Here is a 72,089-nt window from a genome sequence, read left to right on the forward strand (position 1 = left end):
TTTTCCTTTATTCGAGTTCCTGCGGTTTGTCAGTGCCACCTCTGAACTTACAACCCATGTCGTAATTGCTGCTGATAGTAGGTACAGTCAGGTCAGCCTATGGCTGTGCACCTTTACGTAGCTACAATCTTACGAGCCACTTCGTAAGCCCGTTCGCTTGGGCAGGTCTACATAGAAGCATCTGGAAAGTATCCGGTGTTAATCGTAGTTTGTAATTTCGTTTCTGTTTACAAACTAACTTTAGTACAAGTGGTCGCCAACTACGTTTCACAAAAGAATTTCACAGCACACCCTGACAGAAAATCTATAAATTATCTCAATAAAATATCGTCTGAATGTGACACATTACTCTCGTCTCCGGTTGAAAGAGGTTATACGGAGCAGATAGAAATGCTGATGGACAAATATCGAATGAATTCGGTGAGCCACGTGGCCACCTGTTGCAAAACAACTCTCAGAATTTCTAGGTCCCTGCCAAATATAAACATCACAACTGTTAAAGAAAATGACCAGGTGCGTTCACATTCCGTACAAAATTATGTATGTACACAATTCACCCATTCTGTGGAATCGAGAATTTCCAAGATTTTTGCGTTTTATCGATCCGTATACTGGAAAAATATTAGTGCCCGGAGTTCCGGTACTTTTGAGAATGTTTTAATTACAAGTTTGTAGTCGGATAACAAATAAAAAATATTATTTCTCGTAATATAATTACAAATCAACTATTTTCGGAATTTTTCCTTTTCTTGTACTGTGAAACCTTGCTTCCTCCAAATTTAATGATTCTATTCAAAGGGAAGTCCGCTATATGTTTTGAAGAGTGGGTTTGCAAGAATTAAAATATTTGACGTAGATGGCCGTGTATTATGAGTGCATTGACGTAGAAGTGTAAGATTTTTACGCCACCAAGAAATCATGGAACATTGTATGTGACATAAATTTGAATTTGATACCTCTATCCATACCTGAGGAAAAGTGTTTTTAACCGTCGTACAGACAAGATAGATTGAGAGGCCTGCTGTTGTACGTATTTGTACTACGGGGTGCGCAACAAATGACGTGAAATTGTGAACACGAAAGGGAGCACGCGTTTAGACAACAGCGCTTACTGTTAACTGACTGCTCACAACGATGAATGTTAAATGGGCATACTCGTCAGTCCCGTGGAATGGGACACGATTCCGTGTGGCCATGCAATTTAAAAACGGATCTGTTAATTCTTAATGATGGCTTTACGAGAACGATTTTGGAATTGACACCGGCAATGAAACTCACAAACAATAGATATTATTAAGAATACATGGGAGCATATGACTAACCAATCGGCTCATTCTCATGAGAAATGTTCGTCTACGCCGTCCAATAATAATAAAGAATTTACACACAGCACCTGGCATAGGACTCACCTGCGTGGCTGTGTGGTCACCGGCGCGGTAGTTCAGCATGTTCGGTCAGAGGGTTAGCCGCCCTCTGTAATAAAGAAACTGAGTGAACGAATCAACGAAGAGCCTGAACGGGAGTCATCGGACGTCCGCCCCGAACAAATTCAACCAACAATATAGAACAAAATGAGATTTAAAAAAAAGGGTCAGTGTAAACGGATGCCATGTGGAGGGCCAGAGTTAGATTCTCGGTACTACCGAGGATTTTTCCTTAGTGGGAGGACTGGTAAGGGATGCACTCAGCCTCTTCTTTAGAACTGAGGAGCTATTTGATTGAGCAGTACCGGCTACAAGGTCTGGAAAGCATCAATACGGCCAGGAGAGCGGCGTTCTGACCAAATGCCCCTCCATACGGCATCATCCGCATGGCGCCGCTAGGCAGAGGACGACACGGCGGCCGATGGACAGCCCTTGGGCTTCACGATCTGGACGTTAATTTAATTTGTCTAGGCTCTTACGATTGCGTACAGCCTCGTCTGGCGCGAGATAGGCGCAAAGAATACATTAAACAGTGAAAGTACGGACACAAAAGAACCACTCACGCATTTGTTCATCTACTTAATCAAGGGAAAGTAAAGTCCTTCACTGCAGCTAACAAGTACTTGTCTGTAATGAACGAAACAGAGAAAGTATGGCCTCACTTCAAGGAGAAGCACGAGATCCCAAAACTAGTTAAATTAAACTTTAATCAGATGGCTGAAAATTTCCAACCATGTAAGTATTCGTCCGGCTGGGAAATCCGGGTAACTACGATTCACTAAATAAACCTGGTACAGCACTCACTAACGAAACAGGAACACGTGCCGACAGTGCACAATGAGCGTTAAATTGCTCTAGCAAAAGTCATGTTTTTAGATATGCAGTGAGCGCGCTAGCATGTGGTATTTACTAGTAGAGTGGAGGGCCCAGCTACCATCAAGCAACATGTGGGAATAATATAAACAAAGGCACAGGTCTCTATCATACCACAAGGCAGCTCAAATTACGCGGAGGCAGAACGGAATTTATACTGCATGCATCCTGGAACTCGCGACGAATTTAACTAGCCACGAGTTCAGAAAAGCATATCCACACTATATACTACTCCACGTGGCATAGTTGACACCAGAACGAAGCTCCCTCGTGGAAACTGTAATTATTTACAGAAGTGGAAATAACTGAAAGAAAAGCAACCACAATAATATCTCTCTAGCTTGACATGGCTGTAAGGAAACTTCTGAGCAAATTGATAACTTAGAGATGAGACATTCGTACACCTGAATCCTTTACCAAAACGGAGCGCGTTGATATGAGCAAAGCCGTCTTCACTTACCGTAACCGACGCAGTGGCATTATTCTCTTCCTAGCAGCATGATCTCCATTTGAAACTATACTGGAGCTTGACTGTATAATGTAAATAGCTTTGGAGTGAGCATTGGGATGCACAGAACATCTACTGCAGCTCAAGTCATGTCATTTTGGTACGGTGCGTTTCAGCCCGTATAGTGTTTACCATATTTTGCGTGTTATTACTTCGCTGCAGCAGATAGATCCCCTTCAGAAATACAGTGAAAGTTTGTATATGTGTTTTACAGACTTGTTAATAATTTGATACCAGGAACAGAAAGATTACAGACGTGAAGAGCAATGGTATTGCGCTTTTTCGCCACAGTACCATAGTTCAGATTGCACTTTATTTATGTTTTTTCGGTAACTGAATAAGAAGTGGCAGCCAACAATATTTTTTACGTATTATGTAGCACTTACGGTGTCAATCTCTGTTACAATTAATTACGTTACAATGGTTCTGTAGAAGGCGCCGAAGTGCCACGAAAAACCAGGTGATTTGAAAATGTGAGATGGTTACAATAAACACGGTAAGCGATTTGTGCCACTTACTTGTCCATTGTTTTTTTCAGTTTTTCTTTATGTAACCTTCTGTTTGTTGTACACAAATAAAATATGTATGACATTTATCCCCACGTTATCAGAAAACCAAAAATGTAAATTACCCACAAAAAAATAAAAAATAAGGAATGTATGATCGGTGCTAGAATTTTTGAGTAAGTGGAGAAGTGACAGCCAACAATTGTTTGTTTTGCTTTTTTTTACGTTTCCTGTTGCACTGATTCATATAGTCGAATCTTTTATAATTAATTACGTTGTAGTGCAACTTGACATTTCATTAGGAAACGCCATGGTACACGCTTAGATTCTTCGAGAAATGGCAGATGGTTCAAATGGCTCTGAGCACTACGGGACTTAACTTCTGTGGTCATCAGTCCCCTAGAACTTAGAACTACTTAAACCGAACTAACCTAAGGACATCACACACATCCATGCCCGAGGCAGGATTCGAACCTGCGACCGTAGCGGTCGTGCGGCTCCAGACTGTAGCGCCTAGAACCGCTCGGCCACTCCGGCCGGCCAAATGGCAGATATTCATGTAAATTTAGAGAGAAAAATTATTATTTTAATTTCATTAATCTAGAATGGAGCAGAACACTCGTTTGGCTTCTGTCTATGCCGAGCCAAGAATATACCGAGGAGTTCCACATTCCGTAGTCATCAATGTGAACGGAAGTCGTCGATTGCTGTGGTCGTTGTGTTATTCCGTGCAGCCGCTGATGGAAGGTGTTATGGAGGCCCGCCAAGAAATTACCAAAGAGCCCGCATTAGCAACGAACGTTTGTAAAATGGAATGTATTTGACATACTAAGTTGTACACGGACCAGAGAGAAGTAGGAGTCTTGTGCTCATTGCAAAGTATATTGTGTTAATGGTTAATTTGACAATATATGGTCGAAACGATGGGACTCTGGTTATGAAAGCCTTACACTGTTTGAGCTGAGCAGTTTTTCCAGTAAATTCACGAAATCGTCGGGGAACAGGATCCGATGAAGAAGATTATCAGCTGGGACTGAACAGCAGGATCTGCGCTACAAGGTAAATTTACAGGCGACCGTAGTATCCATATTATCAGACGAAATCGAATCTACAAAAGTCGTGTGCCATTCCAGGAGGACGTATGTAATTGGTTGATTCGACGCCTCCCTGCGTGCATCAGGCCAAAGACTAGGTTACAGTGACACTACGCAGGGAACTCTCTCATACAGAAGTACTTGGATACCCACATGAGTTCGAGAACCTGCATAAATTGGAAGAAATTAATTAGACTGTCATGTATAAATTTTATCTTCATATGAACGTAGCGCTCCGCAGCTCGTGGTCGTGCGGTAGCGTTCTTGCTTCCCACGTCCGGGTTCCCGGGTTCGATTCCCGGCGGGGTTAGGGATTTTCTCTGCCTCGTGATGACTGGGTGTTGTGTGATGTCCTTAGGTTAGTTAGGTTTAAGTAGTTCTAAGTTCTAGGGGACTGATGACCATAGCTGTTAAGTCCCATAGTGCTCAGAGCCATTTTTTGAACGTAGCAACACTGACTGGTAGCTTACTCAGATAGCTTGGAAATCTATTGAGCACTTGTCTCGTAAACACATGGGCATAAAATCGCAGAAAGTATCGCTACAATACGAGACTTTATAATAACGTTTCTCAATATTTTTCAATATATGAAGTGTCTCATATCAACGTGACATTTACAATCATATATTTGTTGTACATACCTATGAAAAGTAACTGGTCCTTCTTTCACATACTTTTCTTTATATCCGTAGCAACGGTAATATTGCACCACAGCTGTTACTAAAACTCAAACGTGCGGGAACGTATATGAAACAAGACGAATGTGTGTAATATTCAAGTTTCTCTATAATACAAATTGTAGACAAGCAGCGTCGTTCCAAACGTGACTAGCCTGCTCTACTGTTGAGTATATGCACAGTAGGCAGCGTTCACTGTATATATATCAACCTAACGGTGCGAATGCGAAAACTTGTGTACCCTGTAGACGTTTGTTCAGGTCCTATCCTGTCTGAAGTTGGCTGAGCTAGCACACCACGTTAGAGGTCCTGCTTACACGCGGAGGTTTCATGTTCAGCTCAAGCGTGTAATGATACAATCGTAGTTGCATACCCTAGTGGGGGTGCAGGTGCATAAATAACAAGCATGTCTGGTACGCTCAACGACTTGTTCTTTCACGTGCTTCGTACTATCACGTACGGCAATTTGTGGTATCGATCACCGAGAATACTCGAACTGAGACTAAATAAGACGGATCTGACTTACTCATTTCAGCGCAGTGAGGCCCATTATAATTTAATGATGTGTTCCCCGGTTCAGAGCCTTAGGAATGGAAATGCTCTGTCGTGTTCGAGCACGAGTCTTTTCAGACCGAACATGTCGTAAACAGTTTTTGAGTTTGTTCAGAGTGTTCATATATGGTTTTTAAATAACTATTCACCGTTTTGGCAACACATCCACGACTTCAACATCATCAGTATCCCAGAGACTGTCGCAATGACTTTGTCAACAGAGGAAGCTGCAACGAATTCCTTCTGTTTTGGTGACTGGGAGTAGTGACTCTCCAGTGACTGCCGTTTTCTTTCCAGCCAGGTTTCGTTACATGTGTCAGAAAGGGTCCTCTATTGTCCTCAGACTGCTCCAACATTCCAGATGAAATGGTTTTTCCTTGAAACTTGTGCCCTGTTACGATCACTCCAGGAAACCGTCATGAACATACTTTTGAACATCGAAAAGACTCAGTCACTGAACGCACACTTCCAATGCTCACCGATATTGTCGAATTGTGAGGAGTCGGTCTGCACGAATAATAGCATCCACGTGTTTCACGTTATCTGGAGGTTTGTCTGTGACAGGACGTCCCGATCGTGACTGACCAAGGAGCTCATATTCTGCATTTATTGGTGCCTTACCTCTCTTTACCATCGCCCAATAGTAAGGCAGCATCACTGCAGACAGAAGTTTATGAGTATTCACCACGGTTTCTTTTTAAGTAAGAAAAACTTTAATTACAGCACATTGCTTGTCGAAAGTCATGCGTAGACGCCACTCCGATGGTTCGCTATGGCTCATCCTTCCGTCGGATTTATTAGAAACTTCGCATAAGTGCAAAAGAAACATCAAATTTCATGCACGTAAAAGGACAATTTCCTGTTTATATTAACGGTTGCTCAAAAAAAAAAAAAAAAAAAAAAAAACATGGGTATTAGTTACTGAACGACCCTCTTATATTGTGATCAAGACATGTAATCTGATATTCAAATAGCCAAAGAGAGTAGGCCTATACCGTTAATAGGAATCGAGCCCGTTTTTTTCTTCTTTTCATTCCATGTCGCGTCTTTACAGTATGCATGTACTGAGATTGCTGTTTCCTCCTCACTAAGTAGAGTGGCAAATATATCGTTGCTCACTCGATTACACTAACTCCCTTGAGATGTGAGCCCTCCTGTGGTTCAGAAATCTGTGGCAGCGTGTTTCCGGCGGCAGATGAATGAAGCAGACGGACACACTCTTTGAGGCGGACAACATACCACTCCCCTTCCCCCCCCTCCCCCCCCCCCCCATACAGCTCGCGTATTGACGGAGAAGATTCTAGAAAGTACAGTCTATACAGAGGATTACCGACAATCATTCTCCCCACGCACTCTTCGCGAGTGGAAGGATCAGATAGTTGGAGGTATCAGTACCGAAAGTACCCTCCGCCACACACCAGTAGGTGGCTCGCGGAGTATGATGTAGATGATGTAATGTAGGTGTCCTGGATCTCCTGTAGCTGCTTGCTTAGGCCTCATGTGCAATCGCAGTCACCGAACCGAAGTGTACTTGAAGTACTACACGCAATGCTACTTTATGTTTTGCTGTTTCATTTGCAGTCAAGTTGTAATTTGATATCTAAGTAGTCTCCCATTTGCTAAAATAGCTTTCAGACAGCCGGCGAATGATCAGGACCACCCAGTGAACGTATAAATCTTGGTCATCGAGAGGCGGTGGGTTTAAAGCTTCTGGAATTCTGATTTGGCAGTTACATCTAAATTAATGCTGGCGCCTGAGGCTACGTTTTTAATGCAGTGCAGTGTATGGGTGGAGTGAGTTTTCGACTGTGGATTTTGCAGCATGGGCTTATTTTATAAAGGCATTTATCAACAACGTAAGTATTTACACAGTAACTCAGTAACATGAATAGAACGATAGAGAATTAATAATAAATCAACAATATGCTTATGTAAAAAGGATATAACACAATAATTACATAAATATAAAAATTCCAAAGCAAAACAATATTTATACAGCTGAAAGTGTTTCACCTCCTGTGATACATAGCTTTGACAGTCTTACAAAATGTAAGACTGTCAACATTTAAGTTTTTTTCCATATTTTCATTATCTTACAGTTCAAATTTGCCTATGTTCACCTATCTGTAATTTCTTTTTACTAACAAATGGTAAACTTAGAAATACACTCCTGGAAATGGAAAAAAGAACACATTGACACCGGTGTGTCAGACCCACCATACTTGCTCCGGACACTGCGAGAGGGCTGTACAAGCAATGATCACACGCACGGCACAGCGGACCCACCAGGAACCGCGGTGTTGGCCGTCGAATGGCGCTAGCTGCGCAGCATTTGTGCACCGCCGCCGTCAGTGTCAGCCAGTTTGCCGTGGCATACGGAGCTCCATCGCAGTCTTTAACACTGGTAGCATGCCGCGACAGCGTGGACGTGAACCGTATGTGCAGTTGACGGACTTTGAGCGAGGGCGTATAGTGGGCATGCGGGAGGCCGGGTGGACGTACCGCCGAATTGCTCAACACGTGGGGCGTGAGGTCTCCACAGTACATCGATGTTGTCGCCAGTGGTCGGCGGAAGGTGCACGTGCCCGTCGACCTGGGACCGGACCGCAGCGACGCACGGATGCACGCCAAGACCGTCGGATCCTACGCAGTGCCGTAGGGGACCGCACCGCCACTTCCCAGCAAATTAGGGACACTGTTGCTCCTGGGGTATCGGCGATGACCATTCGCAACCGTCTCCATGAAGCTGGGCTACGGTCCCGCACACCGTTAGGCCGTCTTCCGTTCACGCCCCAACATCGTGCAGCCCGCCTCCAGTGGTGTCGCAACAGGCGTGAATGGAGGGACGAATGGAGACGTGTCGTCTTCAGCGATGAGAGTCGCTTCTGCCTTGGTGCCAATGATGGTCGTATGCGTGTTTGGCGCCGTGCAGGTGAGCGCCACAATCAGGACTGCATACGACCGAGGCACACAGGGCCAACACCCGGCATCATGGTGTGGGGAGCGATCTCCTACACTGGCCGTACACCACTGGTGATCGTCGAGGGGACACTGAATAGTGCACGGTACATCCAAACCGTCATCGAACCCATCGTTCTACCATTCCTAGACCGGCAAGGGAACTTGCTGTTCCAACAGGACAATGCACGTCCGCATGTATCCCGTGCCACCCAACGTGCTCTAGAAGGTGTAAGTCAACTACCCTGGCCAGCAAGATCTCCGGGTCTGTCCCCCATTGAGCATGTTTGGGACTGGATGAAGCGTCGTCTCACGCGGTCTGCACGTCCAGCACGAACGCTGGTCCAACTGAGGCGCCAGGTGGAAATGGCATGGCAAGCCGTTCCACAGGACTACATCCAGCATCTCTACGATCGTCTCCATGGGAGAATAGCAGCCTGCATTGCTGCGAAAGGTGGATATACACTGTACTAGTGCCGACATTGTGCATGCTCTGTTGCCTGTGTCTATGTGCCTGTGGTTCTGTCAGTGTGATCATGTGATGTATCTGACCCCAGGAATGTGTCAATAAAGTTTCCCCTTCCTGGGACAATGAATTCACGGTGTTCTTATTTCAATTTCCAGGAGTGTAATATTCAACCAACATGCAATAAAAGATTTTTAGGCCACATAGGAGTTTATTTCATACCAGTACACACTCATAATCTTACAATGCTCAGAAAAGCATTAAAATAACGTTTCAAGAAGTCTACATCTGAAAACACATCGTCTCCGTTATTACGGCATGAGTTGCGTGCGCTTCGTCCACTTCTCGGTCTATCTCTGGCGAATGTACAGAAGCATGATAGACGGCAATGGTGTATGGAACAACGTCTCTGGGGACAGGAATGGCATCAAGTAGTGTTTTCGGGATAATTCAGGTTCTGTTTGTCTGAAAATAGTGGCCACATTTTGGTTCGCCGTAAAAAGGGGAATGGCACACAGTGACTACATCCGCACAAGACCTACAGCGTCAACTCAAGCCCTTGTGGTGTGGGTTACTGTTGGGTGCAACCACAAACCGCAGTTGGCGCTGTGAGCAGTGTGACCTAAGTGAATGACATCCTGCGACCCGTAGCCATGCCCTTTCTGTACAACACCCCAGACGCCATTTTTCAGCAGAACAATGTACGACCACATTGCTATGATATTGTGAAACGACAAGTGCAGCGGTGTGACCCAGTGGCAAGAATCACAGATGAACTTTGGAAGCAGGTGAATGCAGCATGGATGACTATACCACAGGAAGCCGTTCGTGCCTTATACGCGTCGTTGTGACTACGCATGGAACAATTTATCAGGGCCCATGGCGGACCCTGTGCCTACAAGTCAACAGGGCACATGCTGATCTGACGTGACTGAAATGCTAATTATCTCTGCAGAACATAATAATATACATGTCCTGTGAATATCAACATCCTGTCTCTAGTCGTTCAAGGTGCTCTGTTTTTCCGGAACATGACTGCATGTCTCAGTTTTACTGTCAATGTGACGATGATGTTCATACATTCCTTTCACAAGATGTAACCACCACATTCATTCATGCCCCCAGTATTTAAAAAACAAATATAATTCAGTTTGAGCGTCGGATCATTCTGAAATCTGCCTCACATTGTGTCATGCGTCAGACATGGCATTTAAAAAGGTTTGAGCGTCCGACCTTTATCAAATCTCGCTCTTCGCGTTACTGAGTGGACGGAACTGCTTCAGTCTCTGTTGTTAATATGACATGGCTAACATGTTCCGTTCAGTTACGGAAACGATTGAGAGAAACCGGTAGTTCGTAGATAGGATGGTTGACTGTGATGCTCCACGGACGCACTACACTCTACTACCTCTCCTCAACAACCCTAGACGCCTGCAGTAGGAATTTTGAAATATTCTCCGTATTTCACTGATGTTGAAGATTAACTACATAAATTAGATGAATTTTCGGTAGCTATGGGTGGTGGTGGAAGTTTACGTGGAAGATCTCAGCCTCTTACTTAAAACTGAAGTAGAAATGGATGATCAGAAAAATACTACAGCAAAACCTAGTAAATAGCGGAAGACGTCTAAACAAAAACAAATACACCACGAATACCTTAGGATAAGATCTCTAAATGTCAGTACATACCTGAACCCATCAGAGTTCCAGAGGGAGACAACTCGGAATTTGTATCGCAGCACAGACGGATAGCTGAGGAGCTAAACGTAGGAGAAGTTACGGAACCATTTCGTAAAGGCAACTTTAATGCCCTGCTCGTATTAACGACAGGCTGATGTCCAGTGACTCCTGATTCGCAACATAAAACATCAGACGATACGTCACAGATCTTGATCCACTGTACCTCATCGCCGAATCATGTTACAGCATTAATTTTTTCACTAATACAGGAAAAAATCTAATGGTAATATTTTGACAAAACGTTTAGTTGACGTTCCTTAAACTAAATGTCTGCTCCTTCGTTATCACTGACAGAAGGAATGACTGGTTGTTAGGAAAAGCGTGTCTTCATCAAGGAATAGTGCATTTGGTTACATAGGAAAAAGTGAGGCGGGAAAGTTCAGTTGTATGCGGGATGCAGTAGTCATACAGATAGGAAGAAGCTTGCACAGAATAATCTACAGGGTTTCATTACACCAGTCTTCGGACCGACGACCATAACTGCAACAAGGATAATTCTTCATGTGACTTACAATGAATTAGAAAGACTAGTGATTCGCCAGTTCTCACTGAAAATGCGTCTCTTGAGCCAAACTTTCTATCTTATAGTAGCACTTGTACCTTACGTCCACAGTTATTTCTTCGATGTATTCCAGTTTCTGTGTTTTCCTGAAACTTTTACTCTCTACAGGTCACTCCAGTACATGGAAGTTATTTCCTGTTTTTCGCAGTGGTTAGCACCCTCGACTCGCATTCGGGAGGACGATTGTTCAAACCCACATTCGGCCGTCTTAGTATGTCCTTGATTTCCCTAAATGCCGGGATAGATGCTTAGGGCACGGCCGATTTCTTTCCCAATCCTTCCCTCATCCGTTGGGACCGATGAACTCGCTGTTATGTCCCCTCCCACAAGTCAAACAACCAACCAACCGATCCTGTTTTCTCAACAGATATCCTCTCATCCTGTCTTTTCTTCTTGTCGGCGTCTCCCATATGTTCCTTCGTTCGCCGATTCTACGGAGAACATCCTCATTCCTTGTCTTTATCAGTCCATCTAATTTTCAATATTCCTCTGTAACACCACATCTCAAACACCGTGATTCCCTTCTTTCTCGGTTTCATTACAGTCCTCGATTCACTACCATACACTGCTGTGCTCTACATATACGAGGGCAGTTCAATAAGTAATGCAACACTTTTTTTTCTGAAACAGGGGTTGTTTTATTCAGCATTGAAATACACCAGGTTATTCCCCAATCTTTTATCTACACAACACTATTTTTCAACGTAATCTCCATTCAATGCTACGGCCTTACGCCACCTAGAAATGAGGGCCTGTTTGCCTGCACGGTACCATTCCACTAGTCGATGTCGGAGCCAACGTCGTACTGCATCAATAACTTCTTCATCATCCGCGTAGTGCCTCCCACGGATTGCGTCCTTCATTAGGCCAAACATATGGAAATCCGACGGTGCGAGATCGGGGCTGTAGGGTGCATGAGGAAGAACAGTCCACTGAAGTTTTGTTAGCTCCTCTCGGGTGCGAAGACTTGTGTGAGGTCTTGCGTTGTCATGAAGAAGGAGAAGTTCGTTCAGATTTTTGTGCCTACGAACACGCTGAAGTCGTTTCTTCAATTTCTGAAGAGTAGCACAATACACTTCAGAGTTGATCGTTTGACCATGGGGAAGGACATCGAACAGAATAACCCCTTCAGCGTCCCAGAAGACTGTAACCAAGACTTTACCGGCTGAGGGTATGGCTTTAAACTTTTTCTTGGTAGGGGAGTGGGTGTGGCGCCACTCCATTGATTGCCGTTTTGTTTCAGGTTCGAAGTGATGAACCCATGTTTCATCGCCTGTAACAATCTTTGACAAGAAATTGTCACCCTCAGCCACATGACGAGCAAGCAAATCCGCACAGATGGTTCTCCTTTGCTCTTTATGGTGTTCGGTTAGACAACGAGGGACCCAGCGGGAACAAACCTTTGAATATCCCAACTGGTGAACAATTGTGACAGCACTACCAACAGAGATGTCAAGTTGAGCACTGAGTTGTTTGATGGTGATCCGTCGATCATCTCGAACGAGTGTGTTCGCACGCTCCGCCATTGCAGGAGTCACAGCTGTGCATGGCCGGCCCGCACGCGGGAGATCAGACAGTCTTGCTTGACCATGCGGCGATGATGACACACGCTTTGCCCAACGACTCACCGTGCTTTTGTCCACTGCCAGATCACCGTAGACATTCTGCAAGCGCCTATGAATATCTGAGATGCCCTGGTTTTCCGCCAAAAGAAACTCGATCACTGCCCGTTGTTTGCAACGCACATCCGTTACAGACGCCATTTCAACAGCTCCGTACAGCGCTGTCACCTGTCGGAAGTCAATGAAACTATACGAGACGAAGTGGGAATGTCTGTAAATATTTCACAAGAAATTTCCGGTTTTTTCAACCAAAATTGGCAGAGAAAAAAAATGTGTTGCATTACTTATTGAACTGCCCTCGTATGTTCTCAGAAACTTCTTCCTCATCCTGAGAGGAGTGTTTGATACTAGTGGAGTTATTTTGGCCAAGAATGGCCACTTTACTGTGATAGATAGCTTTTTATGCTCTCCTCGCTTCGTCTATTGTGTGTTTGTCAGTTCCAAGGTAGCAGAAATACTTTACTTTCTCTATTTCGTGATCCCCAATTTTGATGTTATGTTTATCGTTAATTTCATTTCTGTTACTCCTCATTACTTTCATCGTTCTTTGGTTTACTCTGAATCTATATTCTGTACTCGTTAGACTCTTCATCCCTTTCAGTCTGTATTGCATGTCATCTTCACTTTCACTAAGGGTGGCAATGTCATCATTTTATTATTGATATCATGCTAAATCTCAACCCATCACTTGAATATTTGTTTTATTTCCGTATTCGCTTATTCGATGTAGGGAAGGTTGAGGGAAATGAGTCGTTTCATCCTTTTGGGATTCAAAGGGGTTGTAAATATTTTAATACATTTGTTGAATTACAATTTTGAATAGATCGTAGATAAAAGTACACTGTATCAAGATCTATTCTTCTTCATTGTAAATAACGAAATATAAAATGTGCTCTGTGAATCGTTGTAAGCTGTTCTACAAGTGTACAAGACATGTACGATTATACTTTTTAACCGTTCCACTATTTGTAAGATGCATTTGTCATTGTGGAATTGCTTATGACCAACAGCCTCCACACAAATTTCGTGAAACCACAGCTTGCTCTTCTCACGACTTTCTTCACAGGTCTATTTTCTGAACATTTGGTGTTGTAGAAGAAACAAGGTACGTTTTTTCCTCTGACTCAGCTTCACGTGATGATGAAGGCATATCCTTTCCTGCGTTTGAACGTTCTTCTCGAAGATCCAGTGCATATCTACAACCCTTGACCTCCTTTCTTCGGAAGATTTCTAATTGCAGTTTTCTCTTCTCCTGGAAACGACGCTACGTGACGAATTTTTTCCTTAACAATTATTTCTCAACACAACCTAGCATGCAACATCCTTACAAGCTTTTCACACTGCATCTGACAACCCTGTGTGTGCTCTCATCTGAATCCTCCCTGTGGCGTTTCCAGCCTGTCAGCTCATCCCATTAAATAGTTGTCTTAATACCAACAAGATAAATTGTGATGAATGTCGACAACAGATGATTCGAAAACTAGAACTGTTCACAGTTGACGCCTACATGAGGGAGGGAACTGCTTCACCATCTCCTGCACTGAAGCAGCAACACATTCTACTCTAGGGCCACCCAATGAAGGTGCAACTCATCGAGCAGAGGCAATTCCGGCGGAAATTCACCGACTTTTAAGGGAGAAAAACAGCCTCAATAAGGAATGGCGCCTTACGGAACAGAGCTCAGTGAAAACCAGTAGGAATTTCCTGCAGTGGCAGAAAAAGGTGGTACTGTTAGAGCACTGAAGCGGAAGACGCGTAAATAAAATAGCTTCCACTCAACTAAACCTCTCCGTATGATATATTATCCACTTCTTCACAGAAGAGACGAACGGGACTACCTGACTACCGCCATTAACAGCTCCTGCTGGAAAGGCTTACACTCTGGCAGGTAAAACAAAAGCTGTTTCCCATGTATTACAAAATTTCAAACTCATAGTGGCACCAGTCAATGCTGCCACCATCAAACTGGTGTAGGAGGGACTCTGAGTGTATCGTCAGCACCAGAAGATGAAGACCAGCAGATCGAAGCTATCAGCTTGGAGAAAGCCCAACAAACACTTAAACACCTGCCCAACAAATTGGTGCAAAGAGAGGATCAAATCAATGCCCAGACAGTAGTATGTGGGTATATTGAGTGCAGTCAGGACGTTTCTAATGCACTACCTTTTTACAAATTGATTATATTATATTTTATTATACTTTTCAAGATTTTTAGTTTGTAATTATTTTATAGTATGCTATATTCATAAAGATTTTCAGAATATAATAATTTATAATATAATATAATACAATTAATTTGTAAAAGGGCTGTGCATTAAAAACAAGCCAAGTGCACTAAACATACCCACTTACTACTATACATAAAAATCCAAACCAATATTGAGCACACTAAAAATTACTTGTCTTTCCTAATGCAGGGTTATTACAAATGATTGAAGTGATTTCACAGCTCTACAATAACTTTATTATTTGAGATATTTTCACAATGCTTTGCACACACATACAAAAATTCAAAAAGTTTTTTTAGGCATTCACAAATGTTCGATATGTGCACCTTTAGTCATTCGGCAGACATCAAGCTGATAATCAAGTTCCTCCCACACTCAGCGCAGCATGTCCCCATCAATGAGTTCGAAAGCATCGTTCATGCGAGCTCGCAGTTCTGGCAAGTTTCTTGGTAGAGGAGTTTTAAACACTGAATCTTTCACATAACCCCACAGAAAGAAATCACATGGGGTTAAGTCGGGAGAGCGTGGAGGCCATGACATGAATTGCTGATCATGATCTCCACCATGACCGATCCATCGGTTTTCCAATCTCCTGTTTAAGAAATGCCGAACATCATGATGGAAGTGCGGTTGAGCACCATCCTGTTGAAAGATGAAGTCGGCGCTGTCGGTCTCCAGTTGTGGCATGAGCCAATTTTCCAGCATGTCCAGATACACGTGTCCTGTAACGCTTTTTTCGCAGAAGAAAAAGGGGCCATAAACTTTAAACCGTGAAATTGCACAAAACACGTTAACTTTTGGTGAACTGCGAATTTGCTGCACGAATTCGTGAGGATTCTTTACCGCCCAGATTCGCACATTGTGTCTGTTCACTTCACCATTAAGAAAAAATGTTGCTTCATCACTGAAAACAAGTTTCGCACTGAACGCATCCTCTTCCATGAGCTGTTGCAACCGCGCCGAAAATTCAAAGCGTTTGACTTTGTCATCGGGTGTCAGGGCTTGTAGCAATTGTAAACGGTAAGGCTTCTACTTTAGCCTTTTCCGTAAGATTTTCCAAACCGTCGGCCGTGGTACGTTTAGCTCCCTGCTTGCTTTATTCCTCGACTTCCGCGGGCTACGCGTGAAACTTGCCCGCACGCGTTCAATCGTTTCTTCGCTCACTGCAGGCCGATCCGTTGATTTCCCCTTACAGAGGCATCCAGAAGCTTTAAACTGCGCATACCATCGCCGAATGGAGTTAGCAGTTGGTGGATCTTTGTTGAACTTCGTCCTGAAGTGTCGTTGCACTGTTATGACTGACTGATGTGAGTGCATTTCAAGCACGACATACGCTTTCTCGGCTCCTGTCGACATTTTGTCTCACTGCGCTCTCGAGCGCTCTGGCGGCAGAAACCTGAAGTGCGGCTTCAGCCGAACAAAACTTTATGAGTTTTTCTACGTATCTGTAGTGTGTCGTGACCATATGTCAATGAATGGAGCTACAGTAAATTTATGAAATCGCTTCAATCATTTGTAATAGCCCTGTACTATCTTATTTAAATGTATGTGCAAATAATATTAATAACATGAAATAAAATTTTAGTTGAAAATAATAGGTTTCTGACTCTATTAGAATTAATTTAAAAAAAATTAATTTTCGGTGTTGGATGGTCTTGTAACAGTAAATTATTCTACAGAATGGCCATCTGCCATAAGATTACCAAGATTTAAAGAGAGATTCTGAAAAAGATCATGTATATATATATGAAGGGGGTGGGAATCATATAGTCCAAAGCCACATTTTTATCAAAATACTTTTTAGTGTTAGTACAGTTTCTATCCAACAGAGGAAGCTATTGCAAAAATATTTTGACTTTCACTCACTAGATGGCAGAGCAGTTCAAACTTGTACATACATACATACATACATTAGTCCTTGTTCCATAGATCATGAATAGGATATTTCATAATGATGTGGAACGTGTAACTTTAACATAAGTTTTCTTTACACAAATTAATTAATTAATTAATTAATTTTTTTACAGTTAATACTTCATATCTAAGAATTCATCTACTGTGTAGAAGGAGTTGTCATTCAGAAATTCTTTTAATTTACTTTTAAATGTTAATTGGCTATCTGTCAGACTTTTAATACGATTTGGCAAATGACCAAAGATTTTTGTGGCAGTTTAACTCACCACTTTCTGTGCCAAAGTGAGATTTAATCCAGAATAGTGAATATCATCCTTTCTCCTAGTGTTGTAGCTATGCACTTCGCTATTATTTTTGAAGTGGGATGGGTTATTAATGACAAATTTCATAAGTGAATATATGTATTGCAAAGGTACTGTGAATATCTCGATTTCCTTAAACAAATGTCTGCAAGGTGATTTTGGGTGGGCTCCAGCTATTATTTTGATTACACGCTTTTGCGCAATGAATACTTTCTCTCTTAATGACGAATTGCCCCAAAATATGATGCTATATGAAAGCAGTGAATGAAAATAGGCGTAGTAGGCTAATTTACTGATATGTATATCACCAAAGTTTTGCAATAAACCTAATAGCATAATTAGTTGAACCTAACTGTTTCAGTAGATCATCGATGTGTTTCTTCCAATTCAATTTCTCATCAATGGGCACACCCAGAAATTTTGAGCATTCTACCTTAGCAATAGACTTCCGTTCAAAGTCTATATTTATCAATGGTGTTATGCCATTTACAGTGTAGAATTGTATAAATTGTGTTTTCTCAAAATTTAGTGAGAGTCCATTTGCAGAGAACAACCTAATAATTTTCTATAAGACATTATTTGCTATTTCCTCACCTGATTCTTGCTTCTTAGGAGTGATTACTGTACCTGTATCATCAGCAAAAAGAACTAACTTAACATCATCAGAAATACAGAATGACTAGTCGTTAATACACTCCTGGAAATTGAAATAAGAACACCGTGAATTCATTGTCCCAGGAAGGGGAAACTTTATTGAGACATTCCTGGGGTCAGATACATCACATGATCACACTGACAGAACCACAGGCACATAGACACAGGCAACAGAGCATGCACAATGTCGGCACTAGTACAGTGTATATCCACCTTTCGCAGCGATGCAGGCTGCTATTCTCCCATGGAAACGATCGTAGAGATGCTGGATGTAGTCCTGTGGAACGGCTTGCCATGCCATTTCCACCTGGCGCCTCAGTTGGACCAGCGTTCGTGCTGGACGTGCAGACCGCGTGAGACGACGCTTCATCCAGTCCCAAACATGCTCAATTGGGGACAGATCCGGAGATCTTGCTGGCCAGGGTAGTTGACTTACACCTTCTAGAGCACGTTGGGTGGCACGGGATACATGCGGACGTGCATTGTCCTGTTGGAACAGCAAGTTCCGTTGCCGGTCTAGGAATGGTAGAACGATGGGTTCGATGACGGTTTGGATGTACCGTGCACTATTCAGTGTCCCCTCGACGATCGCCAGTGGTGTACGGCCAGTGTAGGAGATCGCTCCCCACACCATAATGCCGGGTGTTGGCCCTGTGTGCCTCGGTCGTATGCAGTCCTGATTGTGGCGCTCACCTGCACGGCGCCAAACACGCATACGACCATCATTGGCACCAAGGCAGAAGCGACTCTCATCGCTGAAGACGACACGTCTCCATTCGTCCCTCCATTCACGCCTGTCGCGACACCACTGGAGGCGGGCTGCACGATGTTGGGGCGTGAGCGGAAGACGGCCTAACGGTGTGCGGGACCGTAGCCCAGCTTCATGGAGACGGTTGCGAATGGTCATCGCCGATACCCCAGGAGCAACAGTGTCCCTAATTTGCTGGGAAGTGGCGGTGCGGTCCCCTACGGCACTGCGTAGGATCCTACGGTCTTGGCGTGCATCCGTGCGTCGCTGCGGTCCGGTCCCAGGTCGACGGGCACGTGCACCTTCCGCCGACCACTGGCGACAACATCGATGTACTGTGGAGACCTCACGCCCCACGTGTTGAGCAATTCGGCGGTACGTCCACCCGGCCTCCCGCATGCCCACTATACGCCCTCGCTCAAAGTCCGTCAACTGCACATACGGTTCACGTCCACGCTGTCGCGGCATGCTACCAGTGTTAAAGACTGCGATGGAGCTCCGTATGCCACGGCAAACTGGCTGACACTGACGGCAACGGTGCACAAATGCTGCGCAGCTAGCGCCATTCCACGGCCAACACCGCGGTTCCTGGTGTGTCCGCTGTGCCGTGCGTGTGATCATTGCTTGTACAGCCCTCTCGCAGTGTCCGGAGCAAGTATGGTGGGTCTGACACACCGGTGTCAATGTGTTCTTTTTTCCATTTCCAGGAGTGTATATATTAAGAACAATAAGGGACCAAAGACAGAACCCTGTGACACATCATTCTTGATATTTCCCCAGTTACAGTAGTCTGTAGGTTTTTGTAGACTGTCTGTACTATTAATTTCAACCTTCTGCATTCTTCCAGTTAAGTATGAATTAAACCATTTGTGCACTGATACAGTCATACAACAATACTTAAGCTTATCTAGAAGAATTTCATGACTCACACAATCAAATGCCTTTGAGAGATCACAAAATATCCCAATGGGTGATGTTCAGGTATTCATTGTGTTTAATAGATCAGTGAAAGCATATATAGCATTTTCTATTGAAAAGGCTTTCTGAGAACCAAATTGACATTTTGTTACTACTTCATTTTTACAAACATGTGATGCTACTCTTGAATACATAACTTTTTCAAGTATTTTGGATAAAGCTGTCTGAAGTGAGATTGGGCAATATTTGTTAGCATCAGATCTATCCCCTTTTTTATGCAATGGTTCTGTTTCTCATGTAGTGAGGAAGTACTCGTTTTTGTGTGTGACACAACCCAAAGCCACAGTAAAATGACACAGAGAAGAGGTTATTTCCACATGTAACCAAAAAAGAAGATTCCAAAACAGACATGGCCGGTCCTGAAGAAGATTATTCATCCAGTTGAAGCAGTTATTGTCCCTCTGACGAATAATCATCCGAAAATGTCATGCTAAGTCGAAATTACTTATTTTTTTAAACATTAAAACATAGTGGTTTAAGACTGTATCAGATTAAATATTAGTGTGTAAATATAACTTTATATACTCGTTAATTAAATTATGTATGTGTGAACCATGAGAAAATTGTATGTATTAAAGTGGTCTTTGTTTCCCTTTCTCAATAATTTGTTTGGTATAGGATGCTGACAAATGTAAAAGATCTCCTAAAGTGTCACCTGCTAAAGAACCTGAAGGCAGAAACAAAGAATAAATATGTGAAATTGGAAAAGGGGAAGATATAAACCATAGAAGTTCTGCCAGAGAATACACACCTGATAAAACTGGACAAACTGTTGGTGCTAAAATTCGTGGTTCAGGATATAAATGCAAAAACATGTGAAGAGCAAAATTCATGAATGTGTAGAGCAGATATTCCATTCTTTTTGGTATATGGATGATTTAAATTGCCAAAATAATTACCTTCTGAGCAATATTAAAGTGAAAGAAGTGCAAAGGGTTACTATGATTAATGAAAATCTGGAATTAATTTTGATATCATGTACTGTTTGTAAATAAAATATTATTATTTTGATTAATATGTTTCACTTTTTTGGTACCCAGAAAAAAGGAAAATGGCAGCTTTGTGGTAAATGGTTACTTTTTTTGTACCAGGTTAAGGTTAATGGCTGTAACATTTTGATATGCGGAGAAGCATTTTTAAGTGTGCATGGGCTTCAGAACAATCATGGACGTCTTAAGAACTTACAAAATCACTTGTGTGATGGACAATCCACTTCTCCAAAGACAGAAGAAATATTTACAGAATAAATTGATTTTACTTACCAGAAAAATCTTAATTTTGTTCTGTTCTGCTTATATATACAGTGTTTTTCTGTAAGTATCATATTCATATAGATTAATTAAATTTTTCTGACCTGAGCATTTACCTTTACCATTACTTTTATTCTTCTTCTTTGTTTCCAGCAAGAAAAGGCAATCTATCAAGGAAAATTGCACCAGAAGCAGTTCAAACAGTTCACAACTTCATAAATATTGCATCTAAGTATGCCAGTCACTACAGCTGCTCACAGAACCCTAATAAAGCGTACTGTACCCACGACATGTTGATTTCTTTATTATATCATGATCATTATTTGTAACATTGTGAAGAAAATAATGCACCACAAGTAAGAGTTTTGAAATTTCGAGATATTTTTAACCACAGTTTTAATATTGGTTTAAAATTGTCTCATTTGGAGACATGTCATGTGCTGAAATTCAAACTCAAATAAAAAATGCACAATAGACCAACTCTGAAGATATGATTGGAATATAAAAAATTGAAAGGGACCCACATCATGCCAAAGCATTTGCTGGACGAAATATCATTACACATCCTTCCAAGTTAGCTAGGAAAAATCCTGAGGAACATCTTACAATAGCCTTTGATCTACCAGAATCATTTCCAACATCTGTGCTGACGACTGGGCATTCATACTATAAGACAAAGTTCTGGATGTATAATTCTGGTAATCAAAATTGTGCATCTGAAAAGGGACATATGTGCATATGGAGTGAAGATGAACCAAAGCTTGGGTCTGATGACATATGAAGCTGTCTGACAAAATTCCTAAAAGCAGAAAAGTCTTAAGCTAACGTTTTTCACATTATTAGTGATAACTGCAGAGGCCAAGACAAAAACTGGGCAGTTGTTGCACTAGAGAGATCACTAGTGCGCTCAGGAATATTTAAGACCATTGAACATTGGATTCCACAAGTTTGGCACCCACAATTGCCCTGTGACCGAGATTTTGGTCGAACTGAGAAGCGTGTTAAGAACAGAAACCCCATTGTGTACACCCCTATTGGCTGGGTTACAGTCATTACAGAATTGTGTAAGAAGAAGCCGTTTTCAGTATTTAAAATGAAACAAGCGGACTTTATAGATCTGACACCCTTTCAGATAAATGTTGCAAAGATTGACAATCATGATGATTGATCTCAGTTCTGATTTCCTGAAGTGACAGCTTTTCGCTTTTGATGAAGGAATGCCATCACATTTAAAACTGGAGTATCAGTAGACAAACTTTCAAGACTTCAGAGCTGTAAATATCTGCCACACAGGATTAGCCTAGTGGTCTAGGGCGCTGCAGTCATGGACTGTGTGGTTGGTCTCGGCGGAAGTTCGAGTCCTCCCTCAGGCATGGGTGTGAGTGTTTGTCCTTAGGATAATTTCGGTTAAGTAGTGTGTAAGCTTAGGGACTGATGATGTAAGCAGTGAAGTCCCATACGATTACACACACATTTGAACATTTTGTAAATATCCCTAGAAATACTTAAAACCCATCCCAATTTTCGAGAAAAGATCAAAGATATTATGTCATTAATACCATATATACGAGGGTTGGAACTTTAATAGTGGAAACTATTTATTTACAGCTTTTACAAAATAGATATGTGTTTCGAAGTTTTACTGACATTCAAAGTAGTCACCAGCATTGTGTATAACCCATTGCCAGCGATGTGGAAATTATAGGATACTCTTAGCAGCGCCATTTGTGTTGACAGTTCGAACATCATAGTCTACTGCCTGGTGAATTTGTAGCAATTCTGAAGAGAATGCTGTGAGATGTTTCCTTCAGCTTATAAATAGAGTTGAACTCACGAGAGATTAACTCAGGGGAGTGCAGTATGTGGTATAGCACTTATCAGCCCCATCAGTCAAATAAATCAGTAACAGCTTGCACTGTACATGCTTGAGCAATGTTCTGCAAAATGGTCGTCAGGTCCTGCAGGAAGTGTCATCACTTCTGTCTCTAAGCTGGTCATAAGTTGTGTTCCAAAAATGAACAGTGTAGAGACAGAAGTGATGTCACTTCCTGCAGGACGTGACCATCCTTTTGCAGGAAATGCTCAAGCACATACAGTGCAAGCTGTTAGTGATTTGTTTGACTGATGAGGCTGCTATGTGCTATACTACCTACTGCACTCCCTTGACTTAAGCCCTTGTTGGTTCAACTCTGTTTCTAAACTGAAAGAAACACTTCATGGCATTCACTTCAGAACTACTACAAAATTCGTCAGGCAATAGACTGTGCCACTCAAACTGTCAACACAACTGGCACTGCTGAGATTGTAATACAACTTCCACATCACCGGCGATGGGTTATACATAATGCTGGTGACTACTTTGAAGGGCAGTAAAAGTTTGAAACTCTTATCTGTTTTGTACAAGCTGTAAATAAGTAGTTGCCACTATTAAAGTTCCAACCATTGTACCACATGTTTCGAAATGATACTTCATGAGTCTGAGTGAAACAAAGGAAGAAAGTGATGAAAATGACACAGAGGTGGTGGATATTGGCTATATTGTTTGAAATGTTGTAGTCAGTATCATTGTAAGTTATGTTGTATGTTGATGTTCAAATTTTTGTAAGCCTTGTATTCATGTAATATGAGACAGGTCAAAGCCCAATGTTATGTCACCCAGAGGTAATTTTTTTATTAATAATGTTTAAGTTTGTTCACAACTTAACTCTGTACACATGCATAATGACACATTGTAGAAATAAACTACTTTTGATGGATACCCGGAAAAGTTGAAATATGATTTATGGATTTATTCAAAGTTTCAAAAAGCTCTCCTGAAAAATTTAAATTTTGTGGCTTTGGATTATATCATTCTCATACCTTCATATATATAATTTAAGGCAAAACTTCTAGGTCATGGAATTCATTATCATTATTTTTGGTGAAGTTTCTACCATTCCTTTATATCTCAGTTTAATGTTCACTCCTTCAAAACATCGAAAATGCCAGCCACTAATTAATTTCGAATATCTGTCTGGAAAAACAATTTTAACTTCATTATCAAGCACTAAAGATACTTTGTCACTATGTCTAGTATTCAAATACTCACAACTGCTAACATTATACAAAAATTTTCTTGCAGCTCACCAATATTTAAAAAAAGTAGTTTTGATAACATAGCAGAGCTTTTCCAGTAAGGCTTCCATTTACACAGAACATAAATTTAATAATACAATTTAAAAAGTGTATGTTATTGTATTCTAATTTCTTATAACTATTCTTTTACAACACTGAAATGAAAATTCCTTCTTAACTATTTTGTTTATTATATATTCAGTATTAACATCTCAAGTTATTTGGTGGTACTCTAGTTGAATCTTTTCTTACAGTTCATTTCCAGTTGATCCTATCAAAGATTCACCATTCAGCTTTCGAATATTCCTGTAGTTTAAAGAGAATCCCTTCAATTTCATCCTTGTATTTTTAATGTTTTCTCATAAAAATAGGTCCACTTGAAACCCAGTCTGTAATCTAGTTATTGCTTCATTCATCAGGCAATTCACCAATATCCTGTTTCTATAGCTTTATTTTCTGTATCAGTTGTCCAAGTCTGAATAAGTGATTACATTTATTTGTTTTGTATTCTGCAGATTTTACACATAAAGGAAACAACAGTTTTTCATTTTTATCAGTCTTTGTGAATACAGATAAATCAGGATAATACAATTCTCTATGTGCCACTACTTTACATTTTACAATGGCATAAAATTTTTTAGAATAACATCTTAGCAATGATATTTTTGTTGGCTGAACTACACGCCAATAATATAATATTTGGCTGTTGATAAAGACTACACTGATATGTCTTATTTTTGTGTTAACACCATTTGCTTTGCCTCTTAATTTTATTATGTCTGTATGGCCACACAAAAAGCACCTCTTGGATTAGTGGCTTAACAACTTCAGGTAACTCTTTTTATTTCTTAATTTTATGATACACAGCTAACTTGATCCAGTTACATTCTCACATTTAATAGATCCTGAATTTGACAATTCTGTTCTTCTTGCTAATGTATTTTGATATAAACCATCCATTGTTTCTAGATTTTTGTTGTTAATCATTTCAGTTTTGAAACATTTTTTACATCCGTTACAAAAACAGCCTTGTTATTTATATACAGCAACAGATTCTTTATCAAAACCATCTACTTTTGCTCCAGCTATATTTACTTCACCACCATTAAGAGTAAGTTGAATGTTGTTATTGTTCAAACTATTTAACCTAGCTATTGATTCTTTACTATATTTTTCCTTTTGTTCTTTTTCCAATACGGATTGGATCTATATTAGATATTTGTAGGAACTGTTTTCTTAGTTCTAAACAGGCACTTCCTAATATATCTAAATCAGAGTTACAATATTCCTTGTTTTCCTTCTTCTTATTACACATATAATTTTCTTTAACTTCTTGACTTTGCCATTGAGAAATATTTCCCTATCTTTCAGTTTCAAAGAAGATGAGTAAGATTTGATTAGGAATTAATTCGACGAAATTTTCATTTTCCCATTATTGAATAAATGTGAAAAGTAACTATTCTTAAATTCTTTCATATGTTTCTCGAAATTTACTTAGTTTACCTTACCTGCAACTTATAGTTTTTAGACCTAATTGCTTTACCTTCAATGACATTATTTAGTTCCACTGTATATAGTATATAGCTTTATTGTATTTCGAACACTACTTCAGACTGAATTGTGAATCATAGTCTTTAGTATAATGAGTTACAAATGTAATGGATATCATCCACCTACCGAATTCATCGTTTGTTTTAAATTTTTAAATATTTTTAGCATTAAAATTGTGAACTATTATGAGATTCTTCATTATAGCTGTTACAGTTCTCATAACGTATCCTATTTTCCTCAGTATTGTTTTCTGTATCCTTGAACATTATGTTACTTCTTCTACAATATTCATGTACTTGGGCAATTATGAATTGCTCCATTTTAATCTCTTATTTATTATAAAAATTTTACTAAGGAAAAAAAAAAGGTGCAGACAGATTTCTTATTTTTGATACATTTTCGAGTACATTTCTTACATATACTTCCATTTTTTTCTTTACATGATGGATATAAGTAAAACCATTCTATTACATTAATCTGTTGATAGTGAACACATTTTTTGTGTTATCAGTCTCAGCCCGTTGTCCATCATTTTTCAACATCAATATCTTGGAAAGTTTTTCACTTCGCATTCGTTATAAGTGATTTTTGTAATAATACATAGAAACATTCTTTCCAGATGCATAAGGAATTTGCTTACTATTGTGTACTCTTGCATGATATTCATTTATACATTGTCTTCACATTGTCATATAACCATCTTTCTTATATATCTGTGAAATAAAATTATTAATTGACCCCAGAGTTTTGCAACATTTACACAGCTTACATTGGACATAGTCCAAAGACTGCTTTAGATGTTGCTTCATGGCTTCCATTCATATAGAAAAAAATTTTGTGCTGAAGAGTAAAATTTTCTATTTTTAGCAATGTGTCTTTTAATACATTTTTGTTACCTTGGGAAGTAATGCTCATGGTGTATTGTAATCAGAAGCAAAAAAAGGTAAATGAGCTGTACCAGCTCTAAGTACATTTTTGTGAACTCATTATATTCACATAAACTATCACCCTTGAAAAAGTATTTCAAAACATTAATGTACCTAAATGAAAAAATCATTTCAGTAGGCACGCCTGGAAATTTTCTGATTATAACACCTCATCTTTTGTATTTAAAGTGGCTTTCATCTTTCTCTACACAGAAACGTTAATTAAAGGATAAAAATTTTCTTCCAATATATGTGTCGACTGCACCACTTAATAAACAATTTTAAGGCAATCTTGTACTAGATATTGGTTTAAAATACGAAAAAAATCCGTCTACAAATCATGTTATTAACAATTAGTTCAAGTTCAGAACTAGTTCCCTAACACAATGGGTCCATTTTTTGCAAATCTTGAGATAAAAAGGCTAACCAGTCAGTTATTAGCTGTGAATTCATATCATTGCCTATCCACACTAAATTGTGATAAAAATATATACTATCCCAATGACAAATAATAACTGGTCAAATTTCTTAATTTGAAATTATGATTCCAATGGTTCAGATACACAACTGTAATTCTTGGTATAGATGGCTATGTTGTTGTAGATATTTTTGCCATACAAGCTTTGAATAGCATTGATATAATATTGTTATAATTCTAAATGTGAACCATTACTCTATGGATTCATTATTGCTCCAGCCAAATCTTTGCATTTGCAACCTAATTCGAGGTCAATTTCATGAAGAAAAAGTTCAAGTGTATTTGTTTTGTCTTTTAGCATAATCCCATCATTCTCCAAGCACTGAAGCACCACACAGTGTATTTCCATTTCATCATTATTCACATCTGGAAAAATGCATAACCTAAAACATTACCAGATCAATCCAGTTCCTGTGGACAATGATGGCCATATGTTACATAACTATGTACTCATCTTTTATTTGTAATTAAAATATCAGGACGTTGGTTATCTTGATGAAAAGAAATGTCAATAAACTTTTGCTATAAATGAAATGATGCCTTTGTTACGCATAATTCCTGTTTAGTTTCATCTTTTTAATACCATTTTATATTTTTCTTATTCCATTTATACATACTAGTTCTTTAGTCTGGGTTTTTTCATAAATTTGAAAGTTTCTTCACTGAATTCACCATTTATTTCAAGACTGTATTATTCCTGAAATATCAGTAATGTTTCTCTAAATACAATGTCAATCACTTGGAATGTTCAAATAACAAAATCTTTTAATATTTTATTGCTTTACTCCAGTAGTCTGCAACTACTATTTCCACAAGCAACAACAGTGAGGGTACCTTCATTTACACAGACTTTAAACTTCATAAAAATAAAAATTTTTTTAATAAAAATTATTTAAATTAAATTAAGGGAGTCATAGATCTCACCAACAACAAATGTACATATAACAATAAGCAAGTGTTTATGATTATTGAAGAAAGAATAAAACATGGTTTATGCAAAACAAGTTCCTGATCTTTTGGGATATGCTTGTTCTCGACATGGAAAATTTCAGAAGCAGTGAACTGATGCTACTAGAATGTACACAGAAATCAAGGAAATCAATCAATGAGTGTGTCTATATTTTTCAGTTATGAGATCCAGTAAAGAGCTTCAAGATTGGTTTTTATGAGGACATTTAACAATAAATTCGTAAAATATATTATATAAATTAAAAAGTGAAGTGAAGGAGATGTATTGAGATCAAATAACGTGCTTGGGAGACGCAAAACAAACCACATTTACAAAGACAGTTATGCAGAATCGAAGATAGATGTGCAAATTGAGAAGAGCTGTTGAGACTTAATAATGCTATTACTGTGACTATAACATATTACAGTAAATTCTTACCAATAAATACAGTTAATTTATATATTGAATAAATACAGTAAATTTATACCAAAGACTGAAAGAAAATTTGAATATTACTTGCTGGCACAATTATTTCAGTATTTTGAATGGATGTTGATTAATTATTCATTAAGTATTCATCAAAATTGAATTGATGTAAATATTTACCATCCTGTAAATATTTTAACAAAACTTCACACATTGGACAAGAAAGATGATCTATTAACCATTTATCAATAATTTCTTCATGAAAAATATGATTACATTTTGTTTTTAGAAATTGGAGATGTTGAACAGTTAAACATATGGAAGAACTGCTATCTTCAGAATGGTCCATTATTTGATAAGGCTTAATTATTTTTGGTATGAATGATTAAGACAAATTTTGACAGTTTAAAATTGTCCATTGTAATTTATCTTTAAATTCAGTTATAAAATCTTCTTACAGTACTTGATCACTTGATATACTTTCATAAATTCTGAAACAATGATATGTTCTCCGAATTTATTCTATTTTGAAAGTCTCATATAAATCTTCCATATAGTGTTTATTCTTCTGATAACTGATGCCACTCTACTTTATCTTAAAATACTGTCATAAAATCTTCTGATAATGTGTGTTCAATTGATATATATTCCTTGTTTACTTTATCCTGAAATTCCCTTATAAGACTTTCAGATATATTTTGTTGATATGGTAAACTATACCAGTACACCTTGTCCTGTAATACTCAAGTAAATTTTTTGGATGATCTCTGTTACACTGATATTTATAACCAATTTACTTTATCCTGAAACTCGTTCACAAAATCTTCAGATAATTTTTATACCTTCATGTATTATTCCAATTAAATTTGTCTTTAAATCATAAGATAGTTGGCTTTTTATGCATATGTCCAATCAAATTCAGTCATTGGATTTTCTTCTTTAATGTAATAATCATCCATATCACTCTATGCATTATTTTTTAAAAACAATTCTTCAAAATGCCCAAATTTAAATTTTACACATGAGATAATTCATTTAAATAAGTTGTTCTTTACCTTTTTGTTCATTCACCGCATTATTGTTGTTATTGTTAATATCATTGTTGTTCATATTATTCTTGCTGTTATTAATATTGATATGTCATTGTTGTTAAAACAATTTGATTTTGTTGTTAATAAAATCATGCATTGAACATGCTTTAGTCTCAGAGAGACAATCAAGAAGTCGTTCTTGTCTAAGTTTAGAATAACATTCTATGCCTAATTGTTTTGTGGAAGCTTTTAATTCACTTACTTTTAGGCCCACAATGTATAATATTTATTTTCTTAAGATAAATGTAAAACTACTCATTTCCCTAAATCTTACAGAAATTAAAAAGGATCATATTAAATATCTTAAACAAAAAAGAACAACATATGTATGATATTCATTATAATATTGTGGGGTAGCTGAGTGTTAACTGTGAAACTATAAATGAGTTAAAGGAGATTTCCAAGTGGGGTATATCTTTATCCCCTGATGCTGAAGCATCTGTGACAAATACATTTGTATTTGTTCAGAAAAATTTGCTCCCTTCTTCAAACATGCAGCCACACACTATAGCTATTAATGAACCAGGCTTATATTAAAAAATTACAAAGTCAAAAAACATATTAGCTGAACAATTGGAAGACTGGTTTTATGAAAAACTTTTACCAACAGGTAGACATCATGGGCAACATAAACTACAAACAAGAATTGAAAATGTAGAAGAACAAATGGGAGATTTACAAATTGATATAGAAATGGCTATAAGTGCACTAAAGAAAAGTATAGAAGAAATTCAAAACTTAAAAGACATGAATGACTGCTCTTAGAACAAATGACTCAAATGCAACCACATGTCGTACTACCAACTGAATATACTGATTTAAGAAATATGTTTGTTACTCTTCGATTATTTGATAAAGTCTTTGATTATGATTACTATGTCATTAGATTACAAAGGAGAAAGATTCAAACATGTTTGAATCTACACGTGGACACACATACAAACTGTGACGAAATATTAAGAATAAAATAGAATCCTAACTGAAGTAACATGTACTTCAAAATGAAAGTAAGATTGAATTAGAGGCTTAAGTTTTACAGAAATTTCTATTCATTAAATATTGGATACAATGATTACCAACTTTTACGAAATATAAATGAATGTATATAAAATAAAGTAGTGCTTACTAACTCAGCTAATATGTGAATTACCAGATTTCAACCATTGAACATATACTTAATTGTCTTTGTTTCTCAACTTTCTCAGCAAGATATACATTAGGATACATTGTCTTCTGTAATTCATATTCATAAAAATTTCCTCTTATTTTTTCTTCATAGAATCTCTTTAATTTTCATGTGACTGAATGAGAATGAATTTCAAAAATTTCTCTTGTACAATTAGGTGTATAAACTTCTTCAAAAATTCCTTTATATTTGGTGATTCATATTTATCACCAGATTAATGTTTAGATTTAGCATTAGATACAAACCAGCTGGTTTCTAATTTTTTAATTATCCTCTATTGGCTTTATTAATTTTATTGTTGAGTGTTTTGTGTTACTGTATTCATCACTCAGTCTTTCAACTAGATTAATTCATCTACAATTGTCTTGTAGGTCAAAATTTTCTGCGTCTTTTCTGTAAGTTTTCTATTTAATCTTTCAAGAATAGATGCTTTCAATTCAGCAAAAGTTGAACAATAATTAATTTTATATTATTTCAGAGGTTCTTAAAACTCTTTATAATAGAATTCTATACCACATCTGTTTCTAAATTTCTTGGAGTTCCCATTATAAATTTTTTTTGACAACATCAACTATGGTTTTACCTGTTATATCTTTAACTGGAATAGCCCAAGCAAATTTTGAAAAAAAAACAGCTATTACAGTTAATTACTATTTATAACTTGTATTTATTGTTTAAATTCCTTTCTAGTTACCAGGATCCATTTCTACTAGATCTGCTTGCCATAAATCAGCAATTCCAAGAGAGACAAAGTTTCTTCTAAAAAAAATTTTTCCTTTTGTTTATGTTATTCGTTAATAAATACTAATACACATATTAGGGGTGTGAGATTCACTCACCTCCTATCCATTTTAGTTTTACATACTGTGCAAAAATCTTAGTTGGCACTCTTTGAAGTTGATGTGTTACTGTAAATTATTTACACTTCAAACACCCCATATGATTTACAATTAATATAGGTTAAATTTCACCAGATAAAATTATTGTTACATTATAGGTTGAATGAAGTGGGGAGATATAATTGCTGGATCTCTTTTCAATCTCATAACTAGAAAATTTGATTTATGCATTATTATTGACTGGTTATTATTATTTATTGGATATGTTTTACCATCAGAATCACTAATTGAGAATACTGTGTGGAAGCATAGTGAAATACAGGTTTGTGTACTTCATGACATAATTTAAATCTGAATTGCTATATTTGTTTAAGATATATGTTTGTTTATAGTACCCCACATTTGTCTAACACATAATTAAGAGTTGTTTTTATGTTACACATCTTTTGATAATAATCTTTTACAGCACTATAATAAATTGTTTTCCTCTTGTAGAATTCTATTAGAATATTTTCGTATCAGCTTTTGTAGCAAGTGTTTTTCTTTCCTCTTTTTTGTCATAGTTATTGCTGTGTGTAGAATACTTGCATATACGAGTTTTGTAACAAGTTGTTTAGTCAAAGACTAAGTTGCTTACTAGAAACAGCAATAGCTGGTACTAAATCTGCTTTAGCTCTTGCTAACTGATTTTCTGAATAGTGTTTTCTAACTGCATCACAACCATTTTTAAGATGTTTCATAGTCTTCTACCTTTAAAATCGATATAACTTTTAGATGCTGTATAATGCCACTTACTAAATTTGCAATTTTCTAAATTAATTTTTCTATTTCTGCATCTACCAATGATTTTCATTATGCACATGTACTATACATATCACTCGGATTGTTGTTGGAGTGTTTAATGGAATTTTTTACTTTGGAATTTATTTATTGTTTAATATATGATTGATTTAACTTTCTGATTCCAATTGTTTTTGTTTTTTCTAAGTTTATTTGTTGACTGATGTTGCAGCTGCCTTTAGACTCTGCCTTAGTTCCAAAAACGTCCACTTATTAGATTCAGTTTATTATTAAACTTATAATTATCTGATAACAGTTTTAAAGAAATATACATAATGGCCACATATTTCTTCATTAAAATTTTGAATTCGCTGCCCATTATAATAGAGCACTCTTTAACTAACTCATACATCGAGTTCATCACGAATATTACCTCCAAATGAATGAGACTGAATTTTGTATCTTAATTCTTATAATAACATATTCAATATGAGCCTGCATGATGAGATTTATCTAAATTAAATATACAGATTCATAATTTCTAGGATGATTACAGACAGCTCAAGCAGTCTTAGGATTGTGTCTAGGTAATTCATCACTCATAAAACACCATGAAAGTATTTAATTTTCAATTGTTTAGCAAGTTTTTCTATATCAGAATTACTTAATGTATTAGGACATACATGGATAAGTTTTTGCAAATTTTTATTCCAGTGCCAGCTATCTTCTCCTTTGCTAAATTGTGTATTTTTTGTTGTTATAATTCTTTATCACCTGTTTTCTTGTCTCTTGCTGGTTTTGCAGTACCAGCTGTTCCACCAGCTAGTGAACCAAAAGTTTTTAGATGTGGTAATACTGCCAATAATAAATGAGGATATTGGCATAAATGTTTTGTTAGTTTTCAACCTTCTTTTGTTCTTGTTACATATTTGATATTCTTATCACAATAGGCATAATTAATATGATGAGTAAATTATCACCAGTTTTTATCTTTTCCTCTCTTGTGCATCAGTTAAAATTATCTGTACTATTTTATTGTTTATTATTGAATTTAATTCTAATTGATTTTTGTATAGTTTTGTGTCTAGGTAGGAAAGCATAATCAGAGCTGTAATTACTCATTTATATAGCTAAAAAAAGTTATTAGTATTGTAGCTCTTAACCATTACCAAGATGCAATATAAAGCTTGCTTTACCTGGTCCAAACTGTACTACATATTTACCCTTCAGGGCGATATAAGCGCATACCTATTTTTCTCTTTCCATTCACTACTTTTCTAACTTCTGTAGCGGCTAATTTTCTCCAATTGATGCATCAGAAGGATTACTTCTTTCTTTTGCAGATAACTGAAGTTGTCTGTCCTCTTCATGATTTTCTCTAATTATTATCCACTACATGAAGTTTTTACAAACTTCATGTAGTGGATTAATTCTTTAATCTCTTCTAGCCAATAATTTGGCTGATTTGGACCGTCAACCACAAAGTTTACAGCTAGCTGGACGAATTTCAGAATGTAATTTATTGATTAATTTGTTAACTAATCCTTTCATAATTTTCCATTTTCCAGCATCGATGTGGCAAGTTCTTTAAAACTCTAACTAAATGTGGAATTCCTTTTGGATTTTTGACAGTAAAATCGCCAAATTTTATGTCAACATTGGTGTTGTTCCCACTTTTTCATCATGACAGTTTTTATTTCCAGCTACTAATCTATCAATTGCATCTATAATATCATTCATCAAAATATTTTCAGTTTTCTGTGCATTTTTATTAAAGCTTCACATTTTTTTCCATCTGAAAATTTTGAACTTTAAAGCATTTGTCTTAATTTTTGAAAACAATCTTCAGCATTTTCTGTTTTCAACTTTTTATGTTTTTTACCTTTACTTGGTCTCATTTTAATTTGGTTATTATCAAAATATAATGCTCCTTAACTGAATAATATAATATATCTGGTTCATGGTGTGGGTTCCTGTAGTCATGTCCTAGTTCACAAACGATGGGCAATGTATGAGTGGCGAAGTAACCTGCGTCCCTGGTACTTTAAATATGATGCTGGCAACAATCAGAGCAAAATGCCTTGGACCTTTGGAGATGACGGAGTGCCACGTCTAACTGACAAACCAGGGACTCCTAAGATACGACTTGGCAAACAAATGGTAATGAGATGGGGAGCTATTAATATCAATGGGGGCTACTCTGGGAAGAAGGTAGAGCTGGCAGAGGCTGCAAGTAAGATGGGGCTGGACGTTTTAGCTGTTAGTGACATTCGGGTAAGCAGTGAGAACGAAGAGGAAGTGGGAGAATACAAGGTCTACCTGTCAGGAGTCAAATCAGGAATAGCACAATGGGGTGTAGGGCTTTACATCAGGAAAGAAATGGAACCCAGCGTAGTTGCAATAAGGTATGTAAATGAACGGCTGATGTGGATAGATTTGACAGTGTCTAGCAAGAAAATTAGGATTGTGTCAGTATATTCGCATTGTGAAGAGACAGATCAAGATAAGATGGATAGTTTTTATGAGTCACTCAGTGATGTAGTTGTTAGAGTAAAGGACAAGGACAGTGTTCTGCTCATGGGTGATTTTAATTCCAGGATTGGAAATCGAACAGAAGGGTATGAAAAGGTTATGGGTAAATTTGGAGAGGATATGGGGGCCAAGAGGAACAGGAAACAACCCTTGGATTTCTGTGCCAGTATGGGCTTAATAATCACAAACTCATTTTTTAAATATAAGAACATTCACCAGTGTACTTGGGAAGGCAGGGGAACCAGATCTGTCATTGACTATATAATAACAGATCAGGCATTCAGGAAGACTGTGAGGGACACACGTGTATTCAGGGGATTCTTTGACGACACTGATCATTATTTAATCTGCAGTGAAATTGGGATTGTGAGGCCGAAAGTGCAGGCGGTCAGGTCCATATGTAGGAGGATAAGAGTGGAGAAACTTCAGGATAAGGAAATCAGGCACAAGTACATAACAGCGATCTCAGAAAGGTACCAATTAGTTGAATGTAGTCAATTACAGTCACTGGAAAAGGAATGGACAAGGTACACGGACACAGTACTAGAAGTGGCTAAAGAATGCCTTGGAACAGTATTGTGTAAAAGGAGGATGAAACAAACAGCTTGGTGGAATGACACAGTCAAGGCAGCCTGTAAAAGGAAAAAGAAGGCATATCAAAAATGGCTACATACTAGAACTCAGGTAGACAGAGAAAGTTATGTTGAAGAAAGAAACAAAGCCAAACAGATTATTGCAGCATCCAAGGAGAAATCTTGGGAAGGCTTTGGAAACAGGTTGGAGACTATGAGTCAAGCTGCCGGAAAACCATTCTGGAGTGTAATTAGCAGTCTTCGAAAGGGGGGTAAGAAGGAAATGACAATTAACTTGGACAGGTCAGGAAAACTGCTGGTGAATCCTGTGGATGCCTTGGGCAGATAGAGGGAACATTTTGAAGAGTTGCTCAATGTAGGTGAAAATACGATCAGTAATGTTTCAGATTTCGAGGTAGAATGGGATAGGAATGATGATGAAAATAGGATCACATTTGAGGAAGTGGAGAAAATGGTCAATAGATTGCAGTCCAATAGGGCAGCTGGGGTTGATGAAATTAAGTCGGAATTCATCAAATACAGTGGAATGTCAGGTCTTAAATGGCTACATAGGATAATTGAAATGGCCTGGGAGTCGGGACAGGTTCCTTCAGACTGGACAAAAGCAGTAATCACACCAATCTTTAAACATGGAAACAGAAAAGATTGTAACAACTACAGAGGTATCTCTTTAATCAGCATTGTTGGTAAAATCTTCTCAGGTATTGTTGAAAGGAAAGTGCGAGTATTAGTTGAGGACCAATTGGATGGAAATCAGTGTGGGTTTCGGCCTCTTAGAGGTTGTCAGGACCAGATCTTTAGCTTACGGCAAATAATGGAGAAATGTTATGAGTGGAACAGGGAATTATATCTATGCTTTGCCGGCCGAAGTGGCCGTGCGGTTAAAGGCGCTGCAGCCTGGAACCGCAAGACCGCTACGGTCGCAGGTTCGAATCCTGCCTCGGGCATGGATGTTTGTGATGTCCTTAGGTTAGTTAGGTTTAACTAGTTCTAAGTTCTAGGGGACTAATGACCTCAGCAGTTGAGTCCCATAGTGCTCAGAGCCATTTGTATCTATGCTTTATAGATCAAGAAAAGGCATATGACTGGTTTCCTAGGAGGAAGTTATTGTCTGTTCTACGAGATTATGGAATAGGAGGCAAACTTTTGCAAGCAATTAAAGGTCTTTACATGGATAGTCAGGCAGCAGTTAGAGTTGATGGTAAACTGAGTTCATGGTTCAGAGTAGTTTCAGGGGTAAGACAAGGCTGCAACCTGTCTCCACTGTTCATATTATTTATGGATCATATGTTGAAAACAATAGACTTGCTGGGTGAGATTAAGATATGTGAACACAAAATAAGCAGTCTTGTATATGCGGATGACTTAGTTGTGATGGCAGATTCGATTGAAAGTTTGGAAAGTAATATTTCAGAGCTAGATCAGAAATGTAAGGACTATGGAATGAAGGTTAGCATCTCCAAAACGAATGTAATGTCAGTGGGAAAGAAATATAAACGGATTGAGTGCCAAATAGGAGGAACAAAGTTAGAACAGGTGGACGGTTTCAAGTACTTAGGATGCATGTTCTCACAGGACGGTAACATAGTGAAAAAACTGGAAGCGAGGTGTAGCAAAGCTAATGCACTGAGTGCTCAGCTATGATCTACTCTCTTCTGCAAGAATGAAGTCAGCACCAAGACTAAGTTATCTGTGCACCTTTGAATCTTTCGACTAACTTTGTTGTATGGGAGCGAAAGCTGGGTGGATTCAGGTTACCTTATCAACAAGGTTGAGGTTACGGATATGAACGTAGCTAGAATGAATGCAGGTACTAGTAGATGGTAACAATGGCAGGAGAGTGTCCACAATGAGGAAATCAAAGAAAAACTGGGAATGAGCTCTACAGATGTATTAGTCAGGGCAAACAGGCTTAGAAGGTGGGGTCATGTTACACACATGGGAGAAGCAAGGTTACCCAAGAGACTCATGGGTACAGCAGTAGAGGGTAGCAGGAGTCGGGGCAGACCAAGGAGAAGGTATCTGGATTCGGTTAAGAATGATTTTGAAGTAATAGGTTTAATATCAGAAGAGGCACCAATGTTAGCACTCAATAGGGGATCATGGGGGAATTTTATAAGGGGGCTATGGTCCAGACTGAACGCTGAAAGGCATAATCAGTCTTAAATGATGATGATGACGAATATATCTGCATAATTTGATAAAACAAGAACATCAAATTTTTAACTTATGTCATCCATAATAACTTGTATTTTAGTTAACATTTTCACTCATCCATCTGTACCTCTATATTCTTTTCTGCCAATTGTTAATTTATCCCCTTCAAGTTTTACTGGTGAATTAGCAACATATTTTAACATACCAGTAGCTTTCGTAACCAAAATCTTTTTTTCACTATGATTAATGTACTTCAACATTCCTTCACTTACATTTATGTTTCTGCTTTCACTTTCTGCTTGACCTGTATTCTTTCTATCTGTAATTTCTCTTTCATACATCTTTAATGCATCTTGTATTTCTGATTCATTTAATCTAGTCATACAAAACAAGATGATCATCACCCCATTCAACTTTCGAATTAAGTACCTTGGTCCATCTCCCAATTCTTTTAAATACCTTTGCCAATAAGAAAAATTTGTTGTTATGCCAACAAGGAAGAATCTGTTTTTCAACCTTGCTGTTTGCTTCAATGGTTTTCAGTACATTGCCACCTAAACCTTTCCTTCCTTCCTTACTGTTTTGGGTGCACTGGTAACACATTGATCTTCTTTTTTTATATTTTTGTGTTCTATTCTTGGTTTTTTAACACTTGAATCCTTTTTACTTAAATTATTCAATTTTTTATTTCGTTCAGCTTTTTTAACAACCTGTGGCCCATGTTTCTATAAACTTTCAGTAAGGTTAAAAACATATATGAAATTTACTTTTATGTATGGATTTCTACAAAGTAATAAGATAATGCAATGTGGTTTTACACTTACCAAAAAAATAGCAGCCACATCTATCTGGCAGACAGCTTCTTTACTAGTCCTTAAACAATTAGTATAATGTTGACCAATTCTTTTCTAATTTTTCATGTTGTATTGTATTGTTAAGATCTTCTTTCAATTCATTTGTATTTTGAAGTAAAATACCATCATCATGGTCTAATAGGTATTCAATATCATCTTTTGAAGTATTCATTGAATAAACAATTAGTATAATGTTGACCAATTCTTTTCTAATTTTTCATGTTGTATTGTATTGTTAAGATCTTCTTTCAATTCATTTGTATTTTGAAGTAAAATACCATCATCATGGTCTAATAGGTATTCAATATCATCTTTTGAAGTATTCATTGAATAAGGATAAAAAACATTAGGTGAGGAAATCTTTTATGTAACATATGTACTTCCTTTCATTATACTTTCTAGTCATGTCTGTTGTAAAAATCCAAATCAATCATTGAAACATTTACTACCCATTTCCTTAAAAATCATCAAATTTTAAATCACTACCAGCAATCTAATGATAAATTTGATTTAAATTTCTATTGTCTTGTCTATAAATATTTCAGAAATTTAGATTATCACTTCCTAATTATTTTCGTATTTTAGAATATGTCTCAGCTAAATAAAAACAATCTATTCCTTTATGTCTTCATCTACTAACATCCTCTCTAACTACATCTTGATATTCATGAAGGAAGTCATTGGCTTTTATAAGTGACTTATCTTAGAAATGATCTAGTGGTATAACTTCATCATTGTTTCCACTAAATATTAATTTTAACATTATTATCATTTTATCATGATTATTATCTTCAATGTTTTTATTAATTGTTATAAATTTTTGGTATTATAGTTGATCTAATGTTTTTAATGAAAGTATAAGTGATTCATCTTACTCCAGTTCGTCCACCCTGGAGTTAGGATATAACCATCAATCATGTTCTTCTCATGCACTTGGTCCTATTGTTGAACATCAAATAGAATTTTGTAAAAGCTCTCCATGTTTATTTTTTTATTTCTTCTTCTGAATTCTTACTTTTGATTCCCAATCTGTTTTATTTTAGTTAAGTAACATTTCATTCATATTAAACGAGTCACATATTTTAACTGTGTAGTAAGAAATCGATTCTTAAAGAAAGATTGATTGACCTATACAAGTATGTTTTAATAATATTGCACTAGTTTGGTTTAATACAACTTTTCTAACTGCAAATATTTCAAAAAAATAACAATTTGTACTGTGACTGAGAAATGATAGAAATTACTGTTGGCAAGTATAGTTCAAAAGGCTTGGAAATAAGTATCACTTACAATGAGTCTGCAATAAACATTAACACAGGTGAAATTTTAAATAGAATTATTATAGAGGGTGATGTTAAATTACACGTAGATATAAAAGATAGTATTTCAAGCATGCTTGGATTTAGTAACCAAATTATTGAAGCTGATAAAGAACCTGTTACTAACAATGATCATAAAATTATTCCACTTGAAAAAATAAATATAAAATTTAATCTAGAAGATTGAGTATTTGTGAAACATACTGATCATTTTTATCAAGACACTAATATTATTACTACAGTCAAGCCTAATGTTTAATCTGATGGACCAGTAATCCATGAACTACATTATCCTGTATATATTCCAATTTTTGATACTATACAGGATTTAGAAATAACCATGCAATGAAAATATTAATCGAATTGAATCCAGCCGAGCTTTTGTTACAATTACTTTAGCAATGATTTAATAAAATTTTGTTCTTCAATAAATCATGAACAAAATAGAGAGCTATCATTTCTACTCATTCTGTGAAAATGAGAAATCAAAAAATTATCTAAATATGCCTTACAAGAATTATGAAACTATTGTAAATATAGGAGATGGATGGCTTCATCCGAAACATGCACATTTGTACATGAGCTTCAGTTTTATTGAAACTGATTGTACATATTATTCAGTTTATGATGGAAAAACTAATAAAAACTAATTGATAACAATGTGACAGGGGTATTTGATTTTATAACCATAAAAATGAAATTATGTTACACCCAGAATAAAGCATTCTTTCAATTCATCATAAGCTTTGATGCATTTGACTTCATCTTTCAATGATAAAGTGAGTGTAGAGGACATATCCTTAATAATGGTGAAGTAAAGAGTAAGAAAAATGAAGAGTTTTATCCACTAAATATGCTTGGTGGTTACTTGAGAGATTATAAGGATATTTTATGAGAAGGACATCTTACTGTGACTTTTACTTGAAGTTCCTGTGCTGGTAATACTTTTCGTAGATGGGCTGACTACAATGATGCTGGAGTTGAATTAAAAGATACACTTTGAAAAGAAGAGAAAGTTGTGGTAGAAGCTATGGAAACAGAAGCACCTATTGTTAAATATTAACCGAATTATAAGCATGAACTATGAGAAATATATACTGAAAGATCCAAAAACTCCAATATCTGTCCATGAAGTACAAACTGGGGAATTTGGCAGTTTAAGTAAGAAGAAAAATTGCAAGTGAGATATTATGAATTGTTATGATTCAATAGAATTTGATTTGCCTTACTTCATTTTTGTTGTCTTTCATACTAATAGAAAAAATAAAGCTGTGTAATCTCTATTTGAAAGTGGAAGAAATGAAATATTTCCTCAAGAAGCATGGAATTTAGAGCCATCAGATAATTTTTATAAAACTTATTATGTTTATCTCGATTGTGAAGAATTACTCAACTGAAAGCTGATGTTGATATAAACCCCTACATTTTCTCAACAAATTATCCTAAATACATAATTAAAATGACATATAGAAAATATATTGTTGCAAGTTGAAAGACTGGTGAGATTGGTTTTCTAGACTTAACGATAAGGTCCCAAAAGACAACTTCTCTGTATAATCATGTACAGTAAGAAAAATCTGACACTGGATTCTCAACACACAACACTTGCTGAAGATATTACATTAGTAGATTATGTTGAATTTTATTCGTTATATTTTTTTGATAGCCCTGTTCATGTAGATTAGAATTTTGCGTTTTTAAAATTGGTGAATAATTAGCTCAGAAATAAACAAAAATCGATATATTGAACTGCACAGGCAGTAGCTGCTGCATGTATGTCTAACATCTCACCTGTGTCAACTGGATGTGGATGATAAGCAAATCTGGCCATGCCATCTGCTTTGCTTCACCTTCTTATCGCCATCTCGCTTTCATAGTAGCTCTTGTTGATATTCCTTATGATGACACACAAGGAAGTATTTCAAATTCTGATTACTAGATATTTCCAGTGTAGTGAAGTTTCACATTTATGAAGTTTAATACATGGTTTTTGAACATATTTTGCCTATTTCTTAACCAATATTAATGGATTAAATTTTGAGTTATTACTATTTAAGTGGTTAAATATCATTGTCTTAATGGTTAAAATTCATCTCGAAAGATTAACACACACCACATAATTCGAGTGGCACAATGACTGTAAACAATTTTTTCATTTATTTTTATAATCATGCTTCACAGCTTAAACTTCAAACGTATGCCATTTAAGTCAGTTACTACTGTTTTACATCCATACTGTGTGAGATGTGAATGAAATTGAAGTAACATTTTTCGCCTTGTGGAGATAGCCCAGCGCCAAGGTTAGGGGATTAAAATCATGGAATGTTTTGTAGGGATAGTTCATAGTTCGAATCCTGCTAAAATACTGGGTATTCTTTCGAAAATTTATTTCTTCATATGAGACAGGTAGATTTGCTGAAAAAACAGTGTTTTGAGCAGTAAATTTTCAACTAAAATTTCTTATTCATCATGTTAATATTATTTGTAATGATTTTAATTATTTTGAAGAAAATAATATTAGGAATGAAAAAACTTAAAAACATAGTGATAATGAATTTCATAACCTGTAATTGATTCTAGTTTGCTCAAAATTGATGTGGATTTTTAATTTATAGGTAGTAAGTGGGAACACTGAGTCCACTTTTCTTCCTTTCATTGCACACACTTTCTTAGAAATTAATTACATTGTATTATGTTAGAGTAGATTAGATTTTCAGGTGTGTAACTGCATATCTAAAATGTTTTATCTAATGTTATATATATATATATATATATATATATATATATATATATATATATATATATATAGACCGATTAAATTGTAAAAAAGTATACAATAAAAGCATGCCAGGTGTATTCAGTGTACCAACTTACTACTCAAGATGACCATGGAACTGCCTCAAGTAGCCATTACATACAATACCCCCATGCATCTGCAAGATTAAGACAAGTATTTCCATGTTTCAAGGAACAGGCCACAAAATTATATAGTAAGTCCAAACATACTCCAAATTTTCTTACCTAATGCCAATGTCAGCTCAGCAAATACTGGTCACTTTAAGTGGCCTGCATCCCTAATTGACAAGCCATATGCTCGCCATAGATTAGCTATTAGCAAATAAAATTTAGACACGAGATGAAACAAAAACACCAGAAGTTTAGAAAAGTGACCACCACCCAAACTAACAGTTAATACTTTCTGGTGAATTACTACACAATATGGACGAATATGTCAGACCCGTTCATAAGAATCTAACAGCTTGAAGAACCATTCCAGCGACAATATGTGCTGAAAATACGGAAGTACCTAGAGATAAACGAACTTAAGACAGGGGAGATTATTATGGCCGGGCGCCTCGGATCGAACATCTCGGAAACGGCGAGGCTGGTCCGTTGTTCACATGCTGCTGTTTCGAGCAGGTACAGAAAGAGATTGAAGTAAGGTGAAAATACGAGAAGGTGACAAGATGTTGGTCATCCATCCCTCATCACAGAATGTGGAAGTCAGTGGCCTGTCCGATATGTAATACATGGCAGGCAGTGATCTGTGGCAGTTCTAACAACAGAGTACAGTGTGTTGCAAGAAAAAGTGTTTTGGAAAACACCACATAGCGCACATTCTTGAACATGGTGATCTACTGCATACGACCCTGTTGTGTTCAATATAGTCACAACGACATCTTTAGTTAATTTAGTATTGGGCATGGGATCACAGAGGTTTGACAGTGAATGAATGGAACTATGTTGCCTGATTGGATGAGTCACATTTCTTGTTTCACCAGGTCGATTCTTGTGTCCTTATACACAGTCATCGAGGCGAACGACTGCTCGAAACTTACTCCAAGTCAAAGGTTAATGGCAGGTGGAGGCGATATTATGCTAAGATGTCATTCAAGAGAGCTTGCATGGTATCTGTGGTGGTAATCGAATGCACTATGATAGCTGTGAACTACTTGGACGCTTTTGTGGACTATCAGCATCCCTTCATGTTTGATCTCTTCCCCAATGCCTATGGCATATTCCAGCAGGATTGGTGGCAAGAGGCCAAAATTGTGAAAATAGTTTTGAGGAGCACGATAGTGAACTTACACTGAGGTCTCAGCCATCACATTTGAATGATTTGGCCCTGATTGAGGCATCTGGAAAGCTATCGGGCACTAGCTCTGCATCCTGAAATTCATGGGACCTGTGACCTGGAGCCAAGTCCTTCCGGAAATCTACCAAGGACTTGATCAAGCCACTCCATGCAGAATCGAACGGCTTAAAGTGGAACCGTCGCAGAGAAAATTTAGTGGATAGGTAGGGCCAAACACTGCATTTTGTTGGCAGAATACTTGGAAGATGCGACAAATCTACTAAAATGCTTACGCTCCGCTTGTCCATGCTCCTCTGGAGTACTGCTGTGCAGTATGGGATCCTTACCGTATAGGACTGACAGGTAACATGAAAAAGGTTCAAAGAAGAACAAATTATTTTTATTATCACGTAATACAAGACAGTGTTATGAATATGATATGGAAGTTGAGGTGGCAATCGTTAATTCAAAGGCGTTTATCATCGGTATGAGACCTTTTCATTAAATTTCAACTACCATTTTCCTCTCAGTGCGAAAATATTTTGTTGATTACTGTCTACATAGTGAAAGATGAACATTGTAAAGCTTAGATTATCGACAGTGAAAACATAGTTCAAGTAGCCTGTAGCCTGTTCATTATCTGTGCAGTTAACCAATTTCAACAGTGGGTCATTTTCAAGCACCTATAATATGGGGTGTTCAAAAAGTCAGTATAAATTTGAAAACTGAATAAATCACGGAATAATGTGGATAGAGAGGTACAAATTGACAGACATGCTTGGAATGACATGGGGTTTTATTAGAACCAAAAAAAACACACAAGTTCAGAAAATGTACGACAGATGGCGCTTCATCTGATCAGAATAGCAATAATTAACATAAAGAAGTAAGACAAAGCAAAGATGATGTTCTTTGCAGGAAATGCTCAATATGTCCACCATCATTCCTCAACAATAGCTGTAGTCGAGGAATAATGTTGTGAACAGCACTGTAAAGCATGTCCAGAGTTATGGTGAGGCATGGGCGACAGATATTGTCTTTCAGCACCCCTAGAGATGTCGATCACGATAGACTTGCGACTTCAGGTAACCCCAAAGCCAATAATTGCATGGACTGAGGTCTGGGGACCTGGGAGGCTAAGCATGACGAAAGTGGGGGCTGAGCACACGATCATCACCAAATGACGCACGCAAGAGATCTTTCACGCATCTAGCATTATGGGGTGGAGCGCGATCCTGCATAAACATCGTACATTACAGCAGCTGTTTATCAGCCAGGCTGGGGATGATGCAATTCTGTAACATATTGGTGTACCTCTCACCCAACACAGTAGTAGTTATCCAGCACCATCTGTTGGACATTTTGTGCACTTTGTTTTCTTTTGTTCTAACGAAACCCGATGTCATTCCAAGCATGTGTGTCAATTTTTACCTCTCTATCTACATTATTCCGTGGCTTATTAAGTTTTCAGATTTATACTGACTTTTTGATCACCCAGTACATTCATAAAATGGTGACACTGGTTTATGTATCTGTTGTCTTTAAGCTATGCAAATACTTATACTTCATAACGCAAGATACTTACATATTTCAAGCTTCTCGCTTCATTTCATATGTCACTACGTCGGTGGTACACGTGGACAGGTACAAATCGTATTTCTGTGCATATGTGGCGTAAAAAACTACAGCATTGTACATGATTATGTCCATTAGCCTACACATATGGTAAGTTGCCTTATTGTAGTATACGCTCAGCTGTTATGGTATAATCAAAGATGTTAAGAATCCTGTTTATGGATGGTCGATAAAATTAAGTTAGCTACTGGCGCAGTATTCAATACCATATTATGTTCATTGTTCTCATATACTATCTTATTGAATGTGTAAGTAGGCTGTTTAGGTTTTTTTATTGGTAACGCCACCTCTGTATGAAAATCACTGGCTCTGCTGTGTGCAGTCTGTGTCTAGTTTGCATTGTTGTCTGCCATTGTAGTGTTGGGCAGCGGCAGCTGGATGTGAACAGTGCATAGCGTTGCGCAGTTGGAGGTGAGCCGCCAGCAGTGGTGGATGTGGGGAGAGAGATGGCGGAGTTTTGAAATTTGTCATGAACTGCTATATTTATATATGATGATATCAAGGTAAATACATTGTTTGTTCTCTATTAATATCTTTCATTTGCTAACTGTCCCTATCAGTAGTTAGTGCCTTCCATAGTTTGAATCTTTTATTTAGCTGGCAGTAGTGGCGCTCGCTGTATTGCAGTAGCTTGAGCAGCGAAGATTTTTGTGAGGTAAGTGATTTGTGAAAGGTATAGTTTAATGTTAGTCAGGGCCATTCTTTTGTAGGGAATTTTGAAAGTCAGATTGCGTTGCGCTAACAAAATATTGTGTGTCAGTTTAAGCACAGTCATGTATAATTGTTCAAAGGGGACGTTTCAAATGTAGAGGATCGACACTCAAATATCGTATGTCATGCCACATGTAGTGTTAGAATGTACAATACTAAGTACGAACTACAAAGCATTATGTCGTGTCTCTTAATGAGTTGTGCGAGTCAGTCTGTAAAATAGAACATTAGTGATGTAGTAAACGCTTCCAGGTATTTAGATGATCATTTTTCCCTTATGCTATTCGAGAGTGAACATTCGAGAAGTGGTTTTAAAGGGTTTCTAGGAACCCTATGCAGTGCACTTAAGTGTGATATGCGGAGTAGCCATGTAGATGTAGATGTAGATGTAACTTGGTAAGTGGCAACGCTGAGGTGGTTGCCAGCCCCGTTGGGGCCCTGTTTCTGCCTGTGACTCTCCCTAGACAAACTTTTACCCTCAGAAAACTAAACCTGATGTTGGCCCTCTCGCATTTTCTTTATGTGACCCAGAACGAATAATACAGCGGCTAAGTACCCTCACTAGAATTATACCAACATGAAAAATCGAAGATAAATATTCCACTCGTCCCCGAAGCACATGCTACAGACAGACACTGCAGAAGGTAGCTGTTGGCTAAAGCGTGGCATGGTAAACTGCTCCTTGTCACTACACACTACTCCACAATCCACATTCTTATGTGCACACCACTAGAGCAACAGACTGTCGTAGAGTCCTGCAACATTGGAAAAAGTTTACAGGCCTCAGTTGTAGTAAAAGGCCTCAGACTGACTTTAGTTTGTCGAAGACTTGTTGAACAGACATGAGTTAGGGTATTTTTATACCGTTCGAACAACAACTCTTCGAGAGTCAAGACAGAGTGTTCAGGAGCTTTTTGTGTGAATCTTTATTTTGTTTGTTTGCTTATGAGATTCAAATACCTTTAGATAACGGCTTGACGCTATGATTCTCGATTTCAGGGAAGGAGTCGGTATAGTTGGCACTGTTACCTATTGAAAAATAAATCTCATACTCGCGGAAAATCGAACAGGAATATGGTAAGGTCGAAGATTTTCTTGGATACAGATATCAGTGTGTCGTTCTTGGTTAAGACACATCTTTAATAATATATGTAACTCGCTGAGTATCGAAAGGAGATGTAATAGAACAGTTCTAGCTCACAATATATATTATACAAATCACATGGTGCAATTTTTAGCTCTTTGAGGCTTTTCAGCTATGACTCAGGTGTATACAGATACGTCACATGATGAAAAAATGGTTACGAAATAAAGAATGTTTGTAGATTATCAGCGCTTGTTGCAAAACCTTCTAGGTGAGTCAACATAAATAAATTACAGCTCTTAAACAGACAAACAGACTCGATGTCGAGCGTAGTCTCGACGAATTGTCACTTCCGTGATTTACAGCTGTTGAAACGTCCCCTTAGAAAAATTGTACAAGACTGTGCTTAAACTGACACACAATATTTTTAGCGCAACGCAATCTGTCTTTCAAAAATCCCTACAAAAGAATGGCCCTGACTAACATTAACCTATACCTTTCACAAATCACTTACCTCACCAAAAATCTTCGTTACTCGAACTACCGCAATACAACGAGCGCCGATACTGCCAGCTAAATAAAAGATTCAAACTACTGAAGGCACTAACTACTAATAGGCATAGTTAGCAAATTAAAGATTTTGATAGAGAACAAACAATGTATTTACCTTAATAGTGTTCAAAAGTCATAATGTATATAGCAGTTCATGACATCCAGTCTTACAAATTTCAAAACTCCGGCATCTCTCTCCCCACATCCACCACTGCTGGTTGCTCACCTCCAACTGCGCAACGCTACGTGCTGTTAACATCCAGCTGCCAAACACTTGATAGTCATAATATATATAGCAGTTCATGACATCCAGTCTTACAAATTTCAAAACTCCGCCATCTCTCTCCCCACATCCACCACTGCTGGCGGCTCACCTCCATCTGTGCAACGCTATGTGCTGTTCACATCCAGCTGCCCAACACTACAATGGCAGACAACAATGCAAACTAGCCACAGACTGCACACAGAACAGCCAGTGATTTTCTTACAGAGCGCTACGTAACGTTGCCAATACGAAAACATAAACAGCCTACTTACACTGTGAAGTATTTAGGACTATGTATACGGACAGGTCTGACTACATAAATCTAGCCAGTGGAAAGGTAAATGCCAGACTGATATTTATTAGACATAAGGAAGTGTTTACGAAACTAACGATGGGCTTTGTTTAGAATCCTTACCAAAAAGCTTAACGAATGAAACACGGAACGATTACATAAGATCTTTCCAGCTTGTATCGGGTTTGTTTAGTCTGTGCGAGGGTATCAACGAAACTGTCAAAATATTGCTGTGAGACTGGTTGGTTGGTTTCTGGGATTGAAGGGACCAGACTGTGAGACTGTCAGCAAGAATTGGGAAATGGCTCTGAGCACTATGGGGCTTAACTGCTGTGATCATCAGTCCCCTATATTTAGAACTACTTAAACCTAACTAACCTACGGACATCACACACATCCATGCCCGAGGCAGGATTCGAATCTGCGACCGTAGCGGTCGAGCGGTTCCAGACTGTAGCACCTAGAACCGCTCGGCCACTCCCGCCGGCAGCAAGAATTATGCAGTTTATTGTGGAATGACAGACTCTCAAAATACTGATAGTATAAAACCAGCGGAACAGAAGAAATATGTTTTACTACGCAACATACCGGGTGATCAAATATCAGTATAAATTTGAAAACTGAGTAAATCACTGAATAATGTAGATAGAGAGATAAAAATTGACAGACGTGCTTGGAATGACATGGGGTTTTATTAGAACCAAAAAAATACAAAAGATCAAAAAAGGTCCGACAGATGGCGCTTCATCTGATCAGAATAGCAATAATTAGCATAACAAAGTAAGACAAAGCAAAGATGATGTTCTTTACAGGAAATGCTCAATGTGTCCACCATCATTCCTCAACAATAGTTGTCGTCGAGGAATAATGTTGTGAACAGTACTGTAAAGCATGTCCGGAATTATGGTGAGGCGTTGGCGTCGGATGTTGTCTTTCAGCATCCCTGGAGATGTCGGTCGATCACGATAGATTTGCGACTTCAGGTAACCCCAAAGCCAATAATCGCATGGACTGAGGTCTGGGGACCTGGGAGGCCAAGCATGACGAAAGTGGCTGCCGAGCACACGATCATCACCAAACGACGCACGCAAGAGATCTTTCACGCGTCTAGCAATATGGGGTGGAGCGCCATCCTGCATAAACATCAAACGTTCCATCAGGTGTTTATCAGCCAGACTGGGGATGATGCGATTCTGTAACATATCGGCGTAGCTCTCACCAGTCACGGTAGCAGTTACAAAACCAGAATCACGCATTTCCTCGAAGAAAAAAGGCTTGATAACGGTAGATGTGGTAAATCGAACTCATACCGTGACTTTCTCGTTGTGCAATGGAGTTTCCACGACAGTTCTAAGATCTTCGGTAGCCCAAATTGTGCAGTTGTGGGCGTTGACAGACCCTCGGAGCGTGATATGAGCTTCGGTCCACAACACGTTACTCAACCAATCGTCATCTTTCGCCATCTTTTGAAAAGCCCACATCGCAAATAGCCTCCACTTCACTAAATCGCCAGGTAACAGTTCATGATGCCGATGGATTTTGTACGGATGGCATCAGAGGGTGAGCCTAAGTGCCAACCAAAGAGTAGTGTATGGAATGCCGGTGCGACGTGTGACTGCACGAGAGGTGACTTCCCCGTGCATAGACGAACCCGCTACAGTCTCCATTTCTACCTGAACTGCCTCAGCAGCATTACGCCTTGTGCTCGGTCGTCCACTACGGGGTCTATCGTCTAAACAACACGTGGCCTCGAACTTCGAAATCCTTCTCGCCACAGCTGCATTTATCAATGGACCTTTACCCGTTCGAATCCCCTCCCTATGGCGATAGGACCGTAGCGCTGAACTAGCACATTCCCCATTCTGATAATACACCTTCACCAAAAACGCCTTTTCAGGTAACGTCAACATGCTGCGACTGCTGGTGCATCTGATTCTCTCTCTCATTACAGCTCCTTTTATACACGATTGTCATGCGCAGTCACTGACGTTTTGCTGTCCAGCGCCATGTGTCGGACATTTTGTGAACTTTGCTTTTTTTTTTTTTTTTTATATTCTAATAAAACCTTGTGTCATTCCAAGCATGTGTGTCAATTTTTACCTCTGTATCTACACTATTCCGTGGTTTCTTAAGTTTTCAAATTTATACTGACCTTTTGATCATCCGGTACATTATTCCGTGGTTTATTAAGCTTTTAAATTTATACTGACTTTGTGATCATCCAGTACGTCACGCTTCAGGATTTCGAGGATACAAGTAGAGAAATTTGGGAATATACAGGAGAAAATCTTTCTCCTCACCTACTTCCGACGGTAGAATACAAGACTGAGGAGGCGTGAGTATCCCCATCACACACCGTACGGTTGCCTGGTGTTTGATGGGCCTCTGCAGCAAGTGCGGCTGGACGTGGGCCGCTCACGCACAGAGGACGCGGTGCGGAGGTGTCGGTACGTGGGCCGGCTGGCGCAGCTAACTATTACGTTAAAAGCGCAACGAAGGCGTTGCCACGGCAATTAAGGCTCGCTGCGGCTAACAGACGGCACTATTTATCTCGTGGACCGTTTACGACGCAGCTGGAAAACGCCCGCCCATTACCGACCGCCCAGGACGACGCCGGAATACGTGCGTGCAGCGTCAACGAGCAGACGCCCCGACGCCCCGCGCCGGACACGGTTCCCTCCCAAACGTGAACCAAACGCAGTCTAGGCCACAGTGATGCACACTGCACGTCATTTTGTTCACTTCAAACGCTTGTTTACGTGGAAGTGCACAAAAGAAGCCGCCCTGCTCGGAAACGTATGAATTGGGTCCTGTGGATGGTCGAAGTAGTTTCAGGAATCTCCCTGCCATTGTTGTTCACGTAGTGTAGAAATGATCTAGTGGAGAACGTCCGAAACTACGTTAGACTTCACGGAGGATGCTGCTGTAGGTAAGGTGTTAAAAGAAAGTGTTCATTATTTTGAGAGGTGGTGGTGCTCATCGAAACAATAAAAACAAGTCCGAATAACATAGGTCCGGAAACGGATACATTCTGATATATGATCGGCTGCTCATAGGAGGTGCTCTACGTGATGTCTGTTCGTGTAATTGCATCTCTCAGTTCTTCGGCCTAACGTATTTTCACTGGATTGAAAGTATGGCGATTGTTCGCGAAGCACTTTCCATACAAGAGCATCACTCACGCCGGCCGGAGTGGCCGTGCGGTTCTAGGCGCTGTAGTCTGGAGCCGAGCGACCGTTACGGTCCCAGGTTCGAATCCTGCCTCGGGCATGGATGTGTGTGATGTCCTTAGGTTAGTTAGGTTTAATTAGTTCTAAGTTCTAGGCGACTGATGACCTCAGAAGTTAAGTCGCATAGTGCTCGGAGCCATTTGTACCATTTGAACCATCACTCACGCCTTCCACTGCTGCTAACCGACGCACACTGTTTCCAGGACTTCCGTCCACTAAATCCAACACACGATCCTCCATCTCAGGGTTGCCATGTGCGCAACGCATTCCATTGTTAAATTCTCGGTATGCTAAAGAACTTGGGCCACGAAGATGCTGGAAGAGTCGGCCGTTCTACATCTATATCAATACTACGCAAACCACCTGAGTGTACAGGAGGACACTTCTACTACCACTGACAAACCCGTTCCTCTTTCTCTGTTTTATTTGCGACTGGCCCGTGGGAAGAATGACTGTGGGTAAGCCTGTCGCTAAGCTCTACAGCTCGAATTTCCCGAATTTTCTCTATATGATCATTCCGCCAGACATATGTGGGACTAAGTAATGTGTTGTCCGACCCCTCCCCAAAAGTACTCTTGAAATTTTAATAGCAAACCAGTCCGTGATGCACAATACCTGTCTTGTAGCGTCTGTCATTGTGACGCTCTCGCGCCCACTGTACGATTCCGTGAGGAAACGGGCCGCTCTTCTCTGGTTATCTATCTCTTCTACCTGGTAACGGTCCCAGATTGATGAAAAACAGTCAACAGCAGGTCGAACAAGAACCTTGTAAGCCACTTCATCAGTGGATGAATGACATGTTCTTAATATTCTTCCCACGATACTCTGTCTGGCATCTGCTTCTCCTAATATTTGTTTTATGTGTTCACTGAACTTAAGGTCGCTCCAGATGCCTACTCTAAGATACAGAGTGTTTATAAATGAATATCGATGTTTTAACGCTTAATAATGTTTGTTACAGTAAACTTATAGTTATAAATGATATGCCAAATGAAAGAGGAACTCAAACAGTTTTGTTTGTATACCTGTGCGCAATGGCAAGAGAACGGAATGACAAAGAGCGACTGAAAAACGTGTTGAACGGGTGCGAGTCTGACGCTTAGCCTCAGGAAATATCCCCGCGGAATGTTTATGGGCTTTTCTTTTTCGGTGAATCAACTGTAAATAAGGTGTCCTATTTTGATGTGCTACAGCTATAGCCCGTGCTTCAATGGGAAGGAGCTGAACAACACATCTTTATTTGGGAGCAAGATGGTGCGCCGCCTCACTTTCATAACTCAGTACGCGACTGGTTAAACGACCTTGTATCTGACCGGTGGATTGGGCGCAAGAGGCCGATTGACACAGCATTTTATGCTTGACCTCCACATTCACACACGATCTGACTCGATCATATGTATGTGCCTCTGATACTAGCTGATCTATCCGACTTTAGCTGCAGACCTTATTACGTATAGGACCAGACAGATGTAAATTTTTGTAATTCCGTAGTTCTCATGAAATTTTCATTTGCTTTTCGATATGTCGTATATGTGAACAGGCAGATGTACAATTGTTTAGGTTTGCAGCTTTCATAAGTTTTGTATATGTTTACGTGATACAGTAATCTCTAGAGTTATGTACAGGCCCTAATGACGTAGTGTTACCACACACGCAGAGCCTGTTATGACGCGAGCTGTGACATGCATTGGCGCCTTTTCTGCTAGCGCCATCTCGCGACTCGGCCTGTAGGGTAAGAACAGAGCCGAAGTTCCGGCAGTACCTAGCTTGCGCTTGTATGTGATGGTGACACTCAACATTTATAATGTCATCTCTCTTGGACGCCTATGTGCTACTTACGAAAATTTTGTAAGGCCTGTCTGTTACAGGCAACTATTAATGTCACCATTGTTTGCCTTGATGTTGTAACCTGTATGTGCCGTAAGGTATGTAACTAAATTTATATGTACATATGTTATATAAGTGGAATCCAAGCCCACTTTTATAGTGTTTTGTGCCTTCCCTAGATCCGATAATATCGGCTTTAGTTTCGCCGGAACCGGTAATCATGGAACAAAAAGAATTCCTGTGATCTTGGCTACCAGTTTATTGTTTTATTAGTGACAGATTTTGTCGAACATCGTCACAGGCGATGAAACATGCGTTCAACGCTTGGAACCGGAAACAAAATGGTAATCCATCGAGATGGGTCACACTGCCTCTCGTCCAAAGAAAAGGTTTAAAACGGCACCTTCAGCAGGTAAACTCATGGCTCGGATTTCTGGGATTCTGAAGGAGTTATTCTGATTGATGTTGCTCCTCATGGTGAAACGATAAATTCAGAAGTGTATTGTGCTACGTTCGGGAAATTGAGAAAATGACTTCAGGGTGTTTGTCGCCACAAAAATGCAAACGAACTTCTCCTGCTCCATGACAACGCAAGGCCGCTCACAGGTCTACACACCCAGAGGAGCTCATGAAACTTCACTGGACTGTTCTTACTCATCCGTCCTACAGCCCAGATCTCGCAACTTCCGATTTCCATCTGTTAGGCTCAGTGACGGATGCTCTCCACGTGAAGCGGTACGTTGATGGTGGGGAGGTTATTCGTGCAGCAAGACATTGGATCCGACGTCAACTAGTAGAGTAGAACCATGTTAGCACTCAGGCCTTCTCAAAAAGACGGCGTGTAGCCGACGTTTTCAACATAGATTATGGTGAAAAGCAGGGTTTTGTAGCCAGAAGAGTGGGGAATAATATGGCGTATTCGAATCCTGAATAAAACCAACCTGAGTTTAGAAAAAAATGCTTCAAATGGCTCTAAGCACTATGGGACTTAACATCTGAGGTCATCAGTCCCCTAGACTTAGAACTACTTAAACCTAACTAACCTAAGGACATCACACGCATCCATGCACGAGGCGCGATTCGAACCTGCACCGTAGCAGCAGCGCGGTTCCGGACTGAAGCGCCTAGAACCGCTCGGCCACAGCGGCCGGCGCGTTTAGAAGAAAAAGAAAAAAAAGAAAGATGTGCTGTATTACTTATTGAATGCCAATCGTAGATGAGTATAAAACGAGTTCCATAATTGTACGACAAATTGACCTCAACAATGTCCTACAATCCTTCCTGAAAACGGCAATAATCTGAGCTTATTTTGCAGTTTCTAGGTACCCTTCGTGGCTACAGCGAACTACGATAAGCTGCTTCTAGAAGGCAAGCAAGTATTTTCCTATAGTCTCTGTGGAATCTTACAGGTATCTCATCTGGTCCTCGTGCCTCTCGACTATCCTATCACGTGGATATTTTTGAGCATAAGGACTACCTCCATTGGCTAAAGAACAACAGAAAAGCATATGTGCCATGTAATATTGAAACGCTCCTTTCGTACATGTCTCGGAGCTCCCCTATTTCACGCGAAATCAAACTGCGGCCGTGGACAGAATCGACGTAAACTTGGCGTTGTGCAGGGGGCTACGTACTGTTTCGCTCATTTTACCTGAAATGTTTATTGGCGTACGTGGGTTAGTTCTCTGCACTGCAACACGTATAAAATCAGTCTTAATAAGTGTCGCCAGCCTTGATTTGGCCCGAAAGATAGGATTAAACTTCTCTTTACTCACAAGTCAATAACAAAGTGCCTTGGAGCTATCTAAGTACTCTCAGGCGGATTTCTGAATCCAATCACTGTTCCTGTGTAAGTGCAGTTCAAAGCAAGTAGGGAGTCACAAAACCACCATATACTCAAATTTCTGCGGAGACGAATATAACTTCAGGAGAGACTCACACCGAAATCCACGCCTATGCATGGAAACGCACCTTCTGTTTCGCTCAATTTCGGTACTGCGAGGAATAACTCGACTGATTATGAAGATCGCCTTCTCCCGACTTCTGAAATACACAATGAAAGCACCATCTTCACTACAGAAGACACACACCTTCTCCATTGCACGAGGATGACCGGACTACCTCCCAGTTTAGCGACTTTTCCAAAACGCTACATGAAATTATGTAACATTTAAGCTCCGAGCCCATCCGTCAGAAGCAGAACGTTGGCATTTTCATTGGCTGTTTCCACTTACGACTTACATTGCATGTGTAAGGTGCTGCCTAATGCCCGTCATTTTCCAGAAGTTTCTCTGCATTGGCTGTTGGAAAACGTCTTCTGTCTCGAAGAAATTACTCGCCCTTGAGATATGCCTAGTCGACTCCAGACACCACTCATTTAGGAGAATTAGTGAAAGCCCACTAAGTTGTCCTGAGACCGAATAAGAAGCCCTATCCCTGCAAAAAAAACTGCCCATGTGATCACAACAGTAGACAGGACTACCAGCCGCGGTTAGGAAATAATATGTTACTATTAGTGGAGTAGTTGGCTTCCGTTTCTAAGAAATGATGCAAAAGGGAAAAGCAGATGTGCTGGACAGTAAACGCGGAAGCGAAAACATTACGTAAGTAGGTGAAAAGCAACTGTACAAACTTTCCATTGTAAATATGTAGCAAACAAAGATTCGTATCGGCATACTACGAGTACTTACGTATCTGATACTGAAGGGTCCATTCTCCTCAGATAGCCTATAATACAGGGTGTTTCAAAAATGACCGGTATATTTGAAACGGCAATAAAAACTAAACGAGCAGCGATAGAATTACACCGTTTGTTGCAATATGCTTGGGACAACAGTACATTTTCAGGCGGACAAACTTTCGAAATTACAGTAGTTACAATTTTCAACAACAGATGGCGCTGCAAGTGATGTGAAAGATATAGAAGACAACGCAGTCTGTGGGTGCGCCCTTCTGTACGTCGTCTTTCTGCTGTAAGCGTGTGCTGTTCACAACGTGCAAGTGTGCTGTAGACAGCATGGTTTATTCCTTAGAACAGAGGATTTTTCTGGTGTTGGAATTCCACCGCCTAGAACACAGTGTTGTTGCAACAAGACGAAATTTTCAACGGAGGTTTAATGTAACCAAAGGACAGAAAAGCGATACAATAAAGGATCTGTTTGAATAATTTCAACGGACTGAGAACGTGACGGATGAACGTGCTGGAAAGGTAGGGCGACCGCGTACGCCGTACGGCAACCACAGAGGGCAACGCGCAGCTAGTGCAGCAGGTGATCCTACAGTGGCCTCGGGTTTCCGTTCGCCGTGTTGCAGCTGCGGTCCAAATGACGCCAACGTCCACGTATCGTCTCATGCGCCAGAGTTTACACCTCTATCCATACAAAATTCAAACGCGGCAACCCCTCAGCGCCGCTACCATTGCTGCACGAGAGACATTCGCTAACGATATAGTGCACAGGATTGATGACGGCGATATGCATGTGGGCAGCATTTGGTTTACTGACGAAGCCTATTTTTACCTGGACGGCTTCGTCAATAAACAGAACTGGCGCATATGGGGAACCGAAAAGCCCCATGTTGCAGTCCCATCGTCCCTGCATTCTCAAAAAGTACTGGTCTGAGCCGCCATTTCTTCCAAAGGAATCATTGGCCCATTTTTCAGATCCGAAACGATTACTGCATCACGCTATCTGGACATTCTTCGTGAATTTGTGGCGGTACAAACTGCCTTAGACGACACTGCGAACACCTCGTGGTTTATGCAAGATGGTGGACCGAGCGAGGTGGCGCAGTGGTTATTACACTGGACTCGCATTCGGGAGGACGACGGTTCAATCCCGTCTCCGGCCATCCTGATTTAGGTTTTCCGTGATTTCCCTAAATCGCTACAGGCAAATGCCGGGATGGTTCCTTTGAAAGGGCACGGCCGGTTTCCTTCCCCATCCTTCCCTCACCCGAGCTTGCGCTCCGTCTCTAATGACCTCGTTGTCGACGGGACGTTAAACACTAATCTCCTCCTCCTCCAAGATGGTGCCCGGCCACATCGCACGGCCGACGTCTTTAATTTCCTGAATGAATATTTCGATGATCGTGTGATTGCTTTGGGCTATCCGAAACATACAGGAGGCGGCGTGGATTGGCCTCCCTATTCGCCAGACATGAACCCCTGTGACTTCTTTCTGTGGGGACACTTGAAAGACCAGGTGTACCGCCAGAATCCAGAAACAATTGAACAGCTGAAGCAGTACATCTCATCTGCATGTGAAGCCATTCCGCCAGACACGTTGTCAAAGGTTTCGGGTAATTTCATTCAGAGACTACGCCATATTATTGATACGCATGGTGGATATGTGGAAACTATCGTACTATAGAGTTTCCCAGACTGCAGCGCCATCTGTTGTTGAAAATTGTAACTTCTGTAATTTCGAAAGTTTGTCTGCCTGAAAATGTACTGTTGTCCCAAGCATATTGCAACAAACGGTGTATTTCTATCGCTGCTCGTCTAGTTTTTATTGCCGTTTCAAATATACCGGTCAATTTTGAAACACCCTGTAAAAGCTATTTTTATGGTTTTTGTTTTGCAAAAACTAATGAAGCGATCAACGTAAATCTTTTTGCACCTTACACTATGTGATCAAAAGTATCCAGACAACTGGCTGAAAACGACTTACAAGTTGGTGGCGCCCTCTGTCGGTAATGCTGGAATTCAATATGGTATTGGCCCACCCTTAGCGTTGATGACCGCTTCCACTCTCGCAAGCATATTTTCAGTCACGTGCTGGAAGGTTTCTTGGGGAATGGCAGCTCATTTTCCACGGAGTACTGCACTGAGGAGAGGTATCGATGTCGGTCAGTGAGACCTAGCACGAAGTCGGCGTTCAAAAACATTCCAAAGGTGTTCTACAGGATCCAGGTAAGGACTCTGTACAGGCCAGTCCGTTACAGCGATGTTATTGTCGTGTAGCCACTCCGCCGTAGGTCGTGAATTATGAACAGGTGCTCAATCGTGTTGAAAGATGCAATCGCATTTCTCGAATTGCTCTTCAACAGTGGGAAGCAAGAAGGTGCTTAAAACATGAATGTAGGCCTGATCTGTGATAGTGCCACGCCAAACAACAAGGGGTGCAAGCCCCTCCATTAAAAACACGGCCACATCATAACACCACCGCCTCTGAATTTTACTGTTGGCACTACACACGCTGGCAGATGACGTTCACCGGGCATTCGACGTACCCACACCATGCCATCGGATCGCCATATTGTATACCGTGATTCGCCACTCCACACAACGTTTTTCCACTGTTCAATCGTCCAATGTTTAGCGAGGCGTCGTCTGCCATTTACCGGCGTGATGTGTGGCTTATGAGCAGCCACTCGACCATGAAAGCCATGTTTTCTCACCTCCCGCCTAACAGTCATATTACTTACAGTGGATCCTGATGCAGTCTGCAATTCCTCTGTGATGGTCTGAACAGATTTCTGCCTATTACACATTATGACCCTCTTCAATTGTCGGCGGTCTCTATCAGGCAACAGAGGAGGTCGGCTCGTACGCTTTTGTGCTTTACGTGTCCCTTCATGTTTCCACTTCACTATCACATTGGAAACAGTGGACTTAGGGAAGTTTAGGAGTGTGGAAATCTCGCGTACAGACATGTGACACAAGTGACACCCAATCACCTGACCACGTTCTAAGTCCGCGAGTTCGCGGAGCGCCCCATTCTGCTCTCTCACGATGTCTAATGACTACTGAGGTAGCTGATATGGAGTACCTGGCAGTAGGTGGCAGCTCAATGCACCTAATATGAAAAATGTATGTTTTAGGTGTGTCCGGATACTTTTGATCACATAGTGTATTTACTGATTCTTGGACAACATTTTCTGATTCTTTTTAAAGAAATTCGGTCATCTTTAAACCTCTTATCTGAGAAATTATAGTTGCTCTGTCCGAAATGAGATGTACCCATGGAAGTAGCCGTGCAGTCTGAAAATCTTATTTGAAATCAAAAAACAAACAGATTTCTAAATCTATAGGATACTGCACACGTAATAATAGCACAGTTTTTGAAATTTGACACAATATTAAAATGGAGGAAGTTTGAAACCAAGATGTAATTTTGCCGTGTGTTCTTGTTCACGTTTTTTTCCAAGAACTAACAAATAAATTAAAATGAAAAATTGGCAAGTCACTCCTTGCGGTCATGTCCCAGGGGTAATTCCAGAAATATATCGTAATCAGCGTGCCCACGATTGATTCCATAGCTTGAAATACACTGTATCTTTTCTCCTGGTAGATTTCTAATTAATTTAGGGAAATCTTATTTGGTATATTATTTTCTTCCACAGTCTTTCCTCCTTCAGTCTTCATTTATCATTACTCTATCTGACTCCCGAATCATATGCACTATTCCTTCACACGACTGTGTAAAGATTTGTGACAAGACGCAGGAATTTTTCTTAAGCTCTCTGGGTACTTATAGGGTACTTACAGAAAACGATCTAGTCATAATAGTAGTTGCTCCTCGCTGAATCGACGCAGTAAGAAGGGGCACATTCTGGTTTTAGGGGAGAAGGCGTTGTGAATGGGCACTCTGCAGAGTGCTTGATGAGAACAGCTGCATAGCTTCGGGAGACATTCAGGAACCGCTCACTGCAAGAACTACAGAAAAGATAGCAGACTCGTTCGTACTCCAGCAGACTGTATTCCGATGAGGACAGCTTCAGCACCGATCATTTATGCTAGCAGAAGCCGTAACAACATATTTTGTTGCTACGTTAGCGATGGAAATACGTCTCCACAGCCTACTTCACATCTCGCGTAAATTTCTGACTCGTTAGTGCCTTGTGTATGTGGTTTCCTGATAGTAACTTTGTTATCGTCCAATGATCGCTGTGTCGCACCAAAGACGGCAACGCGCGTCGATACCTCAGACGTTATCGGTGTCTCACTGCGATCCGCAACGACGAATGGGAGACGCTCCTGAGGCCACGCCTTCTGTCTCAGCACTGTAGCGCAGTTGCTCGGGGATCGAGACAGAGCCCAATTCGTGACCTCCGATGAAGCAGTCAACATCATGTTCAAAAGTGTGTGTGTGTTCTCCTAATGCATCAAACAGCTGAGGTCACTGGTCCCTAGACTACTTAAACTAACTTATGCTAAGAACAACACACACACCCATGCCCGAGGGAGGACTCGAACCTACGGCGGGAAGGGCCGCGTAGTGCGTGACATGGCGCTTTAAACCGCGCTGCCACCCCGGGCGGCCTCAACATCATCTGTTTGGAAAACCAGTGGTATGCAAGTACCAGACGGAACTGTACTTTCGTAACTGTTGAACTTACGCTTCAATAGAATAGTTTGTATGACGGACGCAACAATTTTTTTTCGTCCATTTCTAGTTGAAAAAAAGAGGTATTTGTTGTGGGACATCATGGAATATTCCCACTTCTGCCCTTACAGTTTCACGATGTTCCGATAGGTGGCGGTGCTGTACGTTGCCTTCAACATGGCATCTGTGACGAACATGTATTCCAAGCGGAGTGCTGTCAAAGAGTTTCCTTCGGCGCGAAACCAGAGCATCGCAGATATTCATAGCCATTTACACAATGTCTACAGAGACCAGGCAGTGAACAAAAGCACGGCGGTAAGGTGTCTGTCATCATCACTACAAGATCGAGGAAACCTGTCCTGTCTCCAACGTGCCGGACGACTGCACCCTGCTGCGACTCCTGCATTGCTGGGACGTGCAGACACTCTCATTCGAGGTAATCAGCGGATGACAAACACCTCGCTGCTCAACTGGACATCTGTTTTGGTAGTACTGACACACTCCTATACCAGCTGGGGTACTGAAAGGTGTGTACCCCTGGGTTTCTTACCACCTAACAGGAGACCATAGAAGAGCATCTCTTAGGCTGAATGAAGGATGACCTCTGAGGGAAGCAGTATGTGGATGATGAGGACATCATTGATGATGCAAGACGTTGGCTCCGACGTTGACAAGTAGAGTTGAACCATGTGGGCATAGAGGCTCTCGCATTAACGGGACGTAAGGCCGTCGCATTGAACGGAGATTATGTTGAAAAATAGGGTTTTACAGCCACAAGATTGGGAATTAGTCTGGTGTATTGGAACTCTGAATGAAATTAAAGCACTTTCAGGAAAAAATTTGTTGCATTACTTATTGAACCCACGAAACGCCTGTTGTAATTGTGTGCATCAAGTGATGCTTCGCTGTTCAAAGACAGTTGTAAATATTTGGCTCATTCCTGTGACACCGGATTGTCTAGAGTTAAGTAGCTATTTGTATTCTAGTTGTAATAAAGTGAACTACAGTTTCACATGTTTTAATTCCGATCAGCCATCTCACAGGGCAATAAAAGAAACCACAGTTATGATCCGACGATTGTGGTTTCGTCAGGTCATGACAATAACGAAAACCGCTAAGAGCTGCTGGATCGCAACATGTAAGACATGTTTCGGTAGTCCTAGATTTGCCTCTCTGCTTTCGTGTCAAGGACAGTGGTGACTGGTTAAGTGCTTTGTGCTTTGTCTTGTTCTACGGTGGCACAGCCCTTCAAGGTAAATGGTTTCCTGTTGAAAGCAAATTTGTTCTGATTGGCGCATCCATCGAAGCCATTCCCTGACGAACGCAAACGATTTGCCCTCCTGTAACTGTACTGTGGAGAGAGCACATTGTGTGATCATGCTTTTTGGAAACTACAAGCAGGCGGTTATTGCAGGTCTGCAGCCCTTCAAGCAGCGAGGATGATACGCAGCGCCAAGGTAACTGGGTTTAGGTTGAGATTCATTAGAACGCTATCTGGGCAGCCGCAAAATAGTGCCTTATCGCGCGGCCCACCACCCACGAGGAATGTACAGTAGCGACAGATTATGATGGGCCTGTCGAGAATCCTTTTATAAGCCTTCCTACCACCAACATACATAAAAATAGACCTCAGCATACTTGGGAAATGGGTGTACCGATTCAGTTACGCAGTCAACTTTAAAAGTTAAATTACTATTTATTTTCGTTTTTTGTGGCCGGCAAGGTGTTCTGAGAGTTTGCCCACACATTTCGTGAAGGATCCTTTCCTGGCTACGACTGTCGGCGAGTGTTGGTCGCTACAGTGAACGCCAGTGCTCGTTTCCGAGTGTTCGTGGCAAGCGGCTGTTCTGCATCCTGGAGATGAAGAGGCTGACTTTGGCTACCACGTGATGGTCTGGCCCGACTAGGTGGTCTTCAAAGGCTGTGTTTTCCACAGAATTACTGGTGTTTTCTATAACCTCTTGTGAAACAAACTCCTGAGATAGTCAGCAGGCAGCAGCACTTTATAGCTGGAGTGTTGAGCTTTAGCAGGAAGCAGCATATCGCAGTGGCTACTTTCTGTTCTGGAGACTGGCTGGCCGAAACGTTTGCACCAGAAAATGAATGTAGTGAATCTGTGAGGAGCATGAAAAATCGTAGAGTCGGTCGTCGATCCCTGTAGGGTGCAGGTGGTGAGTTTGAGCCCTCAGGGGAGCGCGTGGCGGGGAGGCCTATTTCCGAGTTTTGTATTCAGGGGCAGTAAAGTTGTTTTCGTGTATGGAAATTTCATAAACTGTTCGGAAGAGCGCTTCTTTTCGTGTGCGTGAATTCGTCTTATTCAATTGCCTATTTTCGAGGTGGGTACATGGATTGTTCGGGAAGAGGCCGCCTAACTGAGTGTGGAGCAACTAGCTAGATGGAGACGTTGTGTAACGGATGAAGTGGACTTGGCGAAGGATATTAGAAGAGATTAAAATGCCTTTTAAATAAATTAGAATTCTATGGTGTCACAGGCAGTGCTGCAAAATGGTTCAAGTCGTACATCGCTAACAGGAAACAAAGGGTGTCATTGCAAGGGACTAGTGAATTAAGTCATCAATCATCATCCGAATGGGAAGGAATTACATGTGGTGTCCCACAAGGATCCATCTTAGGGCCATTGCTTTTTCTTGTGTACATTAATGATCTCTCATCAGTTACACTGTCAGAAGCAGAGTTCGTTTTGTTTGCAGATGACACAAGTATTGCAAAAAATAGTATGTCGAGTGTAGTTCTAGAAAGATCTGTTAATGATATTTTCGTGGATATTAATAAATGGTTTAAAGCCATCTCACTGACATTAAACTTCTAAAAGACTCACTATATGCAATTCAGAATATGTAAGAAGTTTGCACCCAGCATATGCATAAAGTATGAAGAAGAGCAGATAGAAGAGGTTGAAAGTCTTAAATTCCTGGGATTACAATTTGACAATAAATTCAGTTGGGAAGAGCACACCACAGAACTGCAGAAACGCCTTAACAAATCTGTATTTGCAATTTTAGTGGTAGCTGACATAGGAGACATGAAAATGAAAAAGCTTGCATATTTTGCCTACTTTCATTCCATTATGTCATGTGGTATAATATTTTGGGGTAACTCTTCAAGTCGAACAAAAGTTTTCAGAGTCCAAAAGCGTGTAATACGTATTATTTGTGGAGTAAATTCACGGACGTCCTGTAGAAACCTCTTCAAAGAACTGAGTGTACTAACTATTGCCTCTCAGTATATTTACTCCTTAATGAAATTTGTCCTAAATAATATATCTCTTTATCCAACAAACAGCTCAATTCATACATACAACACCAGGAACAAAAATGATCTGCACAAGGACTTCAAAGCACTTACTTTAGTTCAAAAAGGGGTCCACTACTCAGGAACACTCGTCTTCAATAATTTGCCAGCAAACATAAAAATTTAGTTACAAATAAAGATCAGTTTAAAAGGAGCCTGAAAGACTTAGTATTGGCCAACTCCTTCTACTCCATTGACGAATTTTTTAATAAAAAGAAATGATGTATTGTATATATTCATACTATTAGAATTGTTATTTCAGCTTAAAAAAAATTAACATGTTCCACATCCACGAGGATCTCATCAGCACGGATCTATGGAACGGAAAACTAATCTAATCCTATCTAATCTTTGCTTCAGTGGGAACTTGAAGTGTAGAGTTCTCGTGTATGACTTTAGTCTGTGCTCCTGTGTTGTTTACACAAGAGATGGGAGGAACCGGCTGCTGACAGGGTGGTGACTGATGATGGTGTTTGTTGTCCAATGCAGTGGTCGGACTTGGGAGCTTTTGGAGGTATTCAGATGGCTTTAGGGCATTGAATAGTGGCACGTAGGAAGTGACTGTTTTAACCCTGTCTCGCGGGCCCAAGCGAGGCTGGCGAGCCTTATTTGGCTTTACAGTGAAGTTGTAGCAGGCCCTAGAAACTATGCAGGTCCGCTAACATACGGATGATGGGAGGCTGCGGAGCAATACTTCGCTTGATTAGTCTCGCGCACCGCACGGCGCTGAAGCCGTCCTCACTCAGAACGAGGCAGCTAACGTTGACGTGGACGCGGATGGGGCAGCTGGCCTCACAAAGGACGAGGTGGTTAATGTGATTTGCGCTCTCAGAGCTGTCCAGCGGCCGTTCTCGGCTTTATTTCTCTCACTAACCACACTACTAATTTACGAAAATGGACATGCGTAAAATAGCTGCCTTAATCCTGTTAGCGATTGTCGAAGAAGAGCGGAGAAAATCGCTAAGCGTTGATGGCATTAGCGGGGAATTTCTGGTAGAGGAAAACTACATAACGCTGTGCAGCAGTCTGAGATACATACTAATAGTCGTCAACTCAATTCAACTTTCATACTGTTTTTGGTTTTAAATGGAAGATAGTTCAGATACAGCGCCTAATGTCTGTTTTCGCTTGCATAATATCTGTATTGTCGATGTTCCATTGACTACCAACACTCTAAAATAACGTACTTCGTTTGGTAATTTCATTCGAATGGAAGGAGAGATTTTTTCAGAGCTGCTCGCTCCTCACCACCTTTAAGAAAGATATTTACGGACGAGAGACAAATACGTGCCAGTCCATAAACCCAGAGATGGGTATATACATTTTACAGAAAGTTTCTTAATAACAAAAACTTCCAGGGCGTAACTTACGTTTACTTTCAGACACAGATCGACAGTCAAGTTAAGATTTCCGGCCACTTGAGAAACATTCCAGTCGTTGGCTGGCAAGAATTGCAGCAAATGCAGTAACATAGGCTTTTGAGATAATATGAGTAAGAAAGACCCAGAATCTTTTAGAAAACAAAAGACAAAAAAAAAAAATTACTTTTTTGGAAGGACGTGGACTCAGGCCGGCTATCTATATCATTACAACTCACAACTCGTGAGCTATTAACTGCGCCGCAGTTTCGACACAAGTGCGCAGTCTTCTAACATTACATGTACTTTCTACAGACTGCATCTAAAAATTTCATTATTTGATGTTTAATATTAAAACAGTAACAAAAAGCCGCGTTTTCCTTCGTAGCACACAAGTAAAAACACTAAAAATATAAACTATAGGAAGCTGTTGCTTACCGATATGTAGTTTGCTGGCATCAAATTACAACAAATCGTAGACGTGTTTTCGAGAGATCCTGAATTGCCCGCACTTCGAAACAGCTTATATTCGTATCACGTATTCTATGAGAAAGGAAACCCAACAAATACGGTGCTCAACGCCATCGCTCGTATGTTCTCTTGTGACATAAAACGATGTCGCATCTGATTGGCCACGTTCCTCTCCAGGAGGAAAAATTCTAACACGACAGATTGTTTATCTCAGGCTTCTCAGTGTAGTGGAACGTGGAATTCCACCAAGGCCTACGAGGAAGACAGGCCGCGGCGCGTACGTCACGAAGGAAGTCCTGCAATCGATCGCTCAGATCAGCAGACAAACTACGTTTCTACACCTGTTAACTCGTAACTAGGCGTGTCCGTACAAACGAAAACTGAATCTTCTACTGGAGTCCGCTATTATGGACTCTTACTGTTATTAGTTCTACAATGATGGGAAGTCCATAGGCCTACTTATAATTTGTTATGGCTGTACTGGCGTACAATAAAATAAAATCATACTAAAATGATTATCAGTTGCATAAGGCACCACTTCCAGCATGTAATGAGTGAGCACTGTTAAGCAGGAGAGACTAAATGCTATAAACAAGCTGTTATACCATTTATATCGAGTATTGATCTCAAATTAAATTTTGCTATAGTACTGTTAATCAGAAAGACTTCATAATAGCAGATTCCAGTGGAAGATGCTATTCTCGTTAGTACTTACACTCCCAGCTGCGAGTTAACAGGTTTAGAAACCCATTTTGTCTGCTGAGCTGAGCGAGCGAGCGAGTTCAGGACTACCTTCGTGACGTACGCGCCGCGGTTTGTCTCTCTCGTGGGCCTCGAATTCCACGCTGTGACGTCACTAGCGCCTCGTCCTCGTGCGTTTTCACGTCCTTAAGAATTCGTGGACTGTGGCTGCGGCCGCGAGGGTACTTCCCAGAAGCTACACAGGCTCCGACGTGACTGGCGAAGGGGAACGTTTCAGGTACTGTTACTACATACGCAGTTCAAGCCCCAATGTTCACTTTACGGTCAGTTCACCGTACTTGGTCTGTCTTACGGCGTAATCTGGTGACGACGGATTTGCAGCGAATGCAGGCGGGAGTTGGACGGCAGTGGCCACGAGTCTGCTACTCGAGCGCAGCGCGGGGATGCCTCCCTGGCCGGCTAGACGAGACGAACGCCGGAGCAGGCTCCGGCCGCCCCCTGATGGATGGGTTAATCCCCCCCGTTGACCCCGCGCCGCGCCTGACAACATTAATTAAATACGTAATTAAAATAATGGCCGCCGCTCGCCGGGAGGCCATTACGGCGCATTTCACGCTCGAGCCTCGCGAGCGCGCTCGTTAACGAGGCGGCCGCAGTCGGACAAAGGCGGCCCGCCGGCGCAGCCAGTGACAACGGCCGACTGCGCATGCGCGCCGCGCCCGTCCCGTCGGCTCCAGCCCTTCTGGCTGCGGGTAGCCTGCAGGGGTAACCCGAGGTTCACAGGACTTTGTGTAAACGTGACGTCGTTTTGACGAAAAGAGTTGTCTATCGACTTTCGTGATAGTTCACTTCGCAACACGTGAACCGAACATGATGTTCAAACCATGAACATTCACCTCAAGTACAGAGAACAGTATCTACATCTACATGGATACTCTGCAAATCACATTTAACTGCCTGGCAGAGGGTTCATCGAACCATCTTCACAATTCTCTATTATTCCAATCTCCTTTAGCGCGCGGAAAGAATGAACACCTATATCCTTCTGTACGAGCTCTGATGTCCCTTGCCGGCCGGAGAGGCCGAGCGGTTCTATGCGCTACAGTCTGCAAGCGCGCGACCGCTACGATCGCAGGTTCGAATCCTGCCTCGGGCATGGATGTGTGTGATGTCCTTAGGTTAGTTAGGTTTAAGTAGTTCTAAGTTCTAGGGGACTCATGACCACAGCAGTTGAGTCCCATAGTGCTCACAAGGGAACCTCCCCATGCACCCCCCTCAGATTTAGTTATAAGTTGGCACAGTGGATAGGCCTTGAAAAACTGAAAACAGATCAATTGAGAATACAGGAAGAAGTTGTGTGGAACTGTGAAAAAATGAGCAAAATATACAAACTGAGTAGTTCATGGCGAGATAAGCAACGTCAAAGACACTGTGAACACACGTGCGCCGTGGTCTCATGGTAACGTGAGCAGCTGCGGAACGAGTGGTCCTTAGTTCAAATCTTCCATCGAGTGAAAAGTTTAATTTTTTATTTTCAGTTTATGTGAAAAACTCTTATGTTTTCATCACTTTTTTGGGAGTGATTATCACATCCACAAGAAAACCTAAGTCGGGCAAGGTAGAAGAATCGCCAAGTGTACAAGTTAGGTGGGTCGACAACATATTCCTGTCATGTGACGCACATGCCGTCACCAGTGTCGTATAGAATATATCAGATATGTTTTCCTGTGGAGGAATCGGTTGACCTATGACCATGCGATCAAATGTTTTCGGTTCCCATTGGAGAGGCACGTCCTTTCGTCTACTAATCGCACGGTTTTGCGATGCAGTCGCAAAACACAGACACTAAACTTATTACAGTGAACAAAGACGTCAATGAACGAACGGACAGATAATAACTATGCAAAAATAAAGAAAATAAAGTTTTCACTCGAGGGAAGACTTGAACCAAGGACCTCTCATTGAGCAGCTGCTCACGCTACCACGGGACCACGACGCTCCTAAGCTCACTTTGACCATGATGTTGCCTATACGACCCGTGGACTACTCAGTTTGGATATTTTGCTTATTTTTTCACAGTTCCACACAACTTCTTCCTGTTTTCTCGATTGATCTGTGTTCAGTTTATCAAGGCCTATCCACTGTGCCAACTTATAACTAAATCTGAGGGGGGTGCAATGGGGAGATTCCCTTGTCAGAACCATTTGATTTCCCTTATTTTGTCGTGGTGATCGTTCCGCCCTATGTAGGACGGTGCCAACAAAATATTTTCGCATTCGGAGGAGAAAGTTGGTGATTGGAATTTCGTGAAAAGATTCCGTCGCAACGAAAAACGCCCTTCTTCTAATGATTTCCAGCCCAAATCCCGTATCATTTCTGTGTCACTCTCTCCCATATTTGGCTATAATACAAAACGTGCTGCCTTTCTTTGAACTTTTTCGATGTACTCCGTCAGTCCTACCTGGTAAGGACCCCACACCGCGCAGCAGTATTCTAAAAGAGGACGGACAAGCGTAGTGTAGGAAGTCTCCTTAGTAAGTCTGTTACATTTTCTAGGTGTCCTGCCAATAAAATGCAGCCTTTGGTTAGCCTTCCCCATAACGTTTTCTATGTGTTCTTTCCAATTTAAGTTGTTCGTAATTGTAATACCTAAGTATTTAGCTGAATTTACGGCTTTTACATTAGATTGATTTATCGTGTAACGGAAGTTTAACAAGTTCCTTTTAGTACTCATGTGGATGACCTCACACTTTTCGTTATTTAGCATCAACTGCCACTTTTCACACCATTCGGATATCTTTTCTAAGTCGTTTTGCTGTTTGTTTTGGTCTTCTGATGGCGTCTCTTTTCTTTACTGCTGGGTATGTTAACCTCGAAGACACGCTGTTTCTAAATGTGTGAAGTTCTGCATGTATGTGGACTGGGCAGTCGACAAAGGGCAGATACGTTTATAGCAGTCAAGTCTAAAACTTACTGAAAATGTTGAACTAACTACTTTTCCTGATACGCTTTCATCAGCCCCGAAAGTGAGACGAGCTGCTGACTTATAAACAAAAAATAAGTTGAAGCCCACCAAAGTTGAATCCAGCAACGCATATACAGGGTGCTCGGAGATTCCCGTTACAAGCTTCTACGACTTCTAGGGGAAAATGAGTATCTAATATTTCGGATAGGAATCCATGTACGAAAACGTACCTTTTCCGTTCTACTATGCTCTCAGTGCAGAAGTTTCAATCATCCACTTTTGTATTCAACAGCGCCTGTCAACGTGTCTCAACAACATAAATTTATTTTTAGATAAACGAAAACTACTTTCTGAAGTCGATCCGTGATTAGAAAGAGTGGGTAGCCATTGTATCAGAACAATTCAAGCAGCAGCTCATCTGTCTTGCGTCCAATGAATAAATGCTGTTTCAACACCAGTGCACTGAGGATCTTTCGAAAGCTTGTCGGTAGTGGTAAAATTTGTTGCCATAAAACGACGAGAAACGTAATGTTGGTGGTTAAACATGTATTTTAATTGAAAAAGTTCTTCTTTGGAAGAGTTTTCCTAAAAGAACTAGCTCGTGAATTTTGTTTTATACCTTGTTCACGGCTGAGAGTGACTTACCTATTAATTCTTTCGCAAATGTGTTAGATGTGTCAAATGTGTGTGTGTGTTTGTGCGTGTATGTGTGTATGTGTGTATGTGTGTGTGTGTGTGTGTGTGTGTGTGTGTGTGAGAGAGAGAGAGAGAGAGAGAGAGAGTGTAAGAGAGAGAGAGAGAGAGAGAGAGAGAGCATTCATCAATATACACAGCATAGAATACTTCTATTAAATTAAGAAAGAAGTCTCAGAACCTTTTAGAAACGCGAAGGTAAAAAAATCTATATATAGCAGAACGTGAATCAGCCATTTTCCTATTTCATTTCACAATTCCATGCTGTGCCTTACATCTCATGAAGGGTTTAACCGCTGATATTTCATTATGTGCCATTTATAGCAAATCGTATCACGAACGACGTGTTTTATAAATCTTCAGTGTCCTATTGCCTTGAAACGCCATACTTTCACAATACGCAAGGCACGATACGAAAACAGTCAACTTCAGTATTCAATATGGTGTCTCCCATGCAACCAACATCGAACAATAACGAAGTCGATAGCAATTCCTATTATTTTATACAATTGCATGTGAGATCAAAATGATGTGTGCTCGAAATCTTGTGAACAGTAGGTTATCCTTTGGCCGCAACTACGCCTTACGCCCTTACGCCAAAGTACGAGACGTCTACCAGTGATCCCTACGAATCTCACGTTGTGCAGGGAAGCTCACTCCATGATGTACTTCCTGGGAAGTGAAACCTTTGTACCAGTTCGAAATTCGTTGACAATTATGGCTATATTATGTTTCTGTTGCATGTTAGTATGGCCACCACTGCTATATTCACTATGAGAGATTGAAACGTTCGTTCATAGCAAAAAACTTGGTTAAATTTCAGTTACACAGTAAACCCCACAAATTTAAATGTCCCATATTCAATTAATTATCTACTAATTACAGTTGCTAAAACTGGAACCATCAAACAGGAATTACTGTGTGGACTTCGAACCAAAGACTGCATTTTATTGAAAGAACACATGGAACGTGAAACAATTCTATGGAAGAAACAACCAACATTATGGTTTTTCATCCTCTTCTGGAGTGTTGCTGTGCGGTGTGGGGTCCTTATTCATACGTCCGCTAAAGGCGGCGCCGGAAAAGTAGAATGTGAAGTTTATTGCATCGCAAACTAACAGTCTTCTCTGATGAGGGTTAGCTGGAACACTATAATAGCAAAACAGAACTTAAATACGAAAAAAAGGATATCTGAAGCAAAAGGCCTGTGTCACAGTAGCCTTGCACTAACAAGGAGACATTCCCAAATGTCAATAATCGATCTTGATAAAACTTAAGGAGTGTATAGAGGAGGTAAAAGAATGCAATAGTAGTTTTGCTCTATTTGATGTTTGTGGGTCAAATGCACCCTGATACATAATTTGGCATATTAGGTTTAGAGGGAAATTCTTTGAAAGAGTGATATATACGAAGATGTTCTTCAAATAAGAGCTGATATTAACTAAAGTTCCTGAAAACTATATAATCGAGTCTTGTAATAATTTGAAAATTTGCAAAGCACCCCACAACCATTAATAATTATGAAAAATGAAAACTTTTGTTGCAACATAAATTAAAGAATCTTTGAAGCTACATACATTCATGTGTTATGAAATCAGTTTGTGAAACACCATTTTTCGAAAATGAGCTGTACATAATATACTGTAAGAGCATTTTCAACATACATAATAAAAATATCTAAACATTCATTATTAGCCTAGTTCTTTATTTTACATATATTTGTTTTAAGTTTTAAATT

This window comes from Schistocerca americana, chromosome 2 (genome assembly GCF_021461395.2).
Source record: "Schistocerca americana isolate TAMUIC-IGC-003095 chromosome 2, iqSchAmer2.1, whole genome shotgun sequence".
Lineage (NCBI taxonomy): Eukaryota > Metazoa > Arthropoda > Insecta > Orthoptera > Acrididae > Schistocerca > Schistocerca americana.